Source organism: Rutidosis leptorrhynchoides, chromosome 9, assembly GCF_046630445.1.
Source record: "Rutidosis leptorrhynchoides isolate AG116_Rl617_1_P2 chromosome 9, CSIRO_AGI_Rlap_v1, whole genome shotgun sequence".
NCBI classification, from domain to species: Eukaryota; Viridiplantae; Streptophyta; class Magnoliopsida; order Asterales; family Asteraceae; genus Rutidosis; species Rutidosis leptorrhynchoides.
In genome coordinates this window covers 264,092,995-264,165,083 of record NC_092341.1, presented here as the reverse complement: position 1 = coordinate 264,165,083, position 72,089 = coordinate 264,092,995, and the positions used below count along the sequence as shown (strand labels likewise).

Here is a 72,089-nt window from a genome sequence, read left to right as displayed (position 1 = left end):
GATCAACGGAAGTTTCCCTACAATAGATATTGTGTCGGATAACAGTTAGGAGGAGTTGAAGATCTTGACGAATCTCGGAATCGTGAACACGGATGTGGCGATTGAGGTTGTGAGGTACTTCCAAGTGAGTGATGGTGGATAGTAATTCTTGTACGGGGTATGTTGGTGAAATGTCCCGTTCTTATTGATTAAAAACGTTCCATATTAATTGATTTCGTTGCGAGGTTTTGACCTCTATATGAGACGTTTTTCAAAGACTGCATTCATTTTAAAACAAACCATAACCTTTATTTCATCAATAAAGGTTTAAAAAGCTTTACGTAGATTATCAAATAATAATAATCTAAAATATCCTGTTTACACACGACCATTACATAATGGTTTACAATACAAATATGTTACAACAAAATAAGTTTCTTGAATGCAGTTTTTACACAATATCATACAAGCATGGACTCCAAATCTCGTCCTTATTTAAGTATGCGACAGCGGAAGCTCTTAATAATCACCTGAGAATAAACATGCTTAAAACGTCAATAAAAATGTTGGTGAGTTATAGGTTTAACCTATATATATATCAAATCATAATAATAGACCACAAGATTTCATATTTCAATACACATCCCATACATAGAGATAAAAATCATTCATATGGTGAACACCTGGTAACCGACATTAACAAGATGCATATATAAGAATATCCCCATCATTCCGGGACACCCTTCGGATATGATATAAATTTCAAAGTACTAAAGCATCCGATACTTTGGATGGGGCTTGTTAGGCCCAATAGATCTATCTTTAGGATTCGCGTCAATTAGGGTGTCTGTTCCCTAATTCTTAGATTACCAGACTTAATAAAAAGGGGCATACTCGATTTCGATAATTCATCCATAGAATGTAGTTTCACGTACTTGTGTCTATTTTGTAAATCATTTATAAAACCTGCATGTATTCTCATCCCAAAAATATTAGATTTTAAAAGTGGGACTATAACTCACTTTCACAGATTTTTACTTCGTCGGGAAGTAAGACTTGGCCACTGGTTGATTCACGAACCTATAACAATATATACATATATATCAAAGTATGTTCAAAATATATTTACAACACTTTTAATATGTTTTGATGTTTTAAGTTTATTAAGTCAGCTGTCCTCGTTAGTAACCTACAACTAGTTGTCCACAGTTAGATGTACAGAAATAAATCGATAAATATTATCTTGAATCAATCCACGACCCAGTGTATACGTATCTCAGTATTGATCACAACTCAAACTATATATATTTTGGAATCAACCTCAACCCTGTATAGCTAACTCCAACATTCACATATAGAGTGTCTATGGTTGTTCCGAAATATATATAGATGTGTCGACATGATAGGTCGAAACATTGTATACGTGTCTATGGTATCTCAAGATTACATAATATACAATACAAGTTGATTAAGTTATGGTTGGAATAAATTTGTTACCAATTTTCACGTAGCTAAAATGAGAAAAATTATCCAATCTTGTTTTACCCATAACTTCTTCATTTTAAATCCGTTTTGAGTGAATCAAATTGCTATGGTTTCATATTGAACTCTATTTTATGAATCTAAACAGAAAAAGTATAGGTTTATAGTCAGAAAAATAAGTTACAAGTCGTTTTTGTAAAGGTAGTCATTTCAGTCGAAAGAACGACGTCTAGATGACCATTTTAGAAAACATACTTCCACTTTGAGTTTAACCATAATTTTTGGATATAGTTTCATGTTCATAATAAAAATCATTTTCTCAGAATAACAACTTTTAAATCAAAGTTTATCATAGTTTTTAATTAACTAACCCAAAACAGCCCGCGGTGTTACTACGACGGCGTAAATCCGGTTTTACGGTATTTTTCGTGTTTCCAGGTTTTAAATCATTAAGTTAGCATATCATATAGATATAGAACGTGTGTTTAGTTGATTTTAAAAGTCAAGTTAGAAGGATTAACTTTTGTTTGCGAACAAGTTTAGAATTAACTAAACTATGTTCTAGTGATTACGAGTTTAAACCTTCGAATAAGATAGCTTTATATGTATGAATCGAATGATGTTATGAACATCATTACTACCTTAAGTTCCTTGGATAAACCTACTGGAAAATAGAAAAATGGATCTAGCTTCAACGGATCCTTGGATGGCTCGAAGTTCTTGAAGCAGAATCATGACACGAAAACAAGTTCAAGTAAGATCATCACTTGAAATAAGATTGTTATAGTTATAGAAATTGAACCAAAGTTTGAATATGATTATTACCTTATATTATAATGATAACCTACTGTAAGAAACAAAGATTTCTTGAGGTTGGATGATCACCTTACAAGATTGGAAGTGAGCTAGCAAACTTGAAAGTATTCTTGATTTTATGAAACTAGAACTTTTGGAATTTATGAAGAACACTTAGAACTTGAAGATAGAACTTGAGAGAGATCAATTAGATGAAGAAAATTGAAGAATGAAAGTGTTTGTAGGTGTTTTTGGTCGTTGGTGTATGGATTAGATATAAAGGATATGTAATTTTGTTTTCATGTAAATAAGTCATGAATGATTACTCATATTTTTGTAATTTTATGAGATATTTCATGCTAGTTGCCAAATGATGGTTCCCACATGTGTTAGGTGACTCACATGGGCTGCTAAGAGCTGATCATTGGAGTGTATATACCAATAGTACATACATCTAAAAGCTGTGTATTGTACGAGTACGAATACGGGTGCATACGAGTAGAATTGTTGATGAAACTGAACGAGAATGTAATTGTAAGCATTTTTGTTAAGTAGAAGTATTTTGATAAGTGTATTTAAGTCTTTCAAAAGTGTATAAATACATATTAAAACACTACATGTATATACATTTTAACTGAGTCGTTAAGTCATCGTTAGTCGTTACATGTAAGTGTTGTTTTGAAACCTTTAGGTTAACGATCTTGTTAAATGTTGTTAACCCAATGTTTATAATATCAAATGAGATTTTAAATTATTATATTATCATGATATTATGATATATTAATATATCTTAATATGATATATATACATTTAAATGTCGTTACAACGATAATCGTTACATATATGTCTCGTTTCGAAATCCTTAAGTTAGTAGTCTTGTTTATATGTATATAACTCATTGTTAATATACTTATGGAGATACTTACTTATCATAATCTCATGTTAACCATATGTATATCCATATATATATCGTCATGTCATTTTTACAAGTTTTAACGTTCGTGAATCGCCGGTCAACTTGGGTGGTCAATTGTCTATATGAAACATATTTCAATTAATCAAGTCTTAACAAGTTTGATTGCTTAACATGTTGGAAACATTTAATCATGTAAATATCAATCTCAATTAATATATATAAACATGAAAAAGTTCGGGTCACTACAGTACCTACCCGTTAAATAAATTTCGTCCCAAAATTTTAAGCTATTGAAGGTGTTGACGAATCTTCTGGAAATAGATGCGGGTATTTCTTCTTCATCTGATCTTCACGCTCCCAGGTGAACTCGGGTCCTCTACGAGCATTCCATCGAACCTTAACAATTGGTATCTTGTTTTGCTTAAGTCTTTTAACCTCACGATCCATTATTTCGACGGGTTCTTCGATGAATTGGAGTTTTTCGTTGATTTGGATTTCATCTAACGGAATAGTGAGATCTTCTTTAGCAAAACATTTCTTCAAATTCGAGACGTGGAAAGTGTTATGTACAGCCGCGAGTTGTTGAGGTAACTCTAGTCAGTAAGCTACTGGTCCGACACGATCAATAATCTTGAATGGTCCAATATACCTTGGATTTAATTTCCCTCGTTTACCAAATCGAACAACGCCTTTCCAAGGTGCAACTTTAAGCATGACCATCTCTCCAATTTCAAATTCTATATCTTTTCTTTTAATGTCAGCGTAGCTCTTTTGTCGACTTTGGGCGGTTTTCAACCGTTGTTGAATTTGGATGATCTTCTCGGTAGTTTCTTGTATAATCTCCGGACCCGTAATCTGTCTATCCCCCACTTCACTCCAACAAATCGGAGACCTGCACTTTCTACCATAAAGTGCTTCAAACGGCGCCATCTCAATGCTTGAATGGTAGCTGTTGTTGTAGGAAAATTCTGCTAACGGTAGATGTCGATCCCAACTGTTTCCGAAATCAATAACACATGCTCGTAGAATGTCTTCAAGTGTTTGTATCGTCCTTTCGCTCTGCCCATCAGTTTGTGGATGATAGGCAGTACTCATGTCTAGAAGAGTTCCTAATGCTTGCTGTAATGTCTGCCAGAATCTTGAAATAAATCTGCCATCCCTATCAGAGATAATAGAGATTGGTATTCCATGTCTGGAGATGACTTCCTTCAAATACAGTCGTGCTAACTTCTCCATCTTGTCATCTTCTCTTATTGGTAGGAAGTGTGCTGATTTGGTGAGACGATCAACTATTACCCAAATAGTATCAAAACCACTTGCAGTCCTTGGCAATTTAGTGATGAAATCCATGGTAATGTTTTCCCATTTCCATTCCGGGATTTCAGGTTGTTGAAGTAGACCTGATGGTTTCTGATGCTCAGCTTTGACCTTAGAACACGTCAAACATTCTCCTGCGTATTTAGCAACATCGGCTTTCATACCCGGCCACCAAAAATGTTTCTTGAGATCCTTGTACATCTTCCCCGTTCCAGGATGTATTGAGTATCTGGTTTTATGAGCTTCTCTAAGTACCATTTCTCTCATATCTCCAAATTTTGGTACCCAAATCCTTTCAGCCCTATACCGGGTTCCGTCTTCCCGAATATTAAGATGCTTCTCCGATCCTTTGGGTATTTCATCCTTTAAATTTCCCTCTTTTAAAACTCCTTGTTGCGCCTCCTTTATTTGAGTAGTAATATTATTATGAATCATTATATTCATAGATTTTACTCGAATGGGTTCTCTGTCCTTCCTGCTCAAGGCATCGGCTACCACATTTGCCTTCCCCGGGTGATAACGAATCTCAAAGTCGTAATCATTCAATAATTCAATCCACCTACGCTGCCTCATATTCAGTTGTTTCTGATTAAATATGTGTTGAAGACTTTTGTGGTCGGTATATATAATACTTTTGACCCCATATAAGTAGTGCCTCCAAGTCTTTAATGCAAAAACAACCGCGCCTAATTCCAAATCATGCATCGTATAATTTTGTTCGTGAATCTTCAATTGTCTAGACGCATAAGCAATCACCTTCGTTCGTTGCATTAATACACAACCGAGACCTTGCTTTGATGCGTCACAATAAATCACAAAATCATCATTCCCTTCAGGCAATGACAATATAGGTGCCGTAGTTAGCTTTTTCTTCAATAACCGAAACGCTTTCTCTTGTTCATCATTCCGTTCAAATTTCTTCCCTTTATGCGTTAATGCAGTCAAGGGTTTTGCTATTCTGGAAAAGTCTTGGATGAACCTTCTGTAGTAACCAGCTAGTCCTAAAAACTGGCGTATGTGTTTCGGAGTTTTCGGGGTTTCCCACTTTTCAACAGTTTCTATCTTTGCCGGATCCACCTTAATACCTTCTTTGTTCACTATGTGACCGAGGAATTGAACTTCTTCCAACCAAAATGCACACTTTGAAAACTTAGCGTACAATTCTTCCTTCCTCAATACTTCTAACACCTTTCTCAAATGTTCACCGTGTTCTTGGTCATTCTTTGAGTAAATAAGTATGTCATCAATGAAAACAATGACAAACTTGTCAAGGTATGGTCCACACACTCGGTTCATAAGGTCCATGAACACAGCTGGTGCATTAGTTAAACCAAACGGCATGACCATAAACTCGTAATGACCGTAACGTGTTCTGAAAGCAGTCTTTGGAATATCATCTTCTTTCACCCGCATTTGATGATACCCGGAACGTAAGTCAATCTTTGAATAAACAGACGAGCCTTGTAGTTGATCAAATAAGTCGTCGATTCTCGGTAGTGGGTAGCGGTTCTTGATGGTAAGTTTGTTCAACTCTCAGTAGTCGATACACAACCTGAATGTACCATCTTTCTTCTTGACAAACAAAACAGGAGCTCCCCACGGTGATGTGCTTGGTCGAATGAAACCACGCTCTAAAAGTTCTTATAATTGGCTTTGCAGTTCTTTCATCTCGCTGGGTGCGAGTCTGTAAGGAGCACGAGCTATTGGTGCAGCTCCTGGTACAAGATCTATTTGAAATTCAACGGATCGATGTGGGGGTAATCCCGGTAATTCTTTCGGAAATACATCGGGAAATTCTTTTGCAATGGGAACATCATTGATGCTCTTTTCTTCAGTTTGTACTTTCTCGACGTGTGCTAGAATAGCATAGCAACCTTTTCTTATTAGTTTTTGTGCCTTCAAATTACTAATAAGATGTAGCTTCGTGTTGCCCTTTTCTCCGTACACCATTAAGGGTTTTCCTTTTTCTCGTATAATGCGAATTGCATTTTTATAACAAACGATCTCTGCTTTCACTTCTTTCAACCAGTCCATACCGATTATCACATCAAAACTCCCTAACTCTACTGGTATCAAATCAATCTTAAATGTTTCGCTAACCAGTTTAATTTCTCGATTCCGACATATATTATCTGCTGAAATTAATTTACCATTTGCTAATTCGAGTAAAAATTTACTATCCAAAGGCGTCAATGGACAACTTAATTTAGCACAAAAATCTCTACTCATATAGCTTCTATCCGCACCCGAATCAAATAAAACGTAAGCAGATTTATTGTCAATAAGAAACGTACCCGTAACAAGCTCCGGGTCTTCCTGTGCCTCTGCTGCATTAATATTGAAAACTCTTCCGCGGCCTTGTCCATTCGTGTTCTCCTGGTTCGGGCAATTTCTAATAATGTGGCCCGGTTTTCCACATTTATAACAAACTACATTGGCATAACTTGCTCCGACACTACTTGCTCCGCCATTACTCGTTCCGACACCATTTGTTCCTTTCGTTCTATTAACCCCTGGTCCGTAGACCTCACACTTCGCCGCGCTATGACCATTTCTTTTACACTTGTTGCAAAATTTGGTGCAGAACCCCGAGTGATACTTTTCACACCTTTGGCATAGCTGCTTCTGATTGTTGTTGTTGTTGTTGCGGTTATTATTATTGTTGGGATGATTGTTGTAGTTGCTGTTGTTGTTATTGTTGTTGTTGTTGTTGTTGGGCCGTTTGTTGTAGTTGCGATTGATGTTGCAATTGTTGGGATAATTGTTGCGATTATTGTTGTAATTGCTGTTGTTGTTGTATTGGTGATTCTTATCACCGTTTTCCTCCCACTTTCTTTTGACTTGCTTCACATTGTCCTCTTCAGCCGTCTGTTCTTTAATTCTTTCCTCAATCTGGTTCACTAGTTTGTGAGCCATTCTACATGCCTGTTGTATGGAGGCGGGCTCGTGTGAACTTATATCTTCTTGGATTCTTTCCGGTAATCCTTTCACAAACGCGTCGATCTTCTCTTCCTCATCTTCGAATGCTCCCGGACACAATAGGCACAATTCTGTGAATCGTCTTTCGTACGTGGTAATATCAAATCCTTGGGTTCGTAACCCTCTAAGTTCTATCTTGAGCTTATTGACCTCGGTTCTGGGACGGTACTTCTCGTTCATCAAGTGCTTGAATGCTGACCACGGTAGTGCGTAAGCATCATCTTGTCCCACTTGCTCTAGATAGGTATTCCACCACGTTAACGCAGAACCTGTGAAGGTATGCGTAGCGTACTTCACTTTGTCCTCTTTAGTACACTTACTTATGGCAAACACCGATTCGACCTTCTCGGTCCACCGTTTCAATCCGATCGGTCCTTCGGTTCCATCAAATTCCAAAGGTTTGCAGGCAGTGAATTCTTTGTAGGTGCATCCTACACGATTTCCTGTACTGCTAGATCCAAGGTTATTGTTGGTATGTAGTGCAGCCTGTACTGCGGCTATGTTTGAAGCTAGAAAAGTACGGAATTCCTCTTCATTCATATTCACGGTGTGTCGAGTAGTCGGTGCCATTTCCTTCAAAATAGTCAAATGGAACAAGTTAATCATACAGAATATTAAGAGTAGTTAATAGTATTTCGTAGCATAATATGAACTCATTTATAAAAGCTTTTTCTTCATATTAGCGTTTTATAAGTTTAAATTCGGGTAGTACCTACCCGTTAAGTTCATACTTAGTAGCTAATATACAATTCAACTACTACAATTCTATATGAAAAACTGATTATAATAATATTTCGCGTTCAAACTTTTATACAATATTTTACAAACTTACAATATCGCTTATTTTACATAAAGCATGAAATATAGCACACAATAACTTTGATACAAGATAGTTGTGAAGATAATTCTAGCTAGTACACAAGTCGTTCAGCAAAGGCAATAAAGACACGTAATTCATACGTCCAGAAACAAGTCATGCATTCTGGTTTTACTAGGACTACTTCCCATCCTTGGTCTTGTGGAACATAACCGTTATGGCCATTGATAAGACAGCGTGTTGTAACGTCGTCAAAGGGACGAGGGTTACGTAATGTCCAACAGTCCCGTAACAATCTAAAAACCTCATTTCTTACCCCAATTACCGACTCCGTCACTTGTGGGAACGTTTTGTTTAATAGTTGTAGGCCAATGTTCTTGTTCTCACTTTGGTGAGAAGCGAACATTACTAATCCGTAAGCATAACATGCTTCTTTATGTTGCATGTTAGCCGCTTTTTCTAAATCACGAAGTCCAATATTCGGATATATTGAGTCAAAATAATTTCTTAACCCATTGCGTAAAATAGCATTTGGGTTCCCCGCAATATATGCGTCAAAGTAAACACATCGTAACTTATGGATTTCCCAGTGTGATATCCCCCATCTTTCGAACGAAAGCCTTTTATAAACCAAGGCATTCTTGGAACCTTCTTCAAATGTCTTACAAACTGATCTCGCCTTAAATAGTTGTGCCGAAGAATTCTGACCGACTCTAGACAAGATTTCATCAATCATGTCTCCGGGTAGGTCTCTTAAAATATTGGGTTGTCTATCCATTTTGTGTTTTTATACTGTAAAATAGACAAGATTTAGATTCATAAAAAAAAAATACTTATTAATACAAGCAATTTTTACATATATCATAAAGCATAAGCACACTATATTACATATATTACACCACACGAATACAACTATCTTATTCCGACTCGCTTGTTTCTTCTTCTTTGGTTTTGGTTCGTTTTGCCAAGTTTCTAGGGATATATGATGTTCCCCTAATACTAGCCGTCGTGATCCACATTGGTTTAGAAAAACCTGGTGGTTTAGAGGTTCCCGGGTCATTGTTACAACTTAAGGACTTCGGGGGTTGACGATACATATAAAGTTCATCGGGGTTGGAATTAGATTTCTCTATTTTTATGCCCTTTCCCTTATTATTTTCTTTTGCCTTTTTAAATTCAGTTGGGGTAATTTCTATAACATCATCGGAATTCTCGTCGGAATCCGATTCATCGGAGAATTGGTAATCCTCCCAATATTTTGCTTCCTTGGCGGAAACACCATTGACCATAATTAACCTTGGTCGGTTGGTTGAGGATTTTCTTTTACTTAACCGTTTTATTATTTCCCCCACCGATTCTATTTCTTCATCCGGTTCCGATTCTTCTTCCGGTTCCGATTCTTCTTCCGGTTCCGACTCTTCTTCCGGTTCCTCTTCGAGAACTTGTGAATCAGTCCACGAATCATTCCAATTTACATTTGACTCTTCATTATTATTAGGTGAGTCAATGGGACTTGTTCTAGAGGTAGACATCTATCACATAATATCAAACGCGTTAAGAGATTAATATATCACATAATATTCACATGTTAAAAATATATAGTTTCCAACAAAATTTGTTAAGCAATCATTTTTCAAGTAAACACGGTCGAAGTCCAGACTCACTAATGCATCCTAACAAACTTGATAAGACACACTAATGCAAAATTCTGGTTCTCTAAGACCAACGCTCGGATACCAACTGAAATGTCCCGTTCTTATTGATTAAAAACGTTCCATATTAATTGATTTCGTTGCGAGGTTTTGACCTCTATATGAGACGTTTTTCAAAGACTGCATTCATTTTAAAATAAACCATAACCTTTATTTCATCAATAAAGGTTTAAAAAGCTTTACGTAGATTATCAAATAATGATAATCTAAAATATCCTGTTTACACACGACCATTACATAATGGTTTACAATACAAATATGTTACAACAAAATAAGTTTCTTGAATGCAGTTTTTACACAATATCATACAAGCATGGACTCCAAATCTCGTCCTTATTTAAGTATGCGACAGCGGAAGCTCTTAATAATCACCTGAGAATAAACATGCTTAAAACGTCAATAAAAATGTTGGTGAGTTATAGGTTTAACCTATATATATATCAAATCATAATAATAGACCACAAGATTTCATATTTCAATACACATCCCATACATAGAGATAAAAATCATTCATATGGTGAACACCTGGTAACCGACATTAACAAGATGCATATATAAGAATATCCCCATCATTCCGGGACACCCTTCGGATATGATATAAATTTCGAAGTACTAAAGCATCCGATACTTTGGATAGGGCTTGTTAGGCCCAATAGATCTATCTTTAGGATTCGCGTCAATTAGGGTGTCTGTTCCCTAATTCTTAGATTACCAGACTTAATAAAAAGGGGCATACTCGATTTCGATAATTCATCCATAGAATGTAGTTTCACGTACTTGTGTCTATTTTGTAAATCATTTATAAAACCTGCATGTATTCTCATCCCAAAAATATTAGATTTTAAAAGTGGGACTATAACTCACTTTCACAGATTTTTACTTCGTCGGGAAGTAAGACTTGGCCACTGGTTGATTCACGAACCTATAACAATATATACATATATATCAAAGTATGTTCAAAATATATTTACAACACTTTTAATATATTTTGATGTTTTAAGTTTATTAAGTCAGCTGTCCTCGTTAGTAACCTACAACTAGTTGTCCACAGTTAGATGTACAGAAATAAATCGATAAATATTATCTTGAATCAATCCACGACCCAGTGTATACGTATCTCAGTATTGATCACAACTCAAACTATATATATTTTGGAATCAACCTCAACCCTGTATAGCTAACTCCAACATTCACATATAGAGTGTCTATGGTTGTTCCGAAATATATATAGATGTGTCGACATGATAGGTCGAAACATTGTATACGTGTCTATGGTATCTCAAGATTACATAATATACAATACAAGTTGATTAAGTTATGGTTGGAATAAATTTGTTACCAATTTTCACGTAGCTAAAATGAGAAAAATTATCCAATCTTGTTTTACCCATAACTTCTTCATTTTAAATCCGTTTTGAGTGAATCAAATTGCTATGGTTTCATATTGAACTCTATTTTATGAATCTAAACAGAAAAAGTATAGGTTTATAGTCAGAAAAATAAGTTACAAGTCGTTTTTGTAAAGGTAGTCATTTCAGTCGAAAGAACGACGTCTAGATGACCATTTTAGAAAACATACTTCCACTTTGAGTTTAACCATAATTTTTGGATATAGTTTCATGTTCAAAATAAAAATCATTTTCTCAGAATAACAACTTTTAAATCAAAGTTTATCATAGTTTTTAATTAACTAACCCAAAACAGCCCGCGGTGTTACTACGACGGCGTAAATCCGGTTTTACGGTGTTTTTCGTGTTTCCAGGTTTTAAATCATTAAGTTAGCATATCATATAGATATAGAACATGTGTTTAGTTGATTTTCAAAGTCAAGTTAGAAGGATTAACTTTTATTTGCGAACAAGTTTAGAATTAACTAAACTATGTTCTAGTGATTACGAGTTTAAACCTTCGAATAAGATAGCTTTATATGTATGAATCGAATGATGTTATGAACATCATTACTACCTTAAGTTCCTTTTATAAACCTACTGGAAAAGAGAAAAATGGATCTAGCTTCAACGGATCCTTGGATGGCTCGAAGTTCTTGAAGCAGAATCATGACACGAAAACAAGTTCAAGTAAGATCATCACTTGAAATAAGATTGTTATAGTTATAGAAATTGAACCAAAGTTTGAATATGATTATTACCTTATATTATAATGATAACCTACTGTAAGAAACAAAGATTTCTTGAGGTTGGATGATCACCTTACAAGATTGGAAGTGAGCTAGCAAACTTGAAAGTATTCTTGATTTTATGAAACTAGAACTTTTGGAATTTATGAAGAACACTTAGAACTTGAAGATAGAACTTGAGAGAGATCAATTAGATGAAGAAAATTGAAGAATGAAAGTGTTTGTAGGTGTTTTTGGTCGTTGGTGTATGGATTAGATATAAAGGATATGTAATTTTATTTTCATGTAAATAAGTCATGAATGATTACTCATATTTTTGTAATTTTATGAGATATTTCATGCTAGTTGCCAAATGATGGTTCCCACATGTGTTAGGTGACTCACATGGGCTGCTAAGAGCTGATCATTGGAGTGTATATACCAATAGTACATACATCTAAAAGCTGTGTATTGTACGAGTACGAATACGGGTGCATACGAGTAGAATTGTTGATGAAACTGAACGAGAATGTAATTGTAAGCATTTTTGTTAAGTAGAAGTATTTTGATAAGTGTATTTAAGTCTTTCAAAAGTGTATAAATACATATTAAAACACTACATGTATATACATTTTAACTGAGTCGTTAAGTCATCGTTAGTCGTTACATGTAAGTGTTGTTTTGAAACCTTTAGGTTAACGATCTTGTTAAATGTTGTTAACCCAATGTTTATAATATCAAATGAGATTTTAAATTATTATATTATCATGATATTATGATATATTAATATATCTTAATATGATATATATACATTTAAATGTCGTTACAACGATAATCGTTACATATATGTCTCGTTTCGAAATCCTTAAGTTAGTAGTCTTGTTTATATGTATATAACTCATTGTTAATATACTTATGGAGATACTTACTTATCATAATCTCATGTTAACCATATGTATATCCATATATATATCGTCATGTCATTTTTACAAGTTTTAACGTTCGTGAATCGCCGGTCAACTTGGGTGGTCAATTGTCTATATGAAACATATTTCAATTAATCAAGTCTTAACAAGTTTGATTGCTTAACATGTTGGAAACATTTAATCATGTAAATATCAATCTCAATTAATATATATAAACATGAAAAAGTTCGGGTCACTACAGTTGGGTGCAAGGATCTAAGATCGGTTCGAGGACCTTGTGACGAAAAACTCATAACCGAAGCAAAGTATGAGAGAGGCCAAGTGTGAATTTTCCTATCGAGTTTAAATTTGACTTTATTAGGGTTAACAAGTTCAAAATTTGCATAAAATTTTCGGATAAGAGGTGGATAGATGACTTTATCTAGGTTTAAGAAAGAGAAACATTCTTTTTGAGTGAATGTTTTGTGAAGGTTTGGAAATTCATCATAGTGAACAACTCTTTCTTCAAGAAGGGTTCTAGTTTCCATCTGCCATTGGTGATATGCCGCACATTGCCCTCGAGTGTTAGTCATTTCCTAGGAACATGAATATTTTAGCAAAAATCCATGCGAATACACATATGGTAAAACAAATCCTGTTCATTTACCTTTTCCTTGTTCTTACCTCTTTGTGTAATCGAATTAGCTAAAAACCTATGAATCACTCTTAATTCGGCTCTATCTATATCCAAATAAGAGTAATTTCCCCCTTTGAAACGGTGATGGCTTGTCATTTGACTCCACACACCGTGTGTATCAAAATTTTCATCTATCTTTCTACCATTTAGTATCAACCCTCTACAATCGGCAGATGCTAACTCCTCAGGCGTATATATACGTAAAGCCTGAGCCATGTCTAGTAAAGACATGTGGCACATCGAACCTCCTAACAAAAATCTAATAAAAGATCGATCGGTTAAACTAGCTACCCGATCATTTAATTCTATACTACATAACAATTCTTCACACCATACTTTATATACAGGTCTACGCATGGTGAATAAACGTACCCAGTCATTAAAAGTAGAATTACCATACCTCTGTACAAGTAATTCCCTAATTGGCCCGGCCAATTCTACAGCTTCTAAGGGTCCCCATTCTATGACCCTCGGTACCTGAACAACCTTAGAATGAAGAGTATGCAAACCCCTTTGGTATTTTGTATAATCTATCCAAAGTCTGTCAAATCTCAGGTTCGGGTGCAACTCTTCCAAGTGCATATCAGAAAAGGTCATGACTGGATGAGGTATATCCTGCTTGTAGTAGTTATCCACCTCCTGTTGTTCCGCATTCTCAGCAGGAGCATTGCGAGCTTGGGATGAAGATTCACCCCTTTCAGTCTGCAAAACACATCAAACACAATTTTTGTGCATTCAAATATGCATTAGTGTCAGCAAAATCATCAATCAAAATAATTACAATGACATGATCAATTTATATCAAACTTAAGCTTATTTTCACATTTTTATCAAATCTACACTTTTTCAAATAAGCATATACGAAAATGTTCGCCAAGTTCATAAGCATTCAACTCAAATAACATGTCAAAATAATCATTACTAGCAATTAAACAAGTTTCAAATGGCATTATCTCTCAAAAATCAAGTTCATGAATTTTAGACTTGAAAAAGTCCACTTTAATTCTCAAAATCATGTTTAGGCTCAAAGTTTGGATCATTTAACTACCTAAACATGTTACACTACTTAATTTAGCAACAATTCATGACAAAAATAAGCCATAACCTGTTTATATTAAAAAGCCCCAAATTTGCTCAAGAACACAAACCCTAGATTACTCAAAATTTGAAGTTTAAGGCTTCAAATCATTCAACCCGTGTTGCGGACACGAGCGTAGCATATTAGAATAACGGTCACAAGCATCAAATAGTGTCACATATGTCAATTATATCTTGTCTAGACACATTTTTGAAAACAAGTAAGGTGTGCCATTTTGAAAAGTTAGAGAAGGTTCATCATTTCAATTTTTTTTTACCATTGTTTGATAAGTATCATGAGATTGATAATTATCATAAGAATTTGGTCAAACATTTGTGTGTGCATGAGTGGTTTGAAAAGAAAATCAACTTGTATGGATTATGCAAGAAAAAGTTCCTACTTGGTACTCTATGAGTTGAAACTTGTACAAATTAGATTTTACACAATTGATAGGTTATACATCAAAACAAGTGTTCCTATTAGTAATGAAAGACACAAAAATTATTCTCATGTGAGATTTTGCAAGTGATTAAGAATCACATGAGAAAATTTGTAAAGTAAGCATGATTAAAAAGATTTGGAAGCTTAACTTTTGAGGACCACTAGATGTTGGAGAGAAGTGAGACAATGAAGTCTGGAATCTAGTGGTTGGGGTTTAAGAAAGGAGTGGGGTTGGTGAAAAAGTGGTTTAGATATTAAAGATGGTGAGGAAAAGGACAAAAGCGCCATCAGCTATTGTGCGGTCGACGCCACGGTCGACCGTGGTTCGACCGCACATCTTCAGTAAGTTTAATTAAGGCACAAGTTCCATTATACTCAACCCATTCCTAAGTATAGTGAAGGTCTCCTTTTTCAATGGGTTAGTAAAAATATCAGCAATATTTTCTAAGGAGTCTACCTTATCAATTACAATATTTCTTTTTTGGACATGATCACGTAAGAAGTAGTCCCTAATGTCTATGTGTTTAGTCTTAGAGTGTAATATTTGATTTTAGATAGGTCTATAACACTCTTATTATCACAACAAATATGTATTTCAGAAGAGATGATACGGTAATCGATGAAGGTTTGTCTTATCCATAGCACTTGTGCACATGCTCTTCCTACGGCAACATATTCTGCTTCGGTAGTAGATAGTGCGATGGATGTTTGCTTCTTAAAGAACTATGACGTTAAGAAAAGTCTGACAAATGCACATACACCACTGTGTTCTTTCGATCAATCAACGATCCTCCATGGTCGCAATCCGCAAAGTACATAATTTCAATACCAGTGAACTTTGGATACCATAGACCAAGGTGCATGGTACCTTTCAAATATCTAAAGATTCGTTTGACCGCTTCTACGTGAGACATTTTTGGATTCTCTTAGAATCTTGCACACAAGCACACACCAAACATAATATCGAGTTGACTTGCCATTAAATATAGAAGAGATCCAATCATTCCCCTATACTTTGTGCTATCGAATGAATCTCCTTCTCCTTCAAGAGTAAGCATGACATTGGTAGCCATTAGTGTGGCCATAGGTTTTGAGTTTTCAATTCCAAAATTCTTGAGCATATCATGAGTATACTTTTGTTGATTGATGAACATTCCATCTTCTAGTTGCTTAATTTGAAGTCCCAGAAAGAACTTGAGTTCACCCATCATGCTCATTTCAAACTCATCATGCATTAACTTAGAAAACTCATTGCTAAGAGACTCGTTAGTAGAACCAAATACAATATCATCGAAGTACATTTGAACAATAACCAAATCATTTTCATGCTTTTTAACAAATAATGTATTATCAATTTTTCTCATTTTATAACCATGATTAATAAGGAAGGTTTTAAGTCTCTCATACCAAGCTCTAGGTGCTTGTTTGAGTCCATATAGGGCTTTCTTAAGTTTAAACACATGATACAGTTTTTCAATGTCTTCAAAGCCCGGGGGTGTGATACATATACTTCTTCATTTATGACACCATTTAGAAAAACACTTTTAATGTCCATTTGATATAGTTTTAAGTTATTGGCACATGCATATACAAGAAGTATTCTAATAGACTCTAGTCTAGCTACGGGGGCAAAGATTTCATCATAAACGATTCCTTCTTGTTGACTATACCCTTGTGCAACCAACCTAGATTTGTTTCTAGCAACCTTCCCATCTTCATCTAGTTTGTTTCTATATACCCATTTGGTTCTTATAATATTTCGCTCCCTTGGTAAGGGAACCAAATCCCATACATCACTCCTTTGGAATTGGTTTGATTCCTCTTGCATGGCTTCTATCCAACTTTCATATAATAAAGCTTCTTTGACATTTTTAGGTTCTATTTGGGAGATGAATGCATAGTTTGCAACTAGATTGAAGATTTGTGATCATGTGGTTCTAGTGTTGATGTCTCCTATGACTTGTTCTATTGGATGATCCTTAATATATTTAAGGTCGATTGTGGATTCTAAATTATCTTTGCTAGAATCATTTTCCAAATGAGATTCTTTCTCATTGGTTTCTTCAACTTCTTTGGACTCATTTTGGTTTGTGATAGTCACGATGGCTTCTTGCTCAATCACATCATCATCCACTAGTGGTTTGGACTTTGGTGGAGGAGTTTCATCAAAGGTGACATCTAATGATTCTTCTATGACATTAGTATACTTGTTTAGAACCCTATAGGCTTTGCTTTCTAATGAGTATCCTAGGAAAACTCCTTCATAGGCTTTAGGTTCAAACTTAGTTAAGTATTCCTTTTTGTTTAAGATAAAGCATTTACATCCAAATACCCTAAGGTGACTTACGGGGGGTTTCCTACCATTTAGGATTTCATAGGGTATTTTATCCATTGAAGGCCTAATTAGGACTCTATTTTGAATATACGTGGAGGTTGCGACCGCTTCACACCAAAACTTTGGAGGGATTGATTGTTCATTTAACATTTTTCTACTCATTTCTTGAAGAGTTCGGTTTTTCCTTTCAACAACCCCATTTGATTGGGGAGTGCAAGGAGCCGAGAAATTATGAGAAATTCCATGTAAATCACATAAGACTCCAAATTAGGCATCATTATCAAATTCTCTTCCATGATCCGTTCGTATGGTTACAATTGTATACCCAAGTAAGTTTTGTATTTTTTGTAGCAAAAATTACAAATCTTTCAAAAGCTTCATTTTTGAATTTTAGAATAAGTGTCCATGTATATCTAGAAAAATCATCAACTATTACTAGGTTGTAGAAATTCCCACCATAGCTTTGAACGGATGATGGACCAAACAAATTCATGTGTAAGAGTTCTAGATATCATTTTTGTTGAAATGAAGTTCTTAGGTTTATGACTAGCATGGACTTGTTTTTCTACTTTGCATGCATCACAAAAATGACTTTCATATTTTAGCTTGAGTAAATCTCTAACCATTTCTTTTGAAGATATATTGTGAATTAATTTCATATTAGCATGCCCAAGTCTCCTACGCCACAAAGTAGTAGTGTCATGAATGGAAGTGAGACAAATATCTAAATATTTAAAGTCATTTAGTTTACATGTGTAAAGGCCCTTTTTCCTAATTCCGTTTATAACATTTTTACCATCTTTGGTTATATCTTATATTTGAAGATAATTTAGTGAATGTCATGTTATACCCTTTATCACATATTTTACCAACACTTAGCAAATTAAAACTTAGGTTCTCAATATGCAAGACATCTTCAAGTGTAATTTTAGAGTTAGTGATGTTACCTTTACCGAAGATTTTACCTTGTACGTCGTCGCCAAAGAATACATCACCACCATTATGTTCTTTGTACCTTGTGAAAAGTCTTTGTTCCCCGTCATGTGTGTTGTACATCCACTATCAATAATCCAATCTTCTTCTTGTACAACGCCATTTAGGAAAACCTATATTTGGTTAATTAATGACTTTGGTACCCAATGTTTATTGGGTTCGGGATGATTAGCATTAAAAATTCCTACTCCAACCCATCTTATTACTACTTTAGCGTTGTAGTTTCCTTTTGGTTGAGCCCTTGTTTCAGCGATTTTCTTCCTAGGGTTCCTAGAGTTATTAGTCTTATTTTCTAAGAGATTCCCTTTAGATTCTACCCTTTTTGGTGGTCTAGTTTTTGAAAAGGATCTGCGGTCAACTCTACGATCGGACATGCTTCGACCGCACACCTCCTGTAACATTTTGATTTTCTTGAGACTTAACAAACACTATAGGTTGTTGTTTTGATGGTTTAAATTTGAGGGTGCTTTCTTTAAACCCTGACCTATGTTGGTTATCGCTTGTTCGTTGAACACTTAAGATGTCTTCTACTAGTTTTTCACTTTTATTAAATACTGAAAACTTGATTTTGTTCTCAAGTAGTTTGATGGTTTTGTTAAGTGTTCTATTTTCATGCTCTAGATCATCACAAGTAAGGCATTTGTGTGAGTTAGCTATTCTTTCCTTTAACCTAGACACTTCTAGCTTAAGTGAGCTATTTTCTTCTTTTAAGTTGGTATTACTAGTGCTAACTCTACTACTTAGATCACAAAGCATAATGAAATTATCAAAATTGAATTCAAAAGAGTTTGGAAGAACCTCATTGTCGATTTGTCCGACTAGGAAAGCTTCATCATCTCTTTCCGAGCTTGGTGCATCGATGGCCATGAGACATGTTTCATTTCCTTCTTCTTGTGTCTCATTTTCTTCATCGTCCCAAGAACCTCCAAGAAATGCCTTCTCGTTCTTTCTTTTGGGACATTCACTTATCAAATGATTTGGATCACCGCATACAAAACATTTCCTTACGAACTTTTTATTGGAATCAAAAGGTGCCTTCTTTGAGTCCATTGGAGTTCGGACATGATTCTCGGGTCTCGATGGAACTTCTTGAACGATCGAACAATAAATGCAAGTTTTTCATCGTCATTTAGAATATCATCTTCATCCGTTTTGTATTCACCTTCTTCACTTGCTTTTGCTTTTAAAGCAATTGACTTATTCTTTTCTTTCTTGACTTTTCCGCTTCTTCATCTTTGTCTAGGATGACCTAATGGACTTTGAGATTTCCAATGAGTTCATCAAGCGACAATTTCTCCAAGTCCTTTGACTCATCTATTGCCGTCACTTTAGGTCTCTACTTGGAGGGTAATTCTCTTAAGAATTTACGAACATATTGCTTGTTCGTGTAGATAGTATCTAAAGCTTTCAAACTTGAATAAATATTGTTAAATTAAGAATAGGCAATATCAATTTTGTCATCATCCGATACAACAAATTGTTCATATTGAACTACTAGTAGTTCAATTTTGTTTTCAATGACTTACACATTTCCTTTATGAGTAACTATTAAACTATCCCATATTTCCTTTGCATTTTTAAGCATAAAGACTCTTTCATATTCTTTTCTAGGCAAAGCATTAAATATGACTAGTTAAGATTGGTAGTTTTTTCCTACATCCGTTTTATGTTCTTTGGACCAATTTTTTTTTGGGCACAATTATTCTAGTTTTCCTATCCTCACTTAGAGTGAATGGGACATAATCGCCCTTAGTAATAATGTTCCAAACGTCTATACCTTTAGCTTGGACATATGTTTCAAATCTTTGTTTACAATAGCAAAATCATTCACTCTCAATTAGTGGAGGTCTCTGCATAGAGGAACCTTCACTATATCTCAAGTTCTCAAATTTTTATTCCATGATCTTTAACTCAAAAGTTTGCAAAAATTAACTTTTATCTTAAAAATGATAGTTTCAGCAAAACGTTTAGAGCAACCACTCTGATATCAATCGTAAGTAACTAGAGGGGGATGAATAGTTACTTAGTGTAATTTTGAAAACTTTTTCGATTTAGAACTTGAGATTACTATAGTGTGATTTGAATAGTTTGTTCACAAGTATAATAAATACGAAGATAAGGGATAAGAGAACAAACACGGAGATTTATAGTAGTTCGAAAAGATGTTAACTAATCTTCCATAATCTACTCCTCAATTCTAACGAATTGAGAGTTAGTTTCACTATGATGCTCCAAACTCGGTGGAGTATGTAGTGACCCGAACTTTTCCATGTTTATATATATTAATTGAGATTGATATTTACATGATTAAATGTTTCCAACATGTTAAGCAATCAAACTTGTTAAGACTTGATTAATTGAAATAGGTTTCATATAGACAATTGACCACCCAAGTTGACCGGTGATTCACGAACGTTAAAACTTGTAAAAAAACTATATGATGACATATATATGGTTATATATATAGTTAACATGATATTATGATAAGTAAACATATCATTAATTATATTAACAATGAACTACATATGTAAAAACAAGACTACTAACTTAATGATTTTGAAACGAGACATATATGTAACGTTTATCGTTGTAACGACATTTAATGTATATATATCATATTAAGAGATATTCGTACATCATAATATCATGATAATATAATAATTTAAAATCTCTTTTGATATTATAAACATTGGGTTAACAACATTTAACAAGATCGTTAACCTAAAGGTTTCAAAACAACACTTACATGTAACGACTAACGATGACTTAACGACTCAGTTAAAATGTATATACATGTAGTGTTTTAATATGTATTTATACACTTTTGAAAGACTTCAATACACTTATAAAAATACTTCTACTTAACAAAAATGCTTACAATTACATTCTCGTTCAGTTTCATCAACAATTCTACTCGTATGCACCCGTATTCGTACTCGTACAATACACAGCTTTTAGATGTATGTACTATTGGTATATACACTCCAATGATCAGCTCTTAGCAGCCCATGTGAGTCACCTAACACATGTGGGAACCATCATTTGGCAACTAGCATGAAATATCTCATAAGATTACAAAAATATGAGTAATCATTCATGACTTATTTACATGAAAACAAAATTACATATCCTTTATATCTAATCCATACACCAACGACCAAAAACACCTACAAACACTTTCATTCTTCAATTTTCTTCATCTAATTGAACTCTCTCAAGTTCTATCTTCAAGTTCTAAGTGTTCTTCATAAATTCCAAAAGTTCTAGTTTCATAAAATCAAGAATACTTTCAAGTTTGCTAGCTCACTTCCAATCTTGTAAGGTGATCATCCAACCTCAAGAAATCTTTGTTTCTTACAGTAGGTTATCATTCTAATACAAGGTAATAATCATATTCAAACTTTGGTTCAATTTCTATAACTATAACAATCTTATTTCAAGTGATGATCTTACTTGAACTTGTTTTCGTGTCATGATTTTGCTTCAAGAACTTTGAGCCATCCAAGGATCCATTGAAGCTAGATCCATTTTTCTCTTTTCCAGTAGGTTCATCCAAGGAACTTAAGGTAGTAATGATGTTCATAACATCATTCGATTCATACATATAAAGCTATCTTATTCGAAGGTTTAAACTTGTAATCACTAGAACATAGTTTAGTTAATTCTAAACTTGTTCGCAAACAAAAGTTAATCCTTCTAACTTGACTTTTAAAATCAACTAAACACATGTTCTATATCTATATGATATGCTAACTTAATGATTTAAAACCTGGAAACACGAAAAACACCGTAAAACCGGATTTACGCCGTCGTAGTAACACCGCGGGCTGTTTTGGGTTAGTTAATTAAAAACTATGATAAACTTTGATTTAAAAGTTGTTATTCTGAGAAAATGATTTTTATTATGAACATGAAACTATATCCAAAAATTATGGTTAAACTCAAAGTGGAAGTATGTTTTCTAAAATGGTCATCTAGACGTCGTTCTTTCGACTGAAATGACTACCTTTACAAAAACGACTTGTAACTTATTTTTCCGACTAGAAACCTATATTTTTTTTGTTTAGATTCATAAAATATAGTTCAATATGAAACCATAGCAATTTGATTCACTCAAAACGGATTTAAAATAAAGAAGTTATGGGTAAAACAAGATTGGATAATTTTTCTCGTTTTAGCTACGTGAAAATTGGTAACAAATCTATTCCAACCATAACTTAATCAACTTGTATTATATATTATGTAATCTTGAGATACCATAGACACGTATACAATGTTTCAACCTATCATGTCGACACATCTATATATATTTCGGAACAACCATAGACACTCTATATGTGAATGTTGGAGTTAGCTATACAGGGTTGAGGTTGATTCCAAAATATATATAGTTTGAGTTGTGATCAATACTGAGATACGTATACACTGGGTCGTGGATTGATTCAAGATAATATTTATCGATTTATTTCTGTACATCTAACTGTGGACAACTAGTTGTAGGTTACTAACGAGGACAGCTGACTTAATAAACTTAAAACATCAAAATATATTAAAAGTGTTGTAAATATATTTTGAACATACTTTGATATATATGTATATATTGTTATAGGTTCGTGAATCAACCAGTGGCCAAGTCTTACTTCCCGACGAAGTAAAAATCTGTGAAAGTGAGTTATAGTCCCACTTTTAAAATCTAATATTTTTGGGATGAGAATACATGCAGGTTTTATAAATGATTTACAAAATAGACACAAGTACGTGAAACTACATTCTATGGTTGAATTATCGAAATCGAATATGCCCTTTTTATTAAGTCTGGTAATCTAAGAATTAGGGAACAGACACCCTAATTGACGCGAATCCTAAAGATAGATCTATTGGGCCTAACAAACCCCATCCAAAGTACCGGATGCTTTAGTACTTCGAAATTTATATCATATCCGAAGGGTGTCCCGGAATGATGGGGATATTCTTATATATGCATCTTGTTATTGTCGGTTACCAGGTGTTCACCATATGAATGATTTTTATCTCTATGTATGGGATGTGTATTGAAATATGAAATCTTGTGGTCTATTGTTACGATTTGATATATATAGGTTAAACCTATAACTCACCAACATTTTTGTTGACGTTTTAAGCATGTTTATTCTCAGGTGATTATTAAGAGCTTCCGCTGTCGCATACTTAAATAAGGACAAGATTTGGAGTCCATGCTTGTATGATATTGTGTAAAAACTGCATTCAAGAAACTTATTTTGTTGTAACATATTTGTATTGTAAACCATTATGTAATGGTCGTGTGTAAACAGGATATTTTAGATTATCATTATTTGATAATCTACGTAAAGCTTTTTAAACCTTTATTGATGAAATAAAGGTTATGGTTTGTTTAAAAATGAATGCAGTCTTTGAAAAACGTCTCATATAGAGGTCAAAACCTCGCAACGAAATCAATTAATATGGAACGTTTTTAATCAATAAGAACGGGACATTTCAGTTGGTATCCGAGCGTTGGTCTTAGAGAACCAGAAAATTTGCATTAGTGTGTCTTATCGAGTTTGTTAGGATGCATTAGTGAGTCTGGACTTCGACCGTGTTTTCTTTAAAAATGATTGCTTAACATTTTTGTTGGAAACTATATATTTTTAACATATGAATATTATGTGATATATTAATCTCTTAACGTGTTTGATATTATGTGATAGATGTCTACCTCTAGAACAAGTCCCATTGACTCACCTAATAATAATGAAGAGTCAAATGTAAATTGGAATGATTTGTGGACTGATTCACAAGTTCCCGAAGAGGAACCGGAAGAAGAGTCGGAACCGGAAGAAGAATCGGAACCGGAAGAAGAATCGGAACCGGATGAAGAAATAGAACCGGTGGGGGAAATAATAAAACGGTTAAGTAAAAGAAAATCCTCAACCAACCGACCAAAGTTAATTATGGTCAATGGTGTTTCCGCCAAGGAAGCAAAATATTGGGAGGATTACCAATTCTCCGATGAATCGGATTCCGACGAGAATTCCGATGATGTTATAGAAATTACCCCAACTGAATTTAAAAAGGCAAAAGAAAATAATAAGGGAAAGGGCATAAAAATAGAGAAATCTAATTCCAACCCCGATGAACTTTATATGTATCGTCAACCCCCGAAGTCCTTAAGTTGTAACAATGACCCGGGAACCTCTAAACCACCAGGTTTTTCTAAACCAATGTGGACAACGACGGCTCGTATTAGGGGAACATCATATATCCCTAGAAACTTGGCAAAACGAACCAAAACCGAAGAAGAAGAAACGAGCGAGTCGGAATAAGATAGTTGTATTCGTGTGGTGTAATATATGTAATATAGTGTTCTTATGCTTTATGATATATGTAAAAATTGCTTGTATTAATAAGTATTTTTTTATGAATCTAACTCTTGTCTATTTTACAGTTTAAAAACACAAAATGGATAGACAACCCAATATTTTAAGAGACCTACCCGGAGACATGATTGATGAAATCTTGTCTAGAGTCGGCCAAAATTCTTCGGCACAACTATTTAAGGCGAGATCAGTTTGTAAGACATTCGAAGAACGTTCCAAGAATGTCTTGGTTTATAAGAGACTTTCGTTTGAAAGATGGGGGATATCACATTGGGAAACCCATAAGTTACGATGTGTTTACTTTGACGCATATATTGCGGGGAACCCAAATGCTATTTTACGCAACGGGTTAAGAAATTATTTTGACTCAATATATCCGAATATTGGACTTCGTGATTTAGAAAAAGCGGCTAACATGCAACATAAAGAAGCATGTTATGCTTACGGATTAGTAATGTTCGCTTCTCACCAAAGTGAGAACAAGAACATCGGGCTACAACTATTAAACAAAACGTTTCCACAAGTGACGGAGTTGGTAATTGGGGTAAGAAATGAGGTTTTTAGATTATTACGGGACTGTTGGACATTACGTAACCCTCGTCCCTTTGATGACGTTACAACACGCTGTCTTATCAACGGCCATAACGGTTATGTTGCACAAGACCAAGGATGGGAAGTAGTCCTAGTAAAACCAGAATGCATGACTTGTTTCTGGACGTATGAATTACGTGTCTTTATTGCCTTTGCTGAACGACTTGTGTACTAGCTAGAATTGTCTTCACAACTATCTTGTATCAAAGTTATTGTGTGCTATATTTCATGCTTTATGTAAAATAAGCGGTATTGTAAGTTTGTAAAATATTGTATAAAAGTTTGAACGCGAAATATTATTATAATCAGTTTTTCATATAGAATTGTAGTAGTTGAATTGTATATTAGCTACTAAGTATGAACTTAACGGGTAGGTACTACCCGAATTTAAACTTATAAAACGCTAATATGAAGAAAAAGCTTTTATAAATGAGTTCATATTATGCTACGAAATACTATTAACTACTCTTAATATTCTGTATGATTAACTTGTTCCATTTAACTATTTTGAAGGAAATGGCACCGACTACTCGACACACCGTGAATATGAATGAAGAGGAATTCCGTACTTTTCTAGCTTCAAACATAGCCGCAGTACAGGCTGCGCTACATACCAACAATAACCTTGGATCTAGCAGTACAGGAAATCGTGTAGGATGCACCTACAAAGAATTCACTGCCTGCAAACCTTTGGAATTTGATGGAACCGAAGGACCGATCGGATTGAAACGGTGGACCGAGAAGGTTGAATCGGTGTTTGCCATAAGTAAGTGTACTGAAGAGGACAAAGTGAAGTACGCTACGCATACCTTCACAGGTTCTGCGTTAACATGGTGGAATACCTATCTAGAGCAAGTGGGACAAGATGATGCGTACGCACTACCGTGGTCAGCATTCAAGCACTTGATGAACGAGAAGTACCGTCCCAGAACCGAGGTCAATAAGCTCAAGACAGAACTTAGAGGGTTACGAACCCAAGGATTTGATATTACCACGTACGAAAGACGATTCACAGAATTGTGCCTATTGTGTCCGGGAGCATTCGAAGATGAGGAAGAGAAGATCGACGCGTTTGTGAAAGGATTACCGGAAAGAATCCAAGAAGATATAAGTTCACACGAGCCCGCCTCCATACAACAGGCATGTAGAATGGCTCACAAACTAGTGAACCAGATTGAAGAAAGAATTAAAGAACAGACTGCTGAAGAGGCCAATGTGAAGCAAGTCAAAAGAAAGTGGGAGGAAAACGGTGATAAGAATCACCAATACAACAACAACAGCAATTACAACAATAATCGCAACAATTATCCCAACAATCGCAACATCAATCGCAACTACAACAAACGGCCCAACAACAACAACAACAACAACAACAACAGCAACTACAACAATCATCCCAACAACAATAATAACCGCAACAACAACAACAATCAGAAGCAACTATGCCAAAGGTGTGAAAAGAATCACTCGGGGTTCTGCACCAAATTTTGCAACAAGTGTAAAAGAAATGGTCATAGCGCGGCGAAGTGTGAGGTCTACGGACCAGGGGTTAATAGAACGAAAGGAACAAATGGTGTCGGAACGAGTAATGGCGGAGCAAGTAGTGTCGGAGCAAGTTATGCCAATGTAGTTTGTTATAAATGTGGAAAACCAGGCCACATTATTAGAAATTGCCCGAACCAGGAGAACACGAATGGACAAGGCCGTGGAAGAGTTTTCAATATTAATGCGGTAGAGGCACAGGAAGACCCGGAGCTTGTTACGGGTACGTTTCTTATTGACAATAAATCTGCTTACGTTTTATTTGATTCGGGTGCGGATAGAAGCTATATGAGTAGAGATTTTTGTGCTAAATTAAGTTGTCCATTGACGCCTTTGGATAGTAAATTTTTACTCGAATTAGCAAATGGTAAATTAATTTCAGCAGATAATATATGTCGGAATCGAGAAATTAAACTGGTTAGCGAAACATTTAAGATTGATTTGATACCAGTAGAGTTAGGGAGTTTTGATGTGATAATCGGTATGGACTGGTTGAAAGAAGTGAAAGCGGAGATCGTTTGTTATAAAAATGCAATTCGCATTATACGAGAAAAAGGAAAACCCTTAATGGTGTACGGAGAAAAGGGCAACACGAAGCTACATCTTATTAGTAATTTGAAGGCACAAAAACTAATAAGAAAAGGTTGCTATGCTGTTCTAGCACACGTCGAGAAAGTACAAACTGAAGAAAAGAGCATCAATGATGTTCCCATGGCAAAAGAATTTCCCGATGTATTTCCGAAAGAATTACCGGGATTACCCCCACATCGATCCGTTGAATTTCAAATAGATCTTGTACCAGGAGCTGCACCAATAGCTCGTGCTCCTTACAGACTCGCACCCAGCGAGATGAAAGAACTGCAAAGCCAATTACAAGAACTTTTAGAGCGTGGTTTCATTAGACCAAGCACATCACCGTGGGGAGCTCCTGTTTTGTTTGTCAAGAAGAAAGATGGTACATTCAGGTTGTGTATCGACTACCGAGAGTTGAACAAACTTACCATCAAGAACCGCTACCCACTACCGAGAATCGACGACTTATTTGATCAACTACAAGGCTCGTCTGTTTATTCAAAGATTGACTTACGTTCCGGGTATCATCAAATGCGGGTGAAAGAAGATGATATTCCAAAGACTGCTTTCAGAACACGTTACGGTCATTACGAGTTTATGGTCATGCCGTTTGGTTTAACTAATGCACCAGCTGTGTTCATGGACCTTATGAACCGAGTGTGTGGACCATACCTTGACAAGTTTGTCATTGTTTTCATTGATGACATACTTATTTACTCAAAGAATGACCAAGAACACGGTGAACATTTGAGAAAGGTGTTAGAAGTATTGAGGAAGGAAGAATTGTACGCTAAGTTTTCAAAGTGTGCATTTTGGTTGGAAGAAGTTCAATTCCTCGGTCACATAGTGAACAAAGAAGGTATTAAGGTGGATCCGGCAAAGATAGAAACTGTTGAAAAGTGGGAAACTCCGAAAACTCCGAAACACATACGCCAGTTTTTAGGACTAGCTGGTTACTACAGAAGGTTCATCCAAGACTTTTCCAGAATAGCAAAACCCTTGACTGCATTAACGCATAAAGGGAAGAAATTTGAATGGAATGATGAACAAGAGAAAGCGTTTCAGTTATTGAAGAAAAAGCTAACTACGGCACCTATATTGTCATTGCCTGAAGGGAATGATGATTTTGTGATTTATTGTGACGCATCAAAGCAAGGTCTCGGTTGTGTATTAATGCAACGAACGAAGGTGATTGCTTATGCGTCTAGACAATTGAAGATTCACGAACAAAATTATACGACGCATGATTTGGAATTAGGCGCGGTTGTTTTTGCATTAAAGACTTGGAGGCACTACTTATATGGGGTCAAAAGTATTATATATACCGAACATAAAAGTCTTCAACACATATTTAATCAGAAACAACTGAATATGAGGCAGCGTAGGTGGATTGAATTATTGAATGATTACGATTTTGAGATTCGTTACCACCCGGGGAAGGCAAATGTGGTAGCCGATGCCTTGAGCAGGAAGGATAGAGAACCCATTCGAGTAAAATCTATGAATATAATGATTCATAATAACATTACTACTCAAATAAAGAAGGCGCAACAAGGAGTTTTAAAAGAGGGAAATTTAAAGGATGAAATACCCAAAGGATCGGAGAAGCATCTTAATATTCGGGAAGACGGAACCCGGTATAGGGCTGAAAGGATTTGGGTACCAAAATTTGGAGATATGAGAGAAATGGTACTTAGAGAAGCTCATAAAACCAGATACTCAATACATCCTGGAACGGGGAAGATGTACAAGGATCTCAAGAAACATTTTTGGTGGCCGGGTATGAAAGCCGATGTTGCTAAATACGTAGGAGAATGTTTGACGTGTTCTAAGGTCAAAGCTGAGCATCAGAAACCATCAGGTCTACTTCAACAACCCGAAATCCCGGAATGGAAATGGGAAAACATTACCATGGATTTCATCACTAAATTGCCAAGGACTGCAAGTGGTTTTGATACTATTTGGGTAATAGTTGATCGTCTCACTAAATCAGCACACTTCCTACCAATAAGAGAAGATGACAAGATGGAGAAGTTAGCACGACTGTATTTGAAGGAAGTCGTCTCCAGACATGGAATACCAATCTCTATTATCTCTGATAGGGATGGCAGATTTATTTCAAGATTCTGGCAGACATTACAGCAAGCATTAGGAACTCGTCTAGACATGAGTACTGCCTATCATCCACAAACTGATGGGCAGAGCGAAAGGACGATACAAACGCTTGAAGACATGCTACGAGCATGTGTTATTGATTTCGGAAACAGTTGGGATCGACATCTACCGTTAGCAGAATTTTCCTACAACAACAGCTACCATTCAAGCATTGAGATGGCGCCGTTTGAAGCACTTTATGGTAGAAAGTGCAGGTCTCCGATTTGTTGGAGTGAGGTGGGGGATAGACAGATTACGGGTCCGGAGATTATACAAGAAACTACCGAGAAGATCATCCAAATTCAACAACGGTTGAAAACCGCCCAAAGTCGACAAAAGAGCTACGCTGACATTAAAAGAAAAGATATAGAATTTGAAATTGGAGAGATGGTCATGCTTAAAGTTTCACCTTGGAAAGGCGTTGTTCGATTTGGTAAACGAGGGAAATTAAATCCAAGGTATATTGGACCATTCAAGATTATTGATCGTGTCGGACCAGTAGCTTACCGACTTGAGTTACCTCAACAACTCGCGGCTGTACATAACACTTTCCACGTCTCGAATTTGAAGAAATGTTTTGCTAAAGAAGATCTCACTATTCCGTTAGATGAAATCCAAATCAACGAAAAACTCCAATTCATCGAAGAACCCGTCGAAATAATGGATCGTGAGGTTAAAAGACTTAAGCAAAACAAGATACCAATTGTTAAGGTTCGATGGAATGCTCGTAGAGGACCCGAGTTCACCTGGGAGCGTGAAGATCAGATGAAGAAGAAATACCCGCATCTATTTCCAGAAGATTCGTCAACACCTTCAACAGCTTAAAATTTCGGGACGAAATTTATTTAACGGGTAGGTACTGTAGTGACCCGAACTTTTCCATGTTTATATATATTAATTGAGATTGATATTTACATGATTAAATGTTTCCAACATGTTAAGCAATCAAACTTGTTAAGACTTGATTAATTGAAATAGGTTTCATATAGACAATTGACCACCCAAGTTGACCGGTGATTCACGAACGTTAAAACTTGTAAAAAAACTATATGATGACATATATATGGTTATATATATAGTTAACATGATATTATGATAAGTAAACATATCATTAATTATATTAACAATGAACTACATATGTAAAAACAAGACTACTAACTTAATGATTTTGAAACGAGACATATATGTAACGTTTATCGTTGTAACGACATTTAATGTATATATATCATATTAAGAGATATTCGTACATCATAATATCATGATAATATAATAATTTAAAATCTCTTTTGATATTATAAACATTGGGTTAACAACATTTAACAAGATCGTTAACCTAAAGGTTTCAAAACAACACTTACATGTAACGACTAACGATGACTTAACGACTCAGTTAAAATGTATATACATGTAGTGTTTTAATATGTATTTATACACTTTTGAAAGACTTCAATACACTTATAAAAATACTTCTACTTAACAAAAATGCTTACAATTACATTCTCGTTCAGTTTCATCAACAATTCTACTCGTATGCACCCGTATTCGTACTCGTACAATACACAGCTTTTAGATGTATGTACTATTGGTATATACACTCCAATGATCAGCTCTTAGCAGCCCATGTGAGTCACCTAACACATGTGGGAACCATCATTTGGCAACTAGCATGAAATATCTCATAAGATTACAAAAATATGAGTAATCATTCATGACTTATTTACATGAAAACAAAATTACATATCCTTTATATCTAATCCATACACCAACGACCAAAAACACCTACAAACACTTTCATTCTTCAATTTTCTTCATCTAATTGAACTCTCTCAAGTTCTATCTTCAAGTTCTAAGTGTTCTTCATAAATTCCAAAAGTTCTAGTTTCATAAAATCAAGAATACTTTCAAGTTTGCTAGCTCACTTCCAATCTTGTAAGGTGATCATCCAACCTCAAGAAATCTTTGTTTCTTACAGTAGGTTATCATTCTAATACAAGGTAATAATCATATTCAAACTTTGGTTCAATTTCTATAACTATAACAATCTTATTTCAAGTGATGATCTTACTTGAACTTGTTTTCGTGTCATGATTTTGCTTCAAGAACTTTGAGCCATCCAAGGATCCATTGAAGCTAGATCCATTTTTCTCTTTTCCAGTAGGTTCATCCAAGGAACTTAAGGTAGTAATGATGTTCATAACATCATTCGATTCATACATATAAAGCTATCTTATTCGAAGGTTTAAACTTGTAATCACTAGAACATAGTTTAGTTAATTCTAAACTTGTTCGCAAACAAAAGTTAATCCTTCTAACTTGACTTTTAAAATCAACTAAACACATGTTCTATATCTATATGATATGCTAACTTAATGATTTAAAACCTGGAAACACGAAAAACACCGTAAAACTGGATTTACGCCGTCGTAGTAACACCGCGGGCTGTTTTGGGTTAGTTAATTAAAAACTATGATAAACTTTGATTTAAAAGTTGTTATTCTGAGAAAATGATTTTTATTATGAACATGAAACTATATCCAAAAATTATGGTTAAACTCAAAGTGGAAGTATGTTTTCTAAAATGGTCATCTAGACGTCGTTCTTTCGACTGAAATGACTACCTTTACAAAAACGACTTGTAACTTATTTTTCCGACTAGAAACCTATATTTTTTTTGTTTAGATTCATAAAATATAGTTCAATATGAAACCATAGCAATTTGATTCACTCAAAACGGATTTAAAATAAAGAAGTTATGGGTAAAACAAGATTGGATAATTTTTCTCGTTTTAGCTACGTGAAAATTGGTAACAAATCTATTCCAACCATAACTTAATCAACTTGTATTATATATTATGTAATCTTGAGATACCATAGACACGTATACAATGTTTCGACCTATCATGTCGACACATCTATATATATTTCGGAACAACCATAGACACTCTATATGTGAATGTTGGAGTTAGCTATACAGGGTTGAGGTTGATTCCAAAATATATATAGTTTGAGTTGTGATCAATACTGAGATACGTATACACTGGGTCGTGGATTGATTCAAGATAATATTTATCGATTTATTTCTGTACATCTAACTGTGGACAACTAGTTGTAGGTTACTAACGAGGACAGCTGACTTAATAAACTTAAAACATCAAAATATATTAAAAGTGTTGTAAATATATTTTGAACATACTTTGATATATATGTATATATTGTTATAGGTTCGTGAATCAACCAGTGGCCAAGTCTTACTTCCCGACGAAGTAAAAATCTGTGAAAGTGAGTTATAGTCCCACTTTTAAAATCTAATATTTTTGGGATGAGAATACATGCAGGTTTTATAAATGATTTACAAAATAGACACAAGTACGTGAAACTACATTCTATGGTTGAATTATCGAAATCGAATATGCCCTTTTTATTAAGTCTGGTAATCTAAGAATTAGGGAACAGACACCCTAATTGACGCGAATCCTAAAGATAGATCTATTGGGCCTAACAAACCCCATCCAAAGTACCGGATGCTTTAGTACTTCGAAATTTATATCATATCCGAAGAGTGTCCCGGAATGATGGGGATATTCTTATATATGCATCTTGTTATTGTCGGTTACCAGGTGTTCACCATATGAATGATTTTTATCTCTATGTATGGGATGTGTATTGAAATATGAAATCTTGTGGTCTATTGTTACGATTTGATATATATAGGTTAAACCTATAACTCACCAACATTTTTGTTGACGTTTTAAGCATGTTTATTCTCAGGTGATTATTAAGAGCTTCCGCTGTCGCATACTTAAATAAGGACAAGATTTGGAGTCCATGCTTGTATGATATTGTGTAAAAACTGCATTCAAGAAACTTATTTTGTTGTAACATATTTGTATTGTAAACCATTATGTAATGGTCGTGTGTAAACAGGATATTTTAGATTATCATTATTTGATAATCTACGTAAAGCTTTTTAAACCTTTATTGATGAAATAAAGGTTATGGTTTGTTTAAAAATGAATGCAGTCTTTGAAAAACGTCTCATATAGAGGTCAAAACCTCGCAACGAAATCAATTAATATGGAACGTTTTTAATCAATAAGAACGGGACATTTCAGAGTATCCGGATACAACACTAGCTCGTTGATAAGCCGCAACTTATGAACCATTACATCACGTTGAAGAATTCACAAACACCAAAAGCTCTTACCACAAGATTCTAATACTACCACTAAGTGAAATCTCACTTATCTTCTAGATCCCTTTAAGAAGATAATTTACAAGTAAACTCACAACTAAGTTTGCAATCACTCTTGCTTGAATCACTCTAAATTGATTACAATGAAATTTGAATGATATCAATAAATGTATAGAAATGTAAGTGCAAGAGGCGAGTCTTCAAGTGCTCCATGGTTTGGCTTTTATAAGCAAGAGAAATTCTAACCCGGATGTCTGCGGCTCACCCCACGGTCGATCGTGGTTCGACCATGCAGCTCTGATCTCTGAATTTTGTAGCTGTTTGAGATCTTTTACTTTGGCTTTTTCTCTTATAAGATGGCTGCAATTAGATGCCAAAAACATCTGAAAAGACATGCATTAACCCTTTTGTCTTGGAAGCATTCTTTGAAGTTGAACTTGGCTTGAAAGAGGTAAGTCACTTTATACTAGAGGTGTGTCATTGATTTCCTCTTAAGGCAAATGCAGAATTTTGATCCCATGACAACCATATTAGTGATGGCCCCGTCAATACACTTAACGGCTCCGTCACTTGGTCCCACAGCTTGATCGAACTTTAAATGAATTTAATAAACAACATTGCATTCTTTTATTTCAAAAGTTTCCCAAAAAGGAAATTTATCAAAATATGCAGTTTAACAAATCCAACATATTAATATCCAAAGTTGACATAAAACGTTGTCAACCAAACCCGCACAAGTTTAATAATTCAAAAATAGAATGCAAGTTTAATGTTTCATAAATCGTTTAACAAAATCTGCCCAAATGCATGCAGACTCTTCTAACACAGTGGAAGCATCAAATAAATCAAGTACCTGTGAAAACATGCGAGTAAACTGTCAAAAAAATGTTGAGTGAATTATAGGTTTAAATAAACGTATAAACTTTAGACCACAAGATTTAAAATGTTAGAAAACATAAAATATTATTTCATTATCAATGAGCCACCTGGTAACCACTTAACCATTTATTTACCCTTGCCAAACACAATATATATACACTGAACAAGTGTATCTTCAAATAAATATGAAGTACTAACACATTCCGATTATAAATTGCTAGCGCAACTAGCTCGAAATGGGGTTGTCAAGCCCGATAGATCTATCCATAGGATTCGCGTTCACCAGTAGAAACCAGTGATTACAGTCACCAGACTAGGGAATATTTTTGTTCAACTCATAATGAATAATTTAACTTTAATTGCCACTTGTGTCTAAACGTAAAACAAAATGCATGTAATCACATTCCAAAAATATACTTTAAAAAGTATGAAAAACGGGACTATAACTCACCTTAAAGCAAATGAAGTAACCACACAAAAAGCAGTGATCAAGAATGATCACAACGCCGACCTATAAATAAAGTAGGTCGATATAAATAACTAACTTAGGTCAAGTCTTAGCATGATAGCTATAGTACTTGTCGCAAGTAGACATAGAACAACACTCAACATGCTTCGGTTTGATCAGAACAGCGTAAGGACACCTACTTTCTATTTTTAGAAAGTTTCTATTTTTAGCAGGTTTCCATTTTTGGAAAGTTTCTATTTTAGGAAAGTTTCTATTTTAGGAAAGTTTCTATTTTAGAAAAGTTTCTATTTTTGGAAAGTTTTCATATTTAGAAAGTTGCTATATTTGGAAAGTTTCTAAGTTAGGAAAGTTTCCTTAATTAGAAAGTCAATAAAAGTCAACTGAAAGTCAAAGTCAACCGAAAGTCAACTCAAAAGTCAACCTTGGTCAAACATAGTCAACATTAAATTTTAAAGTATAATATAAGTTATATTAATAATATAAGTTATAATGTTAATTAAAGTCAAATATGTATAATTATGTCATAACATAAGCTTAATTAAATTAAATTGAATTATTAGAGTTAACATAAGTTTAAATGATATAATTCATATAACATAAGTATTTAATTAATTAATTAAATATTAATTGTAATTTAAGTATTATTAATTAATAATAAATTTTAATCATATCATAAGTATTATTAATTAATAATGAATTATTAATAATATCATAAGTTTCTAATTATAATTATTAAATCATAAGTATTTAATAATTAGATTATAATTAAATAATAACTAAGCCTTATAATAATTAAATAATTAATTAATCTTTATTATAAGTCTCATTAAAACAATCTCATAATATAAGTTTAATACTTACCATAATTATTTTTCATTAATAATAAAAGTATTATTAATTATAAGTTTAATTAAATGTTTCACTAATCAAATCTAATTAATAAATGATATAATAAATATGTATATAATAAGTCTTAAATTAAAATAATTACTTTTTATATGATGAGTAATTTATTAATAATGAAAATCATTATATATGTCATAAGTCTTATTTAATAACCATAAGTTTTAATTAAAAGTTCATCGGGTCATAACTTGAGCCCCGGAAATCAGTTTTCGACGAGTCTTATATATATCTTCGCCTAACCAACCCACCCGACACATTAGTGTGCTCAAGAACACCCCAAGAACAGCCACCATGTCGTGACAATCAGCCATTATTCAACTTGGAACTTTAATTCGTTCAAAAACATGTTTTGGTCACAACTGGTGATCCGCGGCTCGGATTTCGATGACCCGGACATGAATGTTCATCCAATCATCAATCCTAACACACTAGTATACCCTATAGACTCTAAAAATAGTCACAAATTCGGACCAAACCTGGAACAATTCATTTTTAGATTTTGATTTCAATAAAACACCATTTTAATCATATCTTAAGCTCCGGGATTCGAAATAACATGAATCCGGAGTCTAAAATTAATGTCTTGATGAGAGGAACACATCTAGACACTTTAATTTAACATTTTACATCAGTTATATTTACAGAAATGGTCAAACAAGCTGCTGTCCCAAAACAATCAAACCGAAAACATGAATTATCGACTGAATCTACGCATACAATCAACAATACAATAACATACAATCATCAAAATAACATATAAATACAGAAAAATAAATGAAAATTCAAAAATTTGGGGTTAGGGTTTATACCCTAATCGAGAATTGATTGATATGAGCGCGTAAGAATGAAGAGATGAACGCGATGATGATTAAAGCTTCTTGATCCAAGTAATATTTTAATTGATGATGATGATGATGATATAGGTGATGGTTGGCGACGGCCAAGAACAAGGGAGAGGGAGAAGAGAGTGTTTTTAGGTTTTTAGAAAATGATAAAATGAAGTAGTGAGGATAAAATGAGACTAGTTCCAAAATCTAGCACATAACCCCCCTCTCTTGATGGGGTCAGCCGAATGGGTGCATGGGGGTGGGCCCCATTTCCCAATTTTGTTTAATGATAATTTCCTTGTGGCCCGAATGCCCGATCGAAACTCGAAACGCAAAAACACGACTACGCGATTAAATAATCGGAGAGATAACAAATACGCGATGAAAAATATATATAAACACTATATATAATCATATGATATTAAAATATTATATTAAAAATAATTTGGATTTAAAAATCCCCAAAGTTTGACCGTTGGTTTGTAAACCGAAAAGATTTGCCGGATAGAAATCCACGACACGTAGAAACGTACGATTTAAAATATGAATACAAATATTCACCTAACACATAATAATAATATATTATTACAAAAATAATAATATAGATCAAAGAAATAACGTGGCACGAATACCAATTAACGGACGTTAAATAACAAACGGTAAAAGATAACGGAAAAAGTAGGGTCGTGACAATATGCTTCCAAACTTCAAGTCACAAGTCTTCAACCCTTTTCTCAACATTAGTTTTGCAAGTATGTGCTCTTATTGGCTACTTGCAAGCTTTCAATTTAGACTACCTTGTTTCTATTTGAAGACTTTTGGGAGTTTACTTTAAACTCTTATTAAACACATAATTAGTGCTTAATGGTTAATCAAGTGGAGAGCATCACTTTAATTGGGACTTAATGACCATCTTTAAGTCTTAGCATTTTAATTTAGATTTATAAAAATACACTTTAAAAAAAACTTTTAGCCATACTTGAATGTTTAACATTTATTATAAGCTAAAAGTGTCATTATGGTGTCATTCAGTGTCATTAACCAAGATTAGCGTTTTAGTGACCTGACCAAAGTTCATTTGAATATGAAGGGGGAAATTATTCTAAGTATGTTTAAACAAGTTTAGTGACCTGACCGTGTGTACTTTTCATTCAGATTAACGCAGAGGACAGTTAAAATTAAATATAATCTATATTACAAAACATGCACACGGTTGACGGTTCCACCAAGATCCAATTACACCATTAATAATTATCAAAATATATAAATTTACAAAGTGAGTAAACGTTATACCTTTCTTGTAGAACTGGGTTGATGGAGAGAAACTCACGATCAAAAGTATGACCGTCTCTTTGGATAGTCCACACTACACTTTAAACGACTGTCAACGGATGCTAGTCCAAATCCCAAGTAACAAATTAATCAACCCTTGATTAATTGAGTGAAATAAGAATACGGAGCTTATCAATTTTTCTTCTTGTTGAAAAGAATGAGTTTGTGATTTCCTTTTACTTGCGACAGAGAAAGCAAAAGGAATTGTATTTTTCAAGTTTGGTTGTCCCTATTTTTATATCTCTACTTCAAGAATTAAACTAGCACAATGTAGTGGAAATAGTAGTAGTGGAAATATTGTAATCAAACTCACTTTTGCTTTTGCTTTGTCGACTTGTAAAACCAAACACCAAAGATATATTAATATATTTGTTAGGTATGAATAATTTCCATGATTTCATCCACTAACATAAATATTGTATACATATATCTTTGAAAATCAGATTCCAAAATCATCATGATTAATTAATTAATTAACCAATTAACTAATTAATTTAAAACTAAGTGTATTAATTTATTTCGTTACTTGAGTAAAATATATACATCATTTGACGTCTAGGTGTATATGTGTGTGACCCCGAAGGCTCAAATAAGTTTAGCCATATAGTTATATGTTGTACCTTGCACATTAATCCTACAGACTCCCACTTGTGCATGGTACAACCCCAGGTAACTATACAAATAATGGATAGCGTCTAGTAACACGCCATTGTCCCTAAATTCACGTGAGGATAGTTTCTCAGAACTGCTTATAGTAAGTGTTAAATGTCATTCGTCCTTTTGTTTCAGATACTTTAGTTAAACTTGAGATATGGATCATCGGTCATTCTCATTTGTTTAACGATTTTATTTCTCGATCTTAGAACTGAATTCGATCACCAAATTAATTAAGTATCATCTTAATTACATCTGGGTGCGGCCACACAAATATCTTATTCATTCATCGAGGAGCTCAAAAGTATCTAACTCCAAACATTTCGGAGGAACAAATCCTATATTGCATACACGTGTCTGTCACGAGCATCACATTATACCCAATAATGGCTTTTATTACAACTTTATTCAGGACAGTGTTTAACCATATCAAAGTACAATATTCCACACATCGAAATTGGCGTGAATCTCAAGTCTAAGGACATAGAGATATAATCACTAAAAGATTCACTACTGACAATGATCCATGTAGTGATATCTCGGTTGGGTCATTCCAATATCCATCATCAATGAATACATATGAATTTTAGTCTCTACAAGTTAACTATTTATCATCAATAAATATAACCAAAACTTTATATTAATCTTAATTCATGTTATTCCCATAACATGATCGATTATGGAGATTTTGAATAATCAACAATTATTCATGGATTAAACATGCTAATATAGAACACAGTGATATAAATGAAACTGATCATACTGACTATATATCAATTCATTAAGATAAAACTGCTTAATGTTCCAAAAATATCCAAATACTAAATTACAAATTAAAAATTTCAGCAGCATAACGAAGTCCAATACTACTAGCATGATCATCATGCTTGTTGTGTGTCATGGGCTTCGTGAACGGGTCAGCCACATTATCATCTGTATGAACCTTAAGAATACTAATATCATTCCTCTCAACGACTTCTTGAATGTAGTCAAACTGTCGAAGAATGTGTCTGCTACCTTTACATACACGTGATTCTTTCGCAAGTATAATAGCACTTGAATTATCACAGTACATTTCCATAGGGGATTCAATGCTGGGAACTACTCCGAGTTCAGTAATAAACTTCCTAATCTAGACAGCTTCTTGAGCAGCTTCTGAGGCAGCAATGTATTCTGCTTCCGTTGTAGACTGTGCAACTGTGCTCTGCTTTGAGCTTCTCCAATCAACTGCCCCGCCATTCATGACAAAGACATACCCTGACTGGGATTGAGAATCATCTCGATCAGTTTGGAAACTAGCATCTGTATAACATCTAATACTCAACTCTTCTTCCAAACCTCCGTAAACCAAGAACATATCTTTAGTTCTCCGCAAATACTTAAGAATGCACTTAACAGCAATCCAATATTCTTCACCTGGATTCTGTTGATAACGACTCATCAAACTCAAGGCTAACGAGACATCAGGTCTAGTACATAACATAGCATACATAATTGATCCTATAGCTGAAGCATACAGAACACATTTCATTCGTCTTATCTCATTAGGTGTGATAGGACTTTGAGACTAGCTCAAGGTTATGCCCTTTTGCATGGGCAATGCTCCGCGCTTGGAGTTTTGCATGTTAAATCTTCCTAAGATTTTGTCAATGTATGTACTTTGACTTAAACCAATAAGTCTTTTGGATCTATTTCTATAGATCCTGATTCCAAGAATATACTTAGCTTCTCCAAGATCTTTCATGGCAAAACATTTTCCAAGCCAAGATTTGACATCTTGTAAAGTTGGAATATCATTTCCAATAAGTAGTATGTCATCAACATACAGGATCAAGAAGACAACTTTGCTCCCACTAGCTCTAATGTAAACACATGGCTCATCTTGGTTTTGAGAAAAACCAAACTCTTTGATTTTCTGATCAAACTTAAAATTCCAGCTCCTGGATGCTTGCTTTAATCCATAAATGGATTTTAGAAGCTTGCATACTTTAGTAGGATGCTTAGGATTCACAAACTCTTCCGGCTGAACCATATATACGTCCTCGCTTAGGTCGCCATTTAGGAAAGCGGTTTTGACATCCATTTGCCATATTTCATAATCATGAAAAGCAGCTATGGCAATAAGTATCCTAATTGATTTAATGCTCGCGACTGGTGAAAAAGTTTCCTCATAATCAATTCCTTGAGTTTGAGTATAACCTTTTGCCACCAATCGAGCCTTAAAAGTGTTTACATTACCGTCCATGTCAGCTTTCTTCTTGAAGACCCATTTACTCCCCACTGTTTTGCAATTGGGTGGAAGATCAATCAAGTCCCATACTTGATTATCTTTCATGGACTGCATCTCTGTCTTCATAGCATCTTGCCATTTGTCAGATTCTGAATCTGATATGACTTCACCGTAGCTAGAGGGTTCATCATAATCCCCTAGATGAGATTCATCTGAATTAATCAGAAGATTTAACCTCTCAGGTTGATGAGAAATTCTACTAGATCTACGAATTACAGGTGCAACACGTTCTGGCTCACTAACAGTGTGTTCAGCTTCAACGTGCGGTTGGCTAGTGCCTTCAGAAGGTATGTTATTTTGTGATTCTTAAATTTCCTCAAGATCTACTTTACTCCCACTGACTTCTTGTAAGAGAAGATCTCTTTCTAAGAATTCAGCAAACCGAGCAGTAAACACTTTGTTTTCAGCTTAGTAGTAAAAGTAGTAACCAATTGTTTCCTTTGGGTATCCCACAAAGTGACATTTGATACCTCTGGGTTCTAACTTGTTTGATGTGTCACGTTTCACATACGCTTCACAACCCCAGACTTTCAAATAAGACAACTTAGGACTCTTTCCATGCCATAACTCATATGGTGTCTTTTCTACCTTCTTGGTTGGAACCATATTGAGTATGCGTGCAGCAAACTCTAATGCATAACCCCAAAAAGACATTAGTAGAGTAGTTAGACTCATCATAGATCGAACCATATCAAGTAAAGTTCGATTCCTTCGTTCCGACATGCCATTGTGTTGTGGTGTGTAAGGTGGAGTGAACTGTGAGACAATCTCACGATTATTCAGATGGTCCAAAAACTTTTGACTCATATATTCCCCTCCCCGATCAGAGCGAAGGGCTTTAATGGTCTTTCGAAGTTGATTCTCTACTTCATTTTGAAAGATTGTGAATATTTCAAAAACTTCATGTTTATGTTTCAGCAAGTAAACATAACCATATCTACTATAATCATCAGTAAATGTAACGAAGTATGATTCACCATTTCTAGACATAGTTCTAAAAGGGCCACACACATCAGTATGTATTAGTCCTAAAAGATCTTCAGCTCTCTCACCTAAACCGAAGAAAGGAGCCTTTGTCATCTTTCCACATAAACATGACTTGCATACATCAAATGACTCAGAGCCAGTTGATTCCAAAAGCCCATCAGATTGGAGTTTTGAAATGCGTTGTTTGTTTATGTGACCAAGACGACAATGCCATAGATAGGTATTATTCAAGTCTTGCTTGACTCGTTTGGCAGTACGGGTATATACATAATTATTATTTGAAATCACACCATGCATATCAATTTCAAAAATACCATCACGTGAAATAGCATTAAAATAAAAAACATTATTCTTAGAAACTGAAATACCAAGGTGCGTAAAAGTAAGTTCAAAACCAACATCTTTTAAAAGAGAAACTGAAATTACATGACTCGTAATACTAGGAGCATAATGACATTGTTCCAACAAAACAATAAGACCACTAGGTAGAGTAAGCTCATAGGTGCCAATAGCTTCGACAGTAGCTCGAGCCCCATTGCCCACTCTTAAGTCTAGTGTGTTGTTCTTCAGTCTCTTACTTCTTCTCATTCCCTGCATATTGTTACAGATGTGAGTACCACAACCAGTATCAAAAATCTAGGAATCACTAGAAAAAGTATATAACTGTATATGAAATATACCTGATTTGCTGGTCTGGCCAGCTTTGCCTTTTCTCAACTCAGATAGGTAGGAAGGACAGTTCCTCCTCCAGTGGCCAACTTTTCCACAGTGGAAACATTCGACGTCTTTCGCTGGGTTTTCTTTCTTGGGAGGTGGTGGAATCTTTTTCTTAGCAATTGACTTGCCTTTTCCTTTTTCCCAAGTTTTCGGCTTATTCTTTCTCACCTTACTATCCCTAATCATCAGGACACCTGGATTGAAAACCTTATATGGAATATCCTGTTCAGCAGTTTTGAGCATATTGTAATTCATCACAAATTGGTGATACGATTTTGGTAGTGAAACCAAAACTGTGTTCACAGCCAAGTTAGGTGGCAAGGTAGTTCCAAGTTTTTCCAATCGGTCAATGTAGCTTTTCATTTTTAAGACATGAGAGCTCACTGATTGACCCTCCTCCATTTTGCATGTTTGAAGAAGCTTATAAGTTTCGTATAACTCTTGACTAGCCTGTTTCTGAAACATATTTTTCAGCTCAGTCATCATATCATATGTTGTACGATCTTCCATTTCCTTTTGGAGGTCAGAAGTCATACTAGCAAGCATGATTAAAGCTATCTTCTCTTGCTCATCAAAAAACTTCTGATAAGCATTCTTTTGTTCAACTTCCCTTCAAATTTGAGAACAATTCTCAGGTTGCGGTACCAATCGAGGAAGTTTGAACCATTTAGTTTATCCTTCTCCAACAAAGAATGGAGGTTGTTTTCGTTTACGTTTTGATTGTTTAACATCTACAAAAGAACAAGATTCAATTTTAGTATTTTCGATATAGTACTTTAATAAATTAACTACCCAGGTTTTAATATATTTGAAAACAATTAATTTACGAAAGCCTAAGATCCACATAGAGGTTCCATAACTACATCTGTTGATCAGCTAGCAGTTATAGAGTCTATTGGTAGGTAGCGGTTACCAATTGCATCACAAGTGCAACACTTAGATCTTTATGGGACCTAGAAATATGTGTAGTTCAATAAACCACTATTATCTACTGGCATGTTTGTCCCATCCTTACCTCGAACTAAGGTCTCACTGTGAATACAATTAAGTCGTCCAATTTGAAAACAGTGGAAATTCAGCCTAGTCTCACTTGTAACTGAAAATCCACGTCGTGGCTATAATTCGATTAGGTCTCACCGTAACCAAAAAATAACGAGGAGTGTTTGCAAGCTCATTGGATGGCATGACTTAAATTTGACGGGTATTTTAAAAATGTTTGTGTTAACGAATAATGCATGCACACAAGATTCGCTACACTATTTGTTAAAAATCATTTTAACCAATTTTATATATGTCAATCGTGTTTATGCGTCTAGTTTGTTATTTTATTTTATATATAAAAGTAACAAATACATAAACGTGTATCGTTTTAAAACAATTTTAAAAGATTTCGATCATATATAATTTGTGTTTCAAAAATCATTTAACTTAAAACTCGTTAGAGTTTAACTTTTAAAATCATCAATTTTAATCTTTGAAACTTTTTCCGGTTTTATTTGATTTTTTCATCAAAAACATTTAGCATATGTTCTAATCAACAATTATGTATAGTGCAAAAATAAAACACAACCATATCGTGCATCAAACACACACATAGCCTAGCCCAAAAATCCTATTCTCGATCCCATGAGCCGACATGGGATCAAGAGGTCAAACTAAGGGTAATATCGTAGCTCCCACTTGATTCAAGAATCAAGTAAAAACTTGACAAATGCCATCGTTGTCAACTTGACCTGTTCGCCATCATCTAAGCCAAAAGCATGTTGTATTTTATCTTCAATCTTCATCTTGTTACATTTATTTTAATTTGAAAATACAACTAAACTAGTACTTTTACAAATTGAAATAAACATAAATACAATACTATGAAAATGAAAAATAAATATAATATAACTTTGGCTTCAAAATGGCCTTTCTAATAATTCAAATAATCAATCATGACATAATATTGCCGTAATCAACAATCACAACAATCATACATAGGTCGGGGCATTATGGGCTATGTGTGCAATCACAATTCTAATAACTACATTATTAAAAACTACATATGGCTTGTCCATGGTTACAATGCATGTGTACAACCATGGAATGAAATAAACAACAATTATTCAAGCCATAATAAATTTAAGATTTATAACAGTGATATTTTTCAGATCTTATTTGTATCTCATGAGGTTTAATTTAAAACAAACATGTTGAAGTTATAAAAAAAAAAAAAAAAAGTTTTTACTTTTTACCAATTCACCACAAAACTAGATCTGAGAAAATCACGTGACAATTAAAATGGTGTAAAAGCGGCTCGGATACCACTGATGGAAAACCGTGTGTACTTTTCATTCAGAATAACACAGCAGACAGTTAAAATTAAATATAATCTATATTACCAAACATGCACACGGTTGACGGTTCCACCAAGATCCAATTACACCATTAATAATTGTCAAAATATATAAATTTACAAAGTGAGTAAACGTTATACCTTTCTAGTAGAACTGGGTTGATGGAGAGAAACTCACGATCAAAAGTATGACCGTCTCTTTGGATAGTCCACACTACACTTTAAACGACTGTCAACGGATGCTAGTCCAAATCCCAAGTAACAAATTAATCAACCCTTGATTAATTGAGTGAAATAAGAATACGGAGCTTATCAATTTTTCTTCTTGTTGAAAAGAATGAGTTTGTGATTTCCTTTTACTTGCGGCAGAGAAAGCAAAAGGAATTGTATTTTTCAAGTTTGGTTGTCCCTATTTTTATATCTCTACTTCAAGAATTAAACTAGCACAATGTAGTGGAAATAATAATAGTGGAAATATTGTAATCAAACTCACTTTTGCTTTTGCTTTGTCGACTTGTAAAACCAAACATCAAAGATATATTAATATATTTGTTAGGTATGAATAATTTCCATGATTTCATCCACTAACATAAATATTGTATACATATATCTTTGAAAATCAGATTCCAAAATCATCATGATTAATTAATTAATTAACCAATTAACTAATTAATTAAAACTAAGTGTATTAGTTTATTTCGTTACTTGAATAATATATATACATCATATATACATCATTTGACGTCTAGGTGTATATGTGTGTGACCCCGAAGGCTCAAATAAATTTAGCCATATAGTTATATGTTGTATCTTGCACATTAATCCTACAAAGTTCACTACTTGGGTATACAAGAATCACTTCTTGGGTATACAAGAATCAAAGATGGCACACCTTGAGTTGTTTTGACTCAAATCTATGTGGGTGATTTTTCATTCGACTACGCTTGTAGCCTTTCTATAGGATATTCAGGTGGTATTATCTCTATGTGGGATCCTAAGTTGTTTGTAAAGGAGAGCATATGGTGTGGCGACCATTACGTTAATCTCAAACGAAAGTGGGTGAGTTCTACTTCGAACTTTATATGGTGTTATGTGTCGCATGATGTTTATACTAAAAGAGAGTTATGGTAGTTTTTACGACACATCATAAGCGAGAACGTAGGGGAATATACGTTGTTTGGAGATATGAACAAAGTTCAGACGGAAGATAAAAGGGTTTCATTCCTCATTTAATACGAATGAGGCTAACACTTTTAAAATTCATAACGAATTTGGGGTTGATTAACTTACCTTATGGCGGTAGACATTTTACTTGGATCAACAAGTAGGCATCGAAGAGGAGTAGGTTGGATAAGGTGTTAATTACTTCTATTTTTACAGATTTAAAGTTGATCGCATTAACAAAACGTTACTCGGATCACTTACCTATTCTTCTTCATGATGCCAAGGTCGACTTCCGGCACTTTCCGTTTAAATTCTTTAACTCTTGCGTTGATCATCCAAATTTTGATAATGTGGTAAAGGAAGCAACTGATGTTGCTTTTATGGATTCGTCTATTTCGATTAATGAAAAGATAAAAGGATGTGAAGATGAAAATAAAAGGGTGAGCCAAAAACAATGTGTCAGGAACAATTGACAAGAAGAATGGGATACTTACTTGGCTTCATGTAATATATGAGTTAATTGATATAAAAAAACCTTTAAACACCATTTTGGAGGAATGGAGGGATATTAATCGTGAACGGGATGAAATCATCTATAATGACGACGTAAATGTGATCCAAAAATCGAGGTGTAAATGGGCCGTTGAGGGTGATGAGAACTCGAAGTTTTAACACGGTTTATTGAAATATCATCCAAGTAAACAGATGGTTCAGGGTGTGTCAGTTATGGTGAGTGGGATGTCGATCCTCTGGCCATCAAGGATCTTTTTTACAACTTTTATAAAGATAAATTTTCTTGTCAACTAGTGAAAAATCCTCTTCCCATTTTTTGGTCGAGTACTGTTTTGTCTAAAGATGATAATTTAATGCTAGAAGGTGTAGTCACGGAAGAAGAGATACGTGAGGCAGTGTGGGCATTTGGTAGTAGTAAATCGTCGGTTCCGGATGGTTTTTCATTCGGTTTCATCAAACGGTATTGGGAGTTGTTAAAAGATGAGTTTGGTATTTCTATTTACAAGGCATTCCCTGAGTCCAAAATTCCAAAAGGTGTATCCTTTGCTTTTTTCACGTTGATCCCGAAAATTTCGAATCTTGCGCTTATTAAAGACTTTCATCCTATATCTCTAATAGGTGTTATTTAAAAGATAATTAATAAGGTTATGGCTTGTCATTTGGCTAAGGTGATTGTCAAAGTTATAAGAGCAATCAGCCTTCATTCTGGGTAGACAAATTTTAGATGGTCCTTTCATTTTAAACGGGGTGATGGGTTGGTATAAGAAGAATAGTAAGAAACTAATGATGTTGAAGATAGATTTCAAGAAAGCTTATGATCGGTGAATTGGGATTTCTTAGATCATATGTTGGCCATGTTGGGTTTTGGGTCGGAATGGAGATCGTGGGTCAAGATGTGTTTACAATCGTCTCACACTTCAATATTGATCAATGGGAGTCCTACTAACGAGTTTGAAATACAATGCACTTTACGTCAAGGTGACCCGTTGAACCTTTCTTCTTTTTTATAGTAATGGAGTGGTTGTATATTATCGTACAAGATGCGGTTTGAGAGTGTACGTTGAAGGAAGCTGTGGTTGGATCCTCGAGTGCTGGATTTTATAATTTGATATATGCAGACAATACTGTTTTGTTCTCGGATTGGTGCAGGGATAATCTGAACTATTTTATGTGCATCTTAGACATGTTCCACAGGTGTTCCGGGTTGAGAATTAATATTGTTAAGTCGAGTTTATTCCGTTTGGGAATATCGGATAATGAACTTGATGTGTTCACGAGTGTTCCAGGCTGTTCGAAAGGTCATTTGCCCTTACAAATTTTCGATGTTCCTATGGGTTGTAATATGAACCGGGTCTCAAGTTGGAAGCCGCTTAGTGATCGTTTCAAAAAATAGTTGTCGATAGGGAAAATGAAGATGTTATCTATAGGGGGCGTCATACTCTTGCTAAATTGGTTCTGGGAAGTTTGTCTATTTATTGGTTCTCTCTTTACAATGTCCATATACCACTGTTAAAGAGTTGGAAAGTATTCGAGCGAATTTATGGGGGGATCTCGGAGGACAATAAAAATGCATTGGGTTAAGTGGGAGTTAATTATGGCATCAAAAGAAAAAGGAGGGTTGGGGATCGGCGGTTTGAAATCGTTTAATCATGCTCTTCTTATCAAGTGGCTTTGGCGTTTTCTCTTGAATCCTAAGTCATTATGGGAAAGAGTAGTATTTTACATACATGAACCTTTAGACAGGTCGCGAGGTGGTGGGGGGGGGGGGGGGGGGGGGGGGGGGGGGGGGGGGGTGTTGGGGAGGGATTTCAAAATGTTATATATCAAAATGTACCACTATTGTTTATCTTCATAATTCTTTGGTCAGAAAAGGAATTTTTCCCTTTAATTTGTTACATTTCAAAGTGGGTAATGGTCGTTCAACTCACTTTTGATTCGATAATAGGAGTGTTGGTGGTGTTTTAATGGACAAGTATGATAGCTTGTATCATTTAGAACACAAAAATATTGCCTCGATGCTGATCACTTAGAAGATGGGGTTTTAAAGTGGGCTTGGTCTCGAGATTGTATTAAGTCTCGAAATACTTAATCTTTGATCGCCTTAAAGGAGGACATGAGTTCAGTTGAGTTATCGGCTACAAAATATACTTGCACTTGACCTTGTCTGATCTAGAAGGTTATATAGTGTCTGATACTAGGCACCATATTGATAATTTCTCTCTCTCTCTCTCTCTCTCTCTCTCTCTCTCTCTCTCTCTCTCTCTCTCTCTCTCTCTCTCTCTCTCTCTCTCTCTCTCTCTCTACATGTACTTTACGGAACAAATTAGTACCTATTAAGGTGAATATTTTCTTATGGTGGTTGGTGTTGGATATGCACCCTAATATGTTAAACTTATCAGCAAGAGGGTTAAAAATACAAGACATTAATTGTATTTGTTGTTCGCATAGTATCTGTAATTAACTAGAGGGGGTGAATAGTTACTTATTGACACATTACTTATTTGTTAATGCAATATGTAAAGAATGTAAAGTGCAACAAACACAAGGATTTACAGTGGTTGTGTAGGATGTTAACTAACCCTTTTAATCCACTTCTTGACACATCATGTCGAGAGTTTAGCTTCACTAAGCTCTTCTCCAAATCTGGTGGAGATCCGATTACATAACTTGTCATTTAATAAGCCACGCCAATATTCTTTCGGTCCCTTTGAAAGATTAAAGCTTACGTTGATAACTCATATCTCCAATTGAGATACAGATTGTTCCCACTAAAAGTACAGTCAATTTCCTAAGTCCCTTTAAGGATATTAGCTATCTTAGTAAGATGGTGTTCTTATTACAAGAACAAAGCTGCCAACTTAATCACCCCAAAGTTAGAAGCTCACATTCACACACAAGGTTATTACAAGTAATGTTATATGCTACTTCTTCTACTAATTCAATGAAGTAGCTTACAATGCAAACAAGATTATGATAGGAATTAAATGCTTAGTATACATTAATTGATTCTATCTTGGGTACAAGATAGAATGTCCCTATAGCTAATCGCATATCTTCGGATATGAATTGAAGCATAATATGATCTTTGCTGAATCTCAATGATGATCTTGAGGGCTCGGGCCAGAGGCCTTCTCTTCAAGCTTTGAATATGTCTTCCTTTTAAAGATAAAGAGCTAAGCTTGACAGATGAGTAACGATCATATCAACGGTCGACTATCGCAGAGACCGTTGGAAATAGTCCAAATGAAATAGCCGTTTGTGCAACGGTTCTTCTTTTTAAGTGTGTTGGACTTTTGTTGATTTAGAGTTGCCTGCAAAAGAGTGTGCACTAGCGTAGACAAATACTTTAAGATTAAAGTGTTTGAATTACCTTGGACTTAGCTTTATGAAAGTTACTTGTCACAAAAACTTTGGGCAAGTCTTTCTTTCTTGGCATTCCATTTGTTTACCAATTAAGCTAAGTTCAGATTTAGAACTCTTCCAATGTATAAATTAAAACTTTGGTCAATTATGTAGCCCCGTGGTTATAGGTTGACAAAACAACATTTTGCTTTAATCAAAAACTCGATATCACCAATTAACGCTTATGAAATTTGAATAGTTGACCTCAAGCCTAAGTACACACTTAATCTTATACTCCAAACCAATTCAATCTTACAAGTTATTTATGAAGAAGGTACATCAGTTTAAGCGCATATGTTAATGACTACGGGTTAGACATAAGATTATTCACTCTTAAACCAACATTTATTGGGTTATTCAAGTGACTAAGCAGGGAACATATATTGGTCATTTAGGTGTAAGGCAAATAGCATGCATTGATCATTTAGCCCTTAAGCATAAATCATGTTTGTAGTTAATCAAGACGTAAGTCCATATGATTTATCTTTTTAAGTAGCATTCAATTTTTTAATCACATAAATATGCATTTATGTAAGCATATTGATTAGTACACTTAGATCTAAATATTTTTTTTGATAAAACTATGTTCTTAAAGTGTTTAGGCAAATAAGGTTGAATGGTTTTATCTTGGGTTTATCATGTCTTTTGTCAAGTACTTGAGATAATTTGATTTCCATAAATCAAGTAAAGACATGATTTGAGATTGTTACAAGTTATCAAACCAATATATATTTAGAATATAGAGGCGTATGGTTTGATCATGGGACAAGTATTCAATTAAGCATGTATACTTGTAATAATCGTGCTAGACATAATAGCTAATAGCATTAGATAATTATTTGGTCACATATTAGCTAATCTTGGCAGTTTGTAAGCATGTAACAATTAAGCACAAAGTCAACTTAGTTTCTAAGCACATAGCAATTAATTAAGTTCATTTAGCAATTATCATGGAAATTTTTAAGAATGCAATAACTAATCATGCTAATGTCTAAGCACGTATAAACTATTTTCTAAACACATAGATGTATAATTGTATAATAATGTAAAGCTCATGTTTAGGTAGGAGCTTCTCCTAATTGGTACTTGATGACCGTTCTTAATTATCTTTTGGAAACTCATGTAATGTGAATTAGATGGAGTTTCAACCATTAATATTATCAAACTGTTTTGAAAACTCATGTAATGTGAATTAGCTTATCTGTGATGTTGATCGTGTGGTTACAAAGCATGGATGGTCTATCCAACAGTCCAACCCGTGATAATTTTTGTATGCATGCTTTGATTAGAATGGCCTATTTCTTATTTAAGCTTTGTGTAATTTGGTCGTTTGCTAGAGAAAAAGTAAGTTTATGAAACACATCCGCAAATATCTGTCTATTCAGCTAATCAAACACGAAAAGAAAAAAAAGAAGAAGTTATTTTATTTTTAGTTTTATTTCTTATTTGTTTTTGTTTTGCTCCAGTCCGAACTGTCGCGATTTAGTCGTTCGGACTGCGCAATTCACCCGGTACCAGGTCTCGCACTTGGGAGGCTTGATTACCCGAGGTTTTACCTTCTATGGGGGAGTAGATGTGCTCGTTTATAGGAGGGTTTCCTTTCTTACAAAAAAAAAAATGTATATCTCAGTCCAATTATGTAATGGGCTTGGTCAATCTAATTTTCTAGGGCTAAAACTCTATAAATAGTGGCTATGTAAACAATAATATTTACGAGATCTAGAAAGCAAAACCCTTCACGTGCTCTCTGACTTGAAACTTGTGCCATGTAACGACCCAACCCGTTATCCGACCAAAAACACGCCTAAAAAAATTTTGTGGGACAGTACATCTAGACGGCGTCCAGTTCTGAAGGACTGGACGGCGTCCAAGCCTTTTGGACGGCGTCCAAATGAACTGAAATATTCTGATCAGTTTTACATTTACACGCGAGCGGAAAACCCGCTTCCCGACACTTTCACACGAAAACACTTTCACAATATGTTATAATAATTAAAAATAAGAGTTTTCCACGATAAAACCGAGTTTTACGACACCGGGCCCACATCGGCCGTTTTATGACTTTCGTACAAAATTACGAGTTTTCGACCATGTGAGTTTTAACATAAACTAAAGACCGAGCATGGTGATTGGGGATACGCTACCCAATCCTAATCATATCCAAAAGCAAGATCTTCTAATCCCCACGCTTACTCGAGCAGCCAACACGCGAACCTATAAAAATATCAACAACGAGAGGGTAAGCAAATGCTTAGTGAATGTAAAGATACTATACACATACGTATGCATAAACGACTATGCATCACCAAACACAAAGAGTAAACACATACCACCACCGCATAGCAAGCAAGCTATAAATAGGCACATACACAAGGTAGCTACACACTACGAAAACTCCAAGCTAACGCCACAAGATTAGCTACAACACAACAATAAGTATATACGTGCATATAAAAATAATATACTCAATACCATAGACACGGTTAACCCCTTAACCTAAACCACATGAAGGTTGGTCGAACATCACGCGCCATAGTGAATCCGGACTTCATACGACTCACTACCTCCAAACAACTTGACTATTAAGGATGGCCGAACTTCACGCGCCTTTCTTAATCCGAACTTCACGCGATTCATACCTTAGTCATGCATCACAATAGGGTTGGTCAAACTTCACGCGGCTTAGTGAATCCGAACATCACGCGATACCCGAATCATCACCACGACAAAAGCTAGCAAAACCCATCGCCAAAGGGTTTATCCAATACACTAGCCAATCACAACATCAAGGGTGGTAACCCAAAATGCATAAGCGTATCACATGGACTCGAAGCACAAGAGGAGTCCATTTGCCCACACATACATAGAGCAACCCGAACAAGGGTCACTCCACACACACGCACCCATCCTATGCATACATACACGTACAGTAAATTTACACTCACCTTAAATGCCTCGATGAAGTGCAATCCAATCCCGCAACATGCCAATGGAACGTACCTATTCCATTTAACACATAACAACCAACACAATTAGGGTGGATTTACAAACCAACCCAATTAACACTTAGTGCAAATTTTGACCCAAATGCACTTCCAAGCACAAACCGCGCCCAAACTAACCAATAATCACTAACACGAGTGAAAATGGTCCTAAACCACCAATCAAACCCAACCATAAGTGTCAAACACTTATCTTCCCCAAAACCCTAATTTTGACCCATTTCAAAATTAGTCAACCAAATGCACCCAAATGGGTTCCAACACTTCCATAATCACTAAACCTAGTGATTAAACCCATTATCAAAGCCTAATCATGGCCAAATCGTCAACCAACCCAAAACCCGCCAAGTGATAAGAATAACTAGTCACCATAAACCCACTTCATCATCAAAAAGGGTTTCACAACTAATCAATCTCAAACCCTAACTTGAATATCAAATCTAATAAATGAAATTCGGAGTTTGAACTTACTAATACTACCACAACGTAGCCGTGAACGAGATGAACAACTTTAGAACCTGAGCTTTGGCGAGAATCCGACTCCTTCTTCTCCAAATCAAGCTCTCTCTCACTAAAAATGAGTTTCTCTCACTAGGGTTTGAAGAGAGTGTTTGTGTGGGTGAATGAGGTCCACAAATGGCCAATGGATCAGCTTTGAAGGCTCCAAATTGACACTCAAGTGAAATTACCAATTTGCCCCTTTTTAAAATAAACTAACAGCTGGCCCGTCAGTTATGTTGGACGGCGTCCCAAATCTTAGACGGCGTCCCACCTTTCTTTGTTGGACGGCGTCCCAAAATTTGGACGGCGTCCACTTCTACTGAAACATGATCAGGATCTTACAACTCTCCCCACTTAAATTGGATCATGTCCTCGTGATCTCCATCACTTGACCAACTGGACCAACACTCAATGGTCCTCAAACATACGTTCCAAAATGACTTCCGCCACACTTATCGTTAATCTCGAGGATTATCCCACTTACTAAATACACACGTGTACGCATGCCGGAACATGCAATGCACACAACATCCAAAATCTATTACAATCGCTTAACATACGCGGAAACATCGCGTTTCCTTCCAACTTCTCTAGGCAATCCTTCTCAATGAATCACCTTTAACACTAAATCGTCATCCGCGATTTATCAAATTCATAAATCCGAGCACTAAAACTTGCTCAATCCCTCACATCGGGAAAAACTCAACGAATCTCGTACCGAGATATCACCCCTTTAGCGTACCCCTAACAAGTAAAATGCTAAAGTAACCACATACCCAAAATAAGGTCAACAACCCGAACGGTGAAGACCGAACAAACGAATCCTTACGGATTACCCTTACCTCTTCACATCCCTTGTAGTGCGCAATACGACCAATACGCAACTATCGTAACATCATAAGCAAACGGCTAAAACCAATAGCGCCCAAAACGACTATGGCAACGCTAAACCCAAGGTGTACAAAATCGACTATTGTCACACCCGTAACAATATGTGAGTGAAACACGGCTATCGCACCACTAATCACACAACATGGTCTTCACGACCCCACCATTGGTGTATAAGACAACCAATAGTTCACAACAAAACCACATGAATGGTACTCCCATTCCGATAAAGTTATACCGCGCAAATACAACGTTACTCCCAAGGTGAAGTTAGTGGACCGAGTCAACGGTCACAACCCACCCATCGCACATGTCATAACGAAGTAGTAAAACTACCAACACCAAGACACACATGTGGCCCCCATCGTACAAAGGGTAGTGAAATCCTCACGCACGGATAACACTATAGTGCAACCTCACGAACGGATACACTAACCACAACCCACACACAAGCAAATAAATTATATACACATACATATAATTATTCCACTCACATCGAAAATCTTTGCACACGCATCACACGTACGTGTACACAAGGCCACCACAATCGGGCAAGAAACACCTATATCGCACATGGGCACAAAACAATAATTCTCTAGAAGAGATTCCGACACGCACATCCCTTAACCGAGGGATCTCACCTTGCTCGTCAAACACATCCATTTATCTCCCAACGAGATTCACCGTATTACTACCTCGGTGATAATTCAAATCCAAAACCTTAAGTACAATTTAACCGAAATTGTACTCTACTACAAATCGACCAAATCTAGGTCTCGACACAAATTTCGGATCTACTATGAGCATTATCCGAAATCTCACGCTAAAACCTCCTCGTGCGGGAGTGTAACTCCCCCACTTGGAACTATGTTCCATAACCGCATCGCCGTGGTAACATCATCCGCGATAATTACCACTCTCCGACATATGTGACCAATTTCTTCATCAGTCGTAATACTCGAATCCTCACGAATTCATTTCGTACATTAGAAATTGGCGCACACCGTCACCCATTGGCTTTATTTAAACAACGACACAAAGCCAACACAACACACACCTTGTACAACCGTACAATGCTACCGAAAGGTAGACTTTTCTAACAATTGGGTTCACACGACCCATCACCACATCTTGCTCCAACCTTGAGCATACGAAGGATTTTTAACCTATCCTTCATCACTTCGAACGAAACGTTTACCACAAATTTCACAAACTTTATTCTTGCAATCCTCCGATTGCCATAGCTTGTCACATTTCCACCTAGTCACTCATGTACCTAAGGGTTTCTATAGGGTACCCTAAGTACAATGTAACCGCAACACCATCGGAGTCGAACACCACGCTAGTAGGTATGAAGGAGGCACCTAACATCGCGTCACGTAGACTCCGTTACCAACACACATCGAGATCAAACACTCGATCCTTAGAGTTTTATCCACCCTGCGAACCTCATGGTTCGCCATCCTCAACGCAAAAGCAAACACGCTCTTAATAATCGAACACCAAGGCCTACTCCCATGGCTTGGTAGAAACATTTCCCACCACTAAGGAATGCTTAGTTGCACCAAGGTTTACGCCCTTCGTCCATTTTTCAAAACGTCGTAATATGGTATTTCCATTAGGAATGTCACCCATGTCAACAATACGCACAACACAATCGGAACCTTAAGGGTCTCATTCGAACGAGCTTAACGACCCGATATCAACCAAATGCCTGAGCACCTGAAGACTCGCACAATAGAGTCAAGGCACAACACACCACTCATACACTCTACTGAGTGCATAACAATATCACAATCGTAGGCCGACCACCCGCTACTATTATCTCTAACGGAGGATATAATTTAGCCAAGGCCTACACTCACACTGCATTTAACATAAAAGTACGTTATGCAAAAACAACATAATTGTACCTCATCCTCTCCTCGTGACGTTTGCCGTCCCTAGTGCGGGACACTCCGCTTTGCGATGCCCTCTTCCACGACAATTAAAACACACAACATCACCATCACCCGATGCCGGGCACTCCCAAAACTTGTGGCCTCTTTCGCCGCATTTGAAACATCTAGACGCACTAGAACTCGATGTTCCTTTCCCCACATCACTCGTACCTCCAGTTGCGCCTTTGATTCTCTTACTCGGAGCGCCATACGAGTCAACCGTTCTCTTACTCGGAGCATTATCGATTATCTCCCAAGGATATGGTTCAAAACCCTTAGCCACGACAAATAGATCGGCAAACGGGTTCACTTTCCCAAGGCTTATCTTCCCACGTAACTCATCATTTAAAGCCTTACGGAAGTCTTGCATCAACAACCTTTCGTTATTCACATACTCGGGGCAAAATCGCTCCTTAGACATAAAGGTAGCCTGTAGAGTATTTAGGTCCATAGACCCTTGTCTCAACACGCGTATCTCCTCACGCATTCTTGTCAAGTCGGCTTGCGTTCGGAATTCTTCAAAGAATTCCTTCTTAAATTCGCCCCATGACAAACTCATGAACGGTTCTTCGCCAATCGTATCAATCTTACCATCTAACCAATCTTTCGCACCAGCTCGCAAAAAATTAGTAGTGATTCTCGTTTTCTTGTCCGGAGGACACTCACTTGTACGAAAACATCCTTCGATCGCCGAGATCCAACGAGTACTCACTAACGGATCTGGTTCCCCATGATACATAGGAGGTTTAGGCGCTCGAAACTCCTTGTAACTAATCTCCTTCTTACCATTACCCCGAGGCTCGATAAGCCTTCTTTCGAACTCTTCTCGAATTGTTTTCACTTGTTTTGCAACCTCGGGCTCAACCCTCGCGGCATACTCATCGTTGTTATTTCGTTCTCCGCTTGATGTACCATTTCCCGTCACCATTCTAAAGAATGCAAAAACGATTAAACACGGGAAAAAGAAATAAAACCACGCGCACCAAACCGCCCCATCTTGCTCAACACTCGTCGTACATCACTTATTAGACAAGATTTGGACCCGTAATAAGGTTTGTAAGTCCTTATTACGCACACACACCGTATCAACTTGTTAGTACAACGACTATCTTGCTTGATGATATTCGCAACGCAAACAATAACAAAACACAACGCAATAGTATATTAATAATATCCGCATATTAATATAAACGTTAGCCCACCTACAATTAAGGCACTAACCAAATTTCCATTCCGACCGGTAATCCCTACAAGTCCCGCAACAAATAAGCACACACAAAAGTCTAAGTCTAGGCACCATTCTCAAGTCACCTAAATCCCTTAGACCATGCTCTGATACCAATTGTAACGACCCAACCCGTTATCCGACCAAAAACACGCCTAAAAAAAATTTGTGGGACAGTACATCTAGACGGTGTCCAGCTATCTGGACGGCGTCCAGTTCTGAAGGACTGGACGACGTCCAAGCCTTTTGGACGGCGTCCAAATGAACTGAAATATTCTGCTCAGTTTTACATTTACACGCGAGCAGAAAACTCGCTTCCCGACACTTTCACACGAAAACACTTTCACAATATGTTATAATAATTAAAACTAAGAGTTTTCCACGATAAAACTGAGTTTTACGACACCGGGCCCACATCGGCCGTTTTACGACTTTCGTACAAAATTACGAGTTTTCGACCACGTGAGTTTTAACATAAACTAAAGACCGAGCAAGGTGATTGGGGATACGCTACCCAATCCCAATCAAATCCAAAAGCAAGATCTTCTAATCCCCACGCTTACCCGAGCCGCCAATAAGCGAACCTATAAAAATATCAACAACGAGAGGGTAAGCTAATGCTTAGTGAATGTAAAGATACTATACACATACATATGCATAAAACGACTACGCATCACCAAGCATAAAGAGTAAACACATACTACCACCGCATAGCAAGCAAGCTATAAATAGGCACATACACAAGGTAGCTACACACTACTAAAACTCCAAGCTAACGCCACAAGATTAGCTACAACACAACAATAAATATATACGTGCATACACAAATAATATACTCAACAACGTAGACAAGGTTAACCCCTTAACCTAAACCACATGAAGGTTGGCCGAACATCACGCGCCATAGTGAATCCGGACTTCACGCGACTCACTACCTCCAAATAACTTGACTATTAAGGATGGCCGAACTTCACGCGATTCATACCTTAGTCATACATCACAATAGGGTTGGCCGAACTTCACGCGCCTTAGTGAATCCGAACATCACGCGATTCACTACCCGAATCATCACCACGACGAAAGCTAGCAAAACCCATCGCCAAAGGGTTTATCCAATACACTAGCCAATCACAACATCAAGGGTGGCAACCCAAAACGCATAAGCGTATCACATGGACCCGAAGCACAAGAGGAGTCCATTCGCCCACACATACATAGAGCAACCTGAGCAAGGGTCACTCCACACACACGCACCCATCCTATGCATACATACACGTATAGTAAATTTGCACTCACCTTAAACGCCTCGATGAAGTGAAATCCAATCTCGCAACTCGCCAATGGAACGTACCTATTCCATTTAACACATAACAACCAACACAATTAGGGTGGATTTACAAACCAACCCAATTAACACTTAGTGCAAATTTTGACCCAAATGCATTTCTGAAAGGACCCGTCCTAATCCACCTGGACGAAGTCATCAACATTTGGTCACATTGCGATGATCGGCTCCAAGTAATGTCCTTATATTGAGCAAATGCACAGCGGAAGACTTAATTCGTACCTGAGAATAAACATGCTTTAAAGTGTCAACCAAAAGGTTGGTGAGTTCATAGGTTTATCATAACAATCATTTCAATATGTTAATAGACCACAAGATTTCATAATCATAAACATAATACACTCGCAAGTGTATGTAAAGCATTCTAAGTGGTTGAGCACTTGGTAACCATACTTAACATTTAATCAACGTCGCATATTCCCTTTATTATGAAATCTCACTACACCGTACCAAGTGTAGTCACTAAAACGAAGTACCGTGCAACCGTTGAATACTGGTCGTCCAGTCCGGTTGGGGTTGTCAGGCCCGATAGATCTATCAACAGGATTCGCGTTTACAATACCCATGTAAATAGTAGTAACCAAGCTACAGGGAAATATGATAGTGGTACAACTCAACGTAGAATATATTTTTAAGTACTTGTGTCTATTTTGTAAACATTTATAAAAGCAGCGCATGTATTCTCAGCCCAAAAATATATATTGCAAAAGCAATTAAAAAGGGAGCAAATGAAACTCACTTTTGCCTTGAAGGTATTTAATTCGACTTGGTCTCCGATAGATATCATGAACCTAACCATATATATAATATATCAACATATTTTCTTTTTAAGTAATCGTTACATATATATATACTTTTAATACTTTTAATATTTTCTTAGTCCGTAGTTAGCAGTCCGATGTTAGTGGTCCACAATTAGTTGCTTAAATAAAATAAATAAAGACCCCATCGTATTCGTATTGATCAGAATTAATCTCGACCCATGGTACCATGTTGTCAAATGACGTGTTGCGTACATAAAGTACCGTGTTGTCAAATGACGTGTTGCGTACAATCATGAGGTCTTATGATTAATCTTCTCGTGTTGTTTACGGGTGGTCCTGAAATATATAAAATCAAATCATAAGTAATTATATATAAAATATCATATTAATTAAAAAAGATATGATTAATTTACTTTTTCTCCAAATATTTTCGTAGCTAAACTAGCTTCGGATACCCAATCTTGTTTTAGTCGTAGTTTCTTCATTACAACTCCGTTTTTGTTGGTTCAACTTGCCACTTCCTTGGATCGAGTCAAATTTTAAGAATATGAACTGAAAATACCTTAGTTTGTATTCGAAATCATAGGTTATAGGTCAAACTTTGGTGAAACTTATGAAAGTGATCATTTTCCATCATAAAAACAACATTTAATGATCATTTTTCTAAAAATACTTACACTTTGAGTTAAACCATGAAATTTTTATGTGTTAACATATTCATAAGAAATATCATTTTTCCAGAACATGAACTTCCAATTCAAAGTTCAAGATGGTTTTTAATTATCCAACCCAAAACAGCCCCCGGTTGCACTCCGACGACGTAGATTCGGTTTTTAAGATGTTCTTTGTAAAACCAAGTTATATCTTGTTAGGTTAGCATATCATTATGATATATTACAGGTCTTGAAGTGTTTTAAAAGTCAAGTTAGAAGGATCTATTTAGTTTGCGAACAAGTTTGAAATCATTCAAACTATGTTCTTGTTGTTAAAATTTTATACCACAAAATAAGATAGCTATATGAATATGAATTGAATAAGATTATGAACAAGGTTACTACCTCAAGTTACTTGGACAAAGTTACTGCAAAAGATAAGAAATAATCTTGGAATCAAAGAGTGGTGGAGTTAGATCAAAAGGTTGGAAGTAAACTTCTTCAAATGGGTGGTTATTTTGATATGTTCTTGAAAGAGTTTTCTTATGGTGTTTAAGGCTTATAATTGAAGCTAAATGATGGGGAAAATGCTTGGAGATGATCAAGTATGAAGTTAGGAGTATATTGAGAGAGAAATGAGGGTGTAGGTATGAGAAAATGGAGTGAAGAAATGGTGTTCATTTATAAAAACGTTTTTAGTTTATAAAGAAAGAAAAGGATTCCTAATTTTGTTTTCTTACTAATAATTCATACTACTTGACAAATCCTAGTTACCTCATATCTAGGGCAGTAATAATATTGATTAGGATGTTGATTTGATGTTTATATACCAATAGTAAATACGTATAGAAGCTGGGTATGATACGGGTACATATACCCTAGATATACGTATAGAAATCTTGAGGAAACGGAACGAGAATTCAAATATAGCTATCTTTTGTGAATATACTTATATTGTTTTATGTATTTAAGTCCTTAAAAAGTGATTAAATACATTATATATACGATACATGTATAAGCATTATAGATTATAAGTATATATATCAAAGAATGTTACGTATAGTTATCGTTTTGAAAACTTAAGTTAGTAGTTTCAAAATATACTTATAACTCATTGTCATTAGTACACAATGAGATGTTAAACCATCCTTAGATCATGTTAAATATATCTAAATACATATATATACACAAACGTATAATTATCGTATGTTATATAGTTCGTGATATCATCGGTCATATTGGACGGTCAAACGTTGTGTAAAACTCTTTTCAAAAACACAAGTCTCAACAATTTGGATTGCTTATCATGTTGATATGGTTTAATTTATGTAAATATTAATCTCATAAGTATAATTTGGTCGGAAAATTCCGGGTCATTACAGTACCTACCCGTTAAAGAAATTTCGTCCCCGAAATTTGATAGAGGTTGTTATGGATAACAATAAGAAGGTTTTCATGACAAATATAAGGTGATAATGGAGTTTTATCATCATTGAGTAATGTAGATAAAACGATTCGATTATGCGAAGAATATAAATGAGACTATCGTAAAAGAGTGAGATGAGTAAAATATATTCGTCTTAACCGATGACGTAGTTATGATTGATTTCCGGGATTTAAAGAGAATCTTACATAATAAGATTTGGTTCTTTGGTGATTAAGGAAATCAGGATCTTCTTTGATTATATGCAATAATCTGTTTCGATTGCTCTGTCGGATATTTCACTATAAATTCACCCATTCGTTTTCTTATTTTCCACGACTCACACCTTCTATTCTTTCTCCCTTGATTCTTACTTTAAAGCATTCATCAATATGCTCCATCCAGTCCTGATTCGTGATATACTTCTAACTTTTATATCTGTCATTCTTCTTTTTCATCTACCACCAGAAGAATCTATTTACTTCTACTTTACTCTTGTGTTTATAGTGTTTCTAATTCTCCCGTGTCTCTATATTGCTATCTGCATCGATATACACGGTTTGTAATTTCGGGGTTATTATCGAAGTTTATATTCTTCATTATTTTTCGGAGCTTCATGCTTTCGTTTTCTCTTCCCGACTTCGAGTCAAGCGAGTAAAGGTCCGGAATTTGTAGATATGAAATTCAGAATGAACATAGCTAATTCTCTAAGAAGAAAATGGTAATAGAACGATTTTGATTTGTTAAATTACCAGAATACCCTGGAGAAGACCGAGTCATCCAGAAAAATATTCTCTTGATATGTTTAGAGATTAGATAGAATGTAAGAATCGTGTAATGGCACATGATGACGGTACTGTGAATCATCATGCTTCATTAGAAACTCAGCATGACTTACTGTAATATAATGACGTTGATCAAGTGTCATTATATTATACTAATCCATGCTTCAGTTTCCAACACTACTTCAAAACATTCATATTTTAAACTCGAAGGTTTCAGAATTTAGAAACTAACACAGTTTCTTTTATGTTGCAGATATTACGGAGAGATAAATGATCTCAGATAAGAATAGTTGTGAAAATATCACCAGAAATATGGAGGATATTTATAATAGAACATACGAGAATATCTTAGAATTTCTAATATCAATGGATGATGAAGAAGATTTGTCTGTGAAGGTTTAGAATGAGAAATAAGATGTTTGCTAACGATATCAGCAGGCACATGATCATTTGGATTCTTTGAAGGCAAACTTATTCTTTATGATTTGTCCACGGCTTTCTTCATAGTTTCGCATAATCCGCTTTTCGGTACTAAATTTTCTATCGAGCGTTCCTAACACTCCTTTCTTTATCATCAAACTTTTGGCCATTAAGATCATCTACAACATGCTGCTTCGTCAGCATTTTCAAAGTTAACTGATCTGGGTCATCGGTTATCAAACCGAGGTAGTTTCAGGAGAATTGTTTTTTTTAGAATGATTAACCGCTGATGGTAATATTGTGGAATATAAAAGGTTCCCCAGTAACAATAAAGAGTACGCATATATATCGCGGTTATAATAAAGTTGTTTCGGATGAAAAGTCGGAGTTGACTTGCTGGAGCTGTGACAAAATTAGCTACTTTGGAAAGGGATTGCAAAACGATCTTCGGTAATAACAATGTCAAAGGAACTAGAACAGATACGTGTCAAACGTTTACTCAGTTTCCGAGGGTTTTTCAGGTGCATAACTATATGCATCAATCTTTTCTTCCGTAGATGAAGTGCGGTTGGTTTATCCTCTCGATTGAGGTGTTTTTAAGAATCATGATAGATTTGAACGCTGATTGTAACCATCGAGATACAATGGGGTTTAAGATGAAATCAAGTGGCAATCTTGAAGAAATGTTTAGTTTCATATGTTATAATCAATATTTTAATTCATTTTAATTGTCCAATGTCATTAGTCCACAGTAACAGTCCAATAATTCATATATAGTTTAATATATAATATACGAATTAATTAATACGTGTCGTGACCCGTATACGTCTCAGACTCGATCACAACTCAAACTATATATATTATTGTAGAATCAACCTCAACCCTGTATAGAGAACTCGATCATTACTGCATATAGAGTGTCTATGGTGATTCCAAATAATATATATAGATGCGTCGATATGATATGTCAAAACATTGTATACGTGTCCCGATATTTAAAGTGCGTAAAATAATTACAGAAATTAAATGACGATAAATAAAAGTGCGATAATTAAATTACGATAAATAAACTGCGATAAATAAAATGTAATCAGTTAGCTAGGAACAGTTAGCTGGAACAGTTAGCGTGGATTCTTAACAAAATTTTTCATAGTTAATTTGTTTGTTTCTAACAGATTTTATTTTGTCATATGTTTTCTTCATATGCCACTTGTTGGATTCTGGGAAGTCAAAATCCAAATATGAAATTGAATGAAAATGGTTATTCTGCGGTGAACGGATACGTATATCGGTGGTTGTAAGTAGGATAGTAAATGACTGTTGGATCAGCTTCGACGAATGTACAATGTAACTTATTAAGATGAAATCTAATTATTCCTCGGGTATTACCTACCCGTTAAAAAAAAAATTTCACCATTAATATTTTGTATAAAAGAACTTTTAATTACAATCTTTATGAAAACATATATACATATATATTTTGTTTAGATGAAATCATGAATTTAATGAGTTAATATGATGTTAATCACATTTGCTTTTCGGTTTGAGCTAGAATAAGAAATCTCTAAAAAATTTTGAAACCACATATTCTTCGCAGAATATCAATGAAGTTATGGATCAATACTTCATCGTTCATTATTGTTGGTACTCCTTGGTATCTATGGTGCGTATGATGTTGATGTTTGTGGAACAGATTATGATGTCGAGACGTGTGATGCAGATGTTGTTTGTTAGTGGTGATGATGGTATTGTTGATTTTATTGATGGTGGTGCTGATTATGCTGCTGGTGCTGCTGCTGGTGTTTGCAACCTTCGCACCATGTTCTCCAAAGCCGTCACACGAGCGCGAAGTTCGTTAACTTCTGCTAGTACACCGGGATGATTGGCGGTTGGAGCGAGCGAATGAACAAGATTTTTAATATGGGATAGTATATAATCGTGATGAGATACTCTAGAAATGAGAGAGAAAATGGTGTTTCAAATAGGTTCGCCGGTAAGTGCTTCAGGTTTATCGCCAAGAGGGCAATTTGGTGGATGGAATGGATCACCTTCTTCTTGTCTCCAGTGATTTAGTATATTACGAACCCATCTCCAATTCATCCAGAATAGATGATGGGAAATTGGTTGATCCATTCCGCTGACGCTGCTTTCGAAGCCCGAATGGAAATCCATATCGGCATAACTGTCGGAATTTGAAGAATTCGAACTAGATGCGGAATCCATCTTGTATAATGGGGAAAATGAATTTTTGGTATGGAATAGATTATAGGAGTTAGATTTGGTACTCTTTAATACATAATTTACATATGTATATATAATACCAAAATCCCGTAAATTACGGAGAATCTTTGAAAAGGTATCAGTCAAAGTTCGCAATAACAGATATGCTAAGATAAGAATTCGTCTATACACTATCAATGCAATAAATGCAGTAAAACGTGTCTAGACTTATGAATGATAAGCAGGTAATTTCCTAAGGATGATAAGCAGATGATTTCCGACTAGAAATGATAGGCAAAACTTTTGACATGTAGACACGGTCGAAGTCCAGACTCATTAATGCATCCTAACAACTACTAGTTAGACACACTAATGCAAGACCTGGTTCGCTACGACCATCGCTCTGATACCAACTGAAAGTTGGGGACGCATCCCACTCAGTGCCTTCTCAGCTAACCGCCTGTAACCACTGAGCGTACCTCAGACACTGATTTTACGGCCCGCCTCTCGGCAGTACAGCCAACCCTAATAGGGATCGCGAGGAGTAAGAGCCAATGCTTCGTCACAGGTAACACTGTGAGAACCCCCTCTACGATTAACCCGCTAATAAACGGCATTAAACCAGCTCTGATACCAACTGAAAGGACCCGTCCTAATCCACCTGGACGAAGTCATCAACATTTGGTCACATTGCGATGATCGGCTCCAAGTAATGTCCTTATATTGAGCAAATGCACAGCGGAAGACTTAATTCGTACCTGAGAATAAACATGCTTTAAAGTGTCAACCAAAAGGTTGGTGAGTTCATAGGTTTATCATAACAATCATTTCAATATGTTAATAGACCACAAGATTTCATAATCATAAACATAATACACTCGCAAGTGTATGTAAAGCATTCTAAGTGGTTGAGCACTTGGTAACCATACTTAACATTTAATCAACGTCGCATATTCCCTTTATTATGAAATCTCACTACACCGTACCAAGTGTAGTCACTAAAACGAAGTACTGTGTAACCGTTGAATACTGGTCGTCCAGTCCGGTTGGGGTTGTCAGGCCCGATAGATCTATCAACAGGATTCGCGTTTACAATACCCATGTAAATAGTAGTTACCAAGCTACAGGGAAATATGCTAGTGGTACAACTCAACGTAGAATATATTTTTAAGTACTTGTGTCTATTTTGTAAACATTTATAAAAGCAGCGCATGTATTCTCAGCCCAAAAATATATATTGCAAAAGCAATTAAAAAGGGAGCAAATGAAACTCACTTTTGCCTTGAAGGTATTTAATTCGACTTGGTCTCCGATAGATATCATGAACCTAACCATATATATAATATATCAACATATTTTCTTTTTAAGTAATCGTTACATATATATATACTTTTAATACTTTTAATATTTTCTTAGTCCGTAGTTAGCAGTCCGATGTTAGTGGTCCACAATTAGTTGCTTAAATAAAATAAATAAAGACTCCATCGTATTCGTATTGATCAGAATTAATCTCGACCCATGGTACCATGTTGTCAAATGACGTGTTGCGTACATAAAGTACCGTGTTGTCAAATGACGTGTTGCGTACAATCATGAGGTCTTATGATTAATCTTCTCGTGTTGTTTACGGGTGGTCCTGAAATATATAAAATCAAATCATAAGTAATTATATATAAAATATCATATTAATTAAAAAAGATATGATTAATTTACTTTTTCTCCAAATATTTTCGTAGCTAAACTAGCTTCGGATACCCAATCTTGTTTTAGTCGTAGTTTCTTCATTACAACTCCGTTTTTGTTGGTTCAACTTGCCACTTCCTTGGATCGAGTCAAATTTTAAGAATATGAACTGAAAATACCTTAGTTTGTATTCGAAATCATAGGTTATAGGTCAAACTTTGGTGAAACTTATGAAAGTGATCATTTTCCATCATAAAAACAACATTTAATGATCATTTTTTTAAAAATACTTACACTTTGAGTTAAACCATGAAATTTTTATGTGTTAACATATTCATAAGAAATATCATTTTTCCAGAACATGAACTTCCAATTCAAAGTTCAAGATGGTTTTTAATTATCCAACCCAAAACAGCCCCCGGTTGCACTCCGACGACGTAGATTCGGTTTTTAAGATGTTCTTTGTAAAACCAAGTTATATCTTGTTAGGTTAGCATATCATTATGATATATTACAGGTTTTGAAGTGTTTTAAAAGTCAAGTTAGAAGGATCTATTTAGTTTGCGAACAAGTTTGAAATCATTCAAACTATGTTCTTGTTGTTAAAATTTTATACCACAAAATAAGATAGCTATATGAATATGAATTGAATAAGATTATGAACAAGGTTACTACCTTAAGTTACTTGGACAAAGTTACTGCAAAAGATAAGAAATAATCTTGGAATCAAAGAGTGGTGGAGTTAGATCAAAAGGTTGGAAGTAAACTTCTTCAAATGGGTGGTTATTTTGATATGTTCTTGAAAGAGTTTTCTTATGGTGTTTAAGGCTTATAATTGAAGCTAAATGATGGGGAAAATGCTTGGAGATGATCAAGTATGAAGTTAGGAGTATTTTGAGAGAGAAATGAGGGTGTAGGTATGAGAAAATGGAGTGAAGAAATAGTGTTCATTTATAAAAACGTTTTTAGTTTATAAAGAAAGAAAAGGATTCATAATTTTGTTTTCTTACTAATAATTCATACTACTTGACAAATCCTAGTTACCTCATATCTAGGGCAGTAATAATATTGATTAGGATGTTGATTTGATGTTTATATACCAATAGTAAATACGTATAGAAGCTGGGTATGATACGGGTACATATACCCTAGATATACGTATAGAAATCTTGAGGAAACGGAACGAGAATTCAAATATAGCTATCTTTTGTGAATATACTTATATTGTTTTATGTATTTAAGTCCTTAAAAAGTGATTAAATACATTATATATATGATACATGTATAAGCATTATAGATTATAAGTATATATATCAAAGAATGTTACGTATAGTTATCGTTTTGAAAACTTAAGTTAGTAGTTTCAAAATATACTTATAACTCATTGTCATTAGTACACAATGAGATGTTAAACCATCCTTAGATCATGTTAAATATATCTAAATACATATATATATACACAAACGTATAATTATCGTATGTTATATAGTTCGTGATATCATCGGTCATATTGGACGGTCAAACGTTGTGTAAAACTCTTTTCAAAAACACATGTCTCAACAATTTGGATTGCTTATCATGTTGATATGGTTTAATTTATGTAAATATTAATCTCATAAGTATAATTTGGTCGGAAAATTCCGGATCATTACAATTTCCAAGCACAAACCGCGCTCAAACTAACCAATAATCACTAACACAAGTGAAAATGGTCCTAAAATACCAATCAAACCCAACCATTAGTGTCAAACACTTATCTTCCTCAAATTGACACTAAAACCCTAATTTTGACCCATTTCAAAATTATTCAACCAAATGCGCCCAAATGGGTTCCAACACTTCCATAATCACTAAACCTAGTGATTAAACCCATTATCAAAGCCTAATCATGGCCAAATCGTCAACCAACCCAAAACCCGCCAAGTGACAAGAATAACTAGTCACCATAATCCCACTTCATCATTAAAAAGGGTTTCACAACTAATCAATCTCAAACCCTAACTTGAATATCAAATCTAAAAAATGAAATTCGGAGTTTGAACTTACCAATACTACCACAACGTAGCCGTGAACGAGATGAACAACTTTAGAACCCGAGCTTTGGAAAGAATCTGACTCCTTCTTCTCCAAATCAAGCTCTCTCTCACTAAAAATGATTTTCTCTCACTAGGGTTTGAAGAGAGTGTTTGTGTGGGTGAATGAGGTCCACAAATGGCCAATGGATCAGCTTTGAAGGCACCAAACCGACACCCAAGTGAAATTACCAATTTGCCCCTTTTTAAAATAAACTTACATCTGGCCCGTCAGTTATGTTGGACGGCGTCCCAAATCTTGGACGGCGTCCCACCTTTCTTTGCTGGACGGCGTCCCAAAATTTGGACGGCGTCCACTTCTACTGAAACAGGATCAGGTTCTTACATGCCAACTTTCAATCCTTTTGAAATTTCCAATCGTACTTTCTCAGATCTATTCTTCATTTATTTTTCTTCTTCATCAATTTTGTAACAACAACCAAACCACCACCATCCTTCTTCACTTTTCACGATCGACGATTTGTAGCCTCGGTGTAGCTGTCCTCTCCGACCACCGGCATCTAGCCGGTGGTTCGGTTTTACTAAGCTTTTCGTCGGAATGAAGGTCCTTCGTCTTTCCCTTCTTTGGCAGTTTTTAGCGTCGATCACAGCTCAGGTCTCTTCTTAGGTTTTCAGGCGACGAATCCGGGTGTATCCTACTCAGATTCTGGGAACCGCTAGGGCTTTGGGGTGTTTTTCGGTGGCAATTTTGGCCGGTAGGTTAGGGTTGGCTTTGCCGCTTCTTTCTGCGTCTCCGCTGCCATTTTTAATTCTCAGGTTGGTTTGTAGGCGACGAGTTCCATCTGGAACTCTACAACCCACTAGGCTGGGCTTCGGTTTTGGTTGGGGTAGGGTTGTTTTGGCAGGGGTTAGGAGGATCGTGTTTTTTGTTGAAATCTGGCAGATCTCGGTGGTCCAGCCGCCGCCGGAGACTGATGAGGGGAGGTAGTGGCTGCTCACGGCCTTGAGTGGCCGCTAGCAGCTGTTACTGGCTCTCGGTGGTTGAAGGGTGCTGGTGGCGGTTGGTTGTCGCTGGCGGTCGTCGGTTGTTGCTTGTGGCCACCGGAGGCTACTGGTGGACTGCTTGAGTCTGGGGATTTGTTAATGTCCTTAGATATTAGTGGAGATGACTGGTTCCTTTAGGGTTCGATTCTGCATTTGGATCTGTTCTGTTCGGCTGCTGCGAGTTTGGTTTATTCACTCCATTTTTCTCGTCGTTGGGTCTTTAGTGGACTTGATGTTGTTGCCGGCGTTGTTGACTTAGTTGACTTCGGCAAATAGGCATCGGGTTAGGTGTTCTTGAGTTGCCCGGTGATTGGTTTGAATTTGCGGTATATGCGGGGTGAAAATGCGGGGTTGTATACGGGTCGGGTTTATGTGTATGTATTTAGGCTTAGGGTTGGTGGTATCATTTTTTTTTTTTTTTTGGTAATGATAATTGTAATTTCAATGTGCTCGCTCTGTATTCAATTTAGTCGTTCTTAATGGTTAGAATGAACAGAGCGAGAGTCAATGATTTTTGGTCGTCTGTGACCAATTACTTTCACAACAGATCGTCACGATCTGCCCACTGTAGCTTTACCGGATTCTCGGGTCTATTATATATATATATATATATATATATATATATATATATATATATATATATATATATATATATATATATATATATATATATATTCTCGGAAAAAAATATATTATGCTTCAACGTAATCCTTAACCTACGTTGTAAATATTATACTTTGTATCATATCATTATTATCGTAAGTCTATATATATATAATCACAGCCGAATCTCCGCATACATGACTACTTTTACACGGTTCCATGGTCTAAAAAGTCAAATCATTTTATATTTATTTAATAGCGTTTTGACTTCTTTTCAAATAGATGTTTGATTTGATTATGTTGATTCATACGATATTTCGCGACACCTTACTATTTTAGGCCAAATAAATTTTATTCAATTATACAGAGTACAATGGTCATCCACGAGGGTCATTGAACACTTGCAAACAAATTTTTCTACAATCCAACAAAACTCAATTTTTCTATATATCAAATCACGAAAATTAGTTTATCAGATAGTTAAATCACAAACAAATTAATTTTTACATTTTTATACGCAACGACGGAAAAAATGGGGGCACACGGTCTTCAGCCACCCCAATATGTTCAATATTTAATTTACAAGTAAGCCCAAATTATATTCGGTCTAATCAATGTGTATAGTGAATTGGGCTCGAAAATTTGTTATCAATGACAACATTTTAGTATTATTTTTTTAAACGACGATTTTTTGACATCAGTATATCATTTATTTTAACAACCCTCATCATTTGCACGTAACACTCAGAGATTAACTTATAGAGGGCTAATCGAATTATACTTTATACATTTTAATATTAAATTTCAAAAATTATATGCGTAAATAAAAAAGAAAACAATAAAGATAAATATAAACTTTAACATAATTTGCTAAAATTGTTTAATTTATTAAAAAGGGCTAAAATTCTTATTTAATTTCATATTAAAATATTGACCAATGTTAAGTTTGACCTACTTTGATTATCAGATTTGATTCTGACCTATCAATTGATGTTAACCGATTAATTAAACGGATTTCTGAATATCTTAACAGATTGCTCTTAGAATGCGTAATCGAGGAGTAATCGGATATTTTACAACAGTGGATATAC

General features: G+C 35.4%; 2 protein-coding genes across 2 annotated transcripts; both read right to left on the bottom strand.

Moving 5' to 3' along the window:
- Positions 1 to 42,811: 42,811 nt before the first annotated feature.
- Positions 42,812 to 43,550, bottom strand: LOC139866113 (uncharacterized). Its single transcript, XM_071854252.1, has 2 exons — positions 43,016 to 43,550; positions 42,812 to 42,926 (listed from the first exon to the last, which is right to left on the bottom strand). Exons 1-2 carry the CDS (start codon positions 43,536 to 43,538, stop codon positions 42,910 to 42,912), a joined length of 540 nt encoding a protein of 179 aa, XP_071710353.1. The 5' UTR covers positions 43,539 to 43,550; the 3' UTR covers positions 42,812 to 42,909.
- A 13,224-nt stretch (positions 43,551 to 56,774) lies between these two features.
- LOC139868737 (uncharacterized) lies at positions 56,775 to 57,728 on the bottom strand. The gene has a single exon (XM_071857073.1). It carries the CDS (start codon positions 57,726 to 57,728, stop codon positions 56,775 to 56,777), a length of 954 nt encoding a protein of 317 aa, XP_071713174.1.
- Positions 57,729 to 72,089: the final 14,361 nt, after the last annotated feature.

Excerpts from the sequence above, each read along its gene's own strand:
- LOC139866113 (XM_071854252.1), bottom strand. The coding sequence starts at position 43,538 with ATGATGACTGAGCTGAAAAATATGTTTCAGAAACAGGCTAGTCAAGAG.
- LOC139868737 (XM_071857073.1), bottom strand. The coding sequence starts at position 57,728 with ATGGTGACGGGAAATGGTACATCAAGCGGAGAACGAAATAACAACGAT.